Raw genomic sequence first — 72,089 nt, 5'->3', positions numbered from 1 at the left:
TTGCTATTTGATATTGATAACTATGCTATATGGTAAGTACGTAACTTGGTTTTGAAATCATCTGAAAACTTCGATGCAGTTCCTTGTAATAAAAGCCTCAATGAGAAAAGGAAAATCCATGGCCATGTACTGTGTCTTCATGCACTTATTTTTTACCTAATTTTAGTCACGTGTATTGAGTCACTAAGTTAAAGATGTTTTCAGGGTTTTAGTTTGGTTTAAGGTGCTGATTCTTTAGGAATTGACTTCCTATCAGGAGAGTCTGAGAGGGTGTATTACACAGCTGTACGGCATTGTAACCCTTAAGGGATACTTCTTTGTAGAAAGTGGTAGAAATTTGTCAGTTCTGGAGACAAAATAGAGGATGATAGGCACTGTTGAAGGAAAAAAAATTGTAATTTCGGAACATGGGAGTGGATTAGGTCACCTTGACCTGTTAAGTATGATGCACATTGGGTGAGATTTGGTGATTAGGGTTAAGATCTATCTGGATGTGGATTAATGCCTAAGTTAGCTGTACAGCACTATCTTGTTAGGTGAAGTTTGCATTCACTTGTATACCATGATTCACATCTAATATATGATCTTCATGCTACCCCCTTTAATGTGGGACTAAATGCTTGTAAACGGTGGAACACCAGTCCAATAGCATGTGACAGGATAAGCTCAATAAATCTTTTATGATAGACTCTAATACTAACTTCAACTGAGGAAATAAAGAATTATTTTATTGATAGCAATCACATTCTTTAAAATGAGGAAATAAAATTTGCTGAAATGAATAGGTGATTCAAATTTTATCTTCATATGGAATTTACAACATTTTCCCTCAAGTGAGTAAATGAATATCAATGATTCCCAACTTTCCTTTGCTAGTTTAAGCTCTCTAGGGACATGGGTTATAACCACAAGACCTATGTCAAGATTATATTTGATGAAGTGCTTGTTAATTTCAATGTTTGGTTTTATCATGTTGTCCTGAATTATGGACAATGCTCATGGTTGACTTGTTATCACAGTACAATTGCATAGGGATGTTAATCTTTATTTTAAGTTCGTCTAGTATGAGTTTCATTAATAGTCCTTCATACACACCTTGAGCATGGGTTTGAGATTCAGGTTGTGCACTAGAACAAGATATTTTATCCTATTTTTTCCTTCTCTTGGTTACCAGACTTCAAGAAACATACAAAACCTAGAGATACATTTTTCATTCAAGAAACATACAAAACCTAGAGATACATTTTTCATTAGTAGCATAATGTGTATAGCCCGAATGAGCATATATCTTTAGGGTCAAAGTGTTTTCTTTTCTAAACAGTAGCCCCTTTCTTGGGTTTGATTTCAAGTTTGGAAGAATATTGTCAACTGCTTGCTTTATGTTTTTCTATTGGATCACGCATAAAGTGACATACCAATTGCATAAGTAATACCTCGTCTCGAATGTAATAGATGAATAAGTTTTCTTACCAACACTTGATATTGGGTGTTTCTACAAGAGAACTTTCTTTAATTCCGATTTTTTGGGATTCTGTTCAATAGGAATTCGTGAGGTTCTACATTCTAAATTGTTTCTTCGAGGAAGTTAAGTACATATTTCTTTGGGTGATGAAAATCTCTAATTTAGAATATGTTGAAAGTCCCACATCGACTAGAGATAAGACAAATTTAGAGTATATAAGTGGGTACAAACCTCATTTTACAAGCCGGTTTTGTGGGGTTGAGTTAGACTTAAAGTCCACTTCTTAACATGGTATTAGAGTTAGGTTACAGCCTATCCTAGCGAAATTTGTTTGGACATATTGTTCCACCCACTATAGGGCCACTATGACCATCCATTAATGTGAGCCGGTTTTGTGGGGTTAAGTTAGGCTTAAAGTTCACTTCTTAACATAATAGAAACCTCAAAATAAGGAAATACTTGAGGTTTTCTAGGTCTTCCATTTCAAGTTGGGTTGCCAACATTTTCTTCAAAGTCAATGTTGTTTTACCATCTTTTACAATAATCATATCATCTTTGTAGCCCAACATATAGTGATTTTTTTTTGTAAGGGAATGCCTTATGAACAGAGTATGATCGCCTTGCCTTATGGGTGCTATCATTTAATGGGTTAGATTGGATGGAAAAAGGAGATACAGAACCATACACAGAAAAATATTTTTACTTCAGAGTTTCCATAAACAGTGCAGCGACTGACTTATATTCATATTAAAACGAAGACTATGAAAAGTCTACTGAATTTTACGGTGACAACCTACAAGTAATTATTAACTCAAAGTTGAAGAATTGCTGATTTGTTTTCGGGATTAAAATGACAAATGTTGGTATTGACATTGAAACAAATTTTTAAGAGTGTTATGTACTTTTTTTTAATACAAGATCAAATTGGCTTTAACATATGATTCATGTCGACATTAACAATCTATAATGTGTAAATTTTTGGTTTTTTATTTATTTCTCTCTACCATTCAGGACGTGGTGTATGTCTTCTAGGAAGGCTTGACTTTTGTAGCTTATATGGTCGTTCCATCCTATGTTCTGTTCTACACACGTTACTATATACATATGCATTTTGTGTTTGGAGATTCCATCCTTTGTTTTTTTGATACAAGTTGCGTGGTAGGGCTTGGTTTATTTCCTTGTTCTGTTTTAAATCAAGGATACAACTTGTGACCAGGATTCGTTTAATGGATATTTCATTTGTATCAAGACTGTCTTTCTGTGAGAATTTGTTTGGTTTTTATGGTTAAACTGTTAAAGTCGAAAAATGGTAAAAGAGAAGTTGTAAGTCTAGCATTATAAAGGACTAACATTCTAACAAATATTACAGCATTTCCCACAAGAAAGCAATTCTATTTGAGCTGGTTGAATGTTCTGTGGGGACTGGAGTGATGCTTAAACCTTGTCCTACTTTTCTCCTGTTTAATAAAAAGCAGGATTTTTGGTGGCTTAACGAGAGTTTTGGGGCCTTGGGTGGTCCCACCATAGTGGAGAAGCCTAGGAGATATTCCATTAGGATGCCAAAGGTGATGGGTAAAAGGAACTGGCGCATAGGATTGAACCTCTTACAGTGAGCATGTTTGGTACACCATATGTGGCTAAGCCTGATAGGTCACCCAGTAGCTAAAGAATGATCCAAGACAGGTTCTTGAATGATTTTATTATGAACACAGTTGTTCTGCCAATGTGGCAGGAATACAACACAAGATACCTCAGCAAACAGGTCTCCCGAGAGGACCTTAACTCTCCCAAACCCTTTTCCTCCTAAACTTCAAAAAACTAAAAACAACAGCCTAAAACAGACTATATATCATAGTCTGTTTTAGGCTATAGGAGGTTATAACTGCCTCCTTTATTTATTTCTCCTATCAAAGTCAAAGGCTTTGGGAAGTAAAGTCAATATTTTATTTATCCGTTTTCTGTTGTCCAGTTTCTAATTGTTTATGGTCAAAGCTGACACATTTTTTCCATCCTTTTACTGGCTTTTAGTATCACTGTTTCCAAGAAATGGCAATAATCTGGTTTTAAGTTTGGCAGGGAATGGAGTATAAAGTATGGGATTGGTTAGATTTTAAGTCTGCCTAAACTGCTGTGTCGTGGTTACTTAATTATAGTTAGTCTTTTAAGTCATTTATGTTAACCTTGTAGTGCTCATTAAATTCTGAAGGAGGTTGCTATATTCTTTTTCTCATTAAATTGCTAACAAGATTGCACCCTCTGCATGCAGAAAAAGAAATATTGATTCTTAATCTCCCATTAAAAATATGAGCACATTCTACTTTTTTCAGAAGTATGATTATGTTATGATATGCTGTTATTATTGTATTATAGTTCACTAGTAGGCTTGGAACTTGGATTATTACTCCAGGCACCATCTCTTGATATCTTTCAGCTAAGCTGGGCTCCCTTTTCTTGTTGCCTCATATTAAATCTATAGAGAAAGTTGTGTCTAATTTGTCATCAAATTCTCAAATCAAACATTGACATGTGATGTGAATGTTTTTTCCAGCATTAACCAACCTCCTTTACGGATGTTGTAGTGCGTTTTATTTTAAAATGTTCGCAAATCACAGCTGATTTAAGACCTTGGACAATAATATAAGAAACTTGATATTAAGTTATATATGTGTCTGTGTATCGTGTATTATAATGTAACGTATTGTTTCTTTACATTGCAAATGCTGTCGAGAAGGCTTGAAACGTTGGTTATTACTTAGTAGTCCTGCCCTACCTTTTTTAACTTCTGATTCCTGTTTCTTGTTGCTTTATGTCAAATGTAAAGTTCATGATGCTCAATATCCCTACTTCATACTGGCATATTTATAAGGACTTTAAAATGGTCATACAACAAAAGAACTCTGATTCATTATATTCTTATTGTTCACATTTTAATGATAAATTCTGATACTAGTCAAATTTATGCCTGACATCTAATTCTTCTTTTCTTTCTCTTAGAATAATTTCACATCTACTGCCAAAAACTGAGCCACCATCCTAAATTGGTTTTACACTAAGCAAAGAGTGAGCAACCGATTATGTTCCTGCCAAGATCTGTGTATAGTTTTTTATCTGATATTACCTGGAAATAGCAACTAAAGAAAGAAATACGATTGGAAATAAGCTAACTGTTGATTTTAATGCAAGTCAGGGAGTAATGCTTATTGGATTTCTTCAGTTAGGAATTACAATCTTACGATGAATGATTGCACCAGTGTGTGAATTTTACAGTTTATGGATACTGTCATTGAATGGTTCTCTTTCTTGGATCTCAGATACATGCGTCCATGTACTTAAGCTTTATTTTGTTTTAATATTTCAAATTGTTTGAACAGGTTGTTTCTTCTGGGCTTGGACAAGTATGGGAAAGGTGATTGGCGAAGCATATCAAGAAACTTTGTGGTGACAAGAACACCTACACAAGTTGCCAGCCATGCCCAAAAGTACTTTATTCGATTAAACTCCATGAACAAAGATAGAAGGCGATCCAGCATACACGATATCACCAGCGTTAACAACGGTGACGTTTTAGCTCCACAAGGACCAATCACCGGTCAGACGAATGGTGCTGCCACCAATTCTACTGCCAAAGCAACCAAACAAGCCACCCCGGCCTCAACCGGAGTGCCAGGAGTTGGAATATATGCTGCTCCTACCATTGGACAACCTGTAGGAGGACCCTTAGTATCTGCAGTTGGCACTCCAGTGAACCTTCCTTCACCTGCACACATGGCATACGGTGTCAGGGCTCCGGTTACCGGTGCAGTTGTACCTGGTGCACCGGTAACTGTGAGTCCTGTCACGTACCCTATGCCACATACATCTGCTCCTCACAGGTGAATTGCTGCTAAGAGGCCTTAATGTACAAAAGCAACAAGAAACTAGTGGTGGCTTCTGCAGTTGATGTATTCTTTTCTAGACAATTGCTTTTTGCTTATTATATGCAGCAATGAGTTATATGCATAATCAGTCATTTCAAATAAGCCATGTGAGGAAGCAATTGAATGTATCCGCATAGGCTGCCATGGAATGCTTGACAGCCTTGACATAGAACAGCATAAACAGTACGGTTGTTTTGCAGACATTTCATTGCTGTTGTTAAACCGTGCTACAGAGGAGGGTTCTATGGATTTCAAGTGTAAATTATTGTTGCATTCTCTTGGTTTTTGCAGGAAATATAAAATGTTCAATCATCTATCTACCTTAATTTCACGTTTGTGTTGAGTTACTGCAATTGGTACAAACTGTCATATAGCATTTTCCATTGCCCATCAAAATTTAACAAGATTAAGTTGATCCTTTGAGATATTTAAAAGCACTTTCAAGAAAATTTGGCAGAAGGAAAATTTTTATTTTCACAGGAACATGAAATTGAGAAACATATTTTTTTGCAAATGCTTTCTTATTTTGAAGACAACAAAAAGTTTACCCTTATTGGTTTTTAAATCATTTTCCACAAGTGGAAGACAACTTTTCAAAAGGTTGGTTAGAGTTTTATAATGGTCCGTGATTGTCACTCAACTTTCAACTGAAAAAGTAGAAGCCAATATTAGACTTCTGTAGCACAGAAATGAGAAAAGCAAAATTTGACTTTGGTACCATTCACGGTTTAATATTCTTTCAACCATTCAATCTTAGATTGGGTGTTATATTCTAGACTGAATAATCTATAATACACTTATGGATTCAAAAATGATACTTTTTGTTATTTTTATTTTAGTTATATTCAAAGAAGTAAAGGGAAGAATTGGAAAGTAAAACTGTTTATTTCAAAACTTTGAGGATGCGTAAAGAAATTGAGGGGGTGCTGACCGCAACTTAATTGGAAAGTTTGATACATGTGATTTCAACTAAAAACGTACATGTTTCAAATTTACGTATTTGTCATATAAAAGTAGTAAAGAGAATTGTCCCAATCATTATGATACATAATATTTATTTATCTATAAATTCATGAATCAATTTTTCCAATTATAATAAATGCTTAGAAGAAAAAGTGAAAGTATTAAAATTATGTTTTCCTTAACTTATTATTAATTTATGGGTTAAATATAATTTTGATCCCTAAATTATTATGCTTTTTTTTGTCTATCTTTCAAACTTTGATCAATTTTCATTCTTTTCTTTTTAGAAAGTCACTAATTTAGTCTTTTACTATCAATACTATTATTTTTTTTTTCAAACATGGCAAACAATGTACCACCTTTTAAGACATGTGTATGGTGTCACAAGATTGGCAAGATAGCTTAGTGGAAACGAGTGTGTCATGTCTCCAACCTGGTAAGATCGCAAAACAGTATACTGTTTTCCTAAGTCGACAAGACATCTGGATAGCTCGGTGAAAAGTTAGATTTCTCAACAAGAAATCCTTAGAGCTCTATAAGGTGCATCAATAAGTCAGATACTTTAATGGTAAGTCCAGACAGTTCAGTAAGGTTAATAAAGAACTCAAATAGTTCGGTGGAAAGTTCAAATAGCCCAGTAAGGTGTATGGGGAACTCTGATATCTTGGTGGGAGTTCCATATAGCTCGGTAAAGTGTATTGAGAAATCAGATAACTCGATGAGTTGTTCAGATAGCTTGGATAACACCTTGTCGAGCTCTCTTGATTTTCGACCAAGTTAACTTACTTCTCCATGCACTTTACTGAGCTATTTAGACTTCTCACCGAGCTATCTGAGTTTTCAATTCACCTTACCGGCCTATCTGGACTTCCCACCGTGTTATCTGATTTCTTGATGCACCTTATCGAGCTTTATGAATATCTTGCCAAGCTATCCGACTTTTCACTAAGTTATCGAGATGTCTTGACGACTTGGGCACACAATACACTTGTCTTGCATACCTTATTGGGTTGGGGACATGACATACTGTTTGCTGCTGAGGTATCATAGTGACCTTGGGACACAATATAATTATCTTAACGGGTCTGGGACGTGACTCACTATTTGCCAATAAAAACTAAACATGTGTCTTTTTAAAAAAAGAGAGATGAAAACAAAAAACGCATTATAAATTAGGAAATAAAAATATATTTAATCCTTAATTTATCCATAAACTAAAGGCGTCATATATTTACATATTTTTATCTCAATTTATATATAATTTAATGTTAAGTAACTTTTTTCCTATTTGAAAACCTAGTTCAATAAAATCCAGGAAAATTCATTGACGTTGTTTTCACTTACCTAAAATAGCTGTCTTGGCATCATTCTCACGTTTTGATTTCTTGGATTCGGATCACTTGCAATACACAAATTTAAAGTCGAAACTAATTAACAAGTTTCTTCTTACATTCACTGTATAAATTTTATCTTACCACATAAGAAGTTATAGTAATGGCTTATTATGCATCCTACTCTATCATTTTGGTACACCTTTGCACCAGTTTTGTTGTTGCAAGCTTTGGCAATGACTTGATAAGACCCAAGTTCTCATCCATTCTAGTGTTTGGGGATTCAACAGTTGACACAGGCAACAACAACTGCATCAAAACTTTGGCAAAAGGAAATCATTTTCCTTATGGTAAGGATTTCCCTGGTCATGTGCCTACTGGTAGGTTTTCCAATGGAAAATTGGTTCCTGACTTCATTGCCTCAGTGTTGAACCTCAAACACACTGTTCCTCCTTTCCTTCAACCTAACCTATCAGATGAAGATCTTCTAACAGGTGTTAGCTTTGCATCTGGGGGATCAGGTTTTGATGATTTCACCACTGCTTTAACAGGTGCAATACCAATGTCACAACAAATTGAATACTTCAAAGTTTACGTAGGAAGACTCAAGGCCATTGCAGGAGAACATGAAGCTAAACAGATACTTAGAGATTCTCTTGTTATTATCAGTGCAGGAACTAATGACTTTCTCCTCAACTTTTATGACATTTCCACTAGAAAATTGGAGTTCAACATTGATGGATACCAAGATTACGTGCAGAATAGAATTCAGAGATTCATTAAGGTAAAACATGAGTTATTTATCCCAAATTTTTCAATCATATTATCGCAACTCTTAAGATTTTTAATTTGAAAGAATTCCGCTAGACTTAAATATCACTTTTTAACATGGTATCAGAATCACCCAAAACTTATTTTAATAAAATTTGTTTTTTTTAAATATATTGTATATCTATCAGTGAGTATATTCGTTTATGGAACAGTAATCAGACTCATTAATATTTAATTGTATATTAAATATGTATATGTCTCGACATAAGAAGATACGTTGAAGATCTTACATCAATCAAAAATAAAATATGTTTATATTATATAAGCGGGTGAAAATCTAACTCGAGATTGAGTTAAATTTAAAATCTATTTCTTAACCTTTGGAGGAAAAAAAATTGTAGGAATTGTATGATATTGGATGCAGAAATTTTGCTGTATCTGGGCTTCCTTGTATTGGCTGCATACCTATTCAAATAACAAAGTCAGGAAGAATAAAAGATAGGAAATGTGTAGATGATGAGAATTCAGATGCAAAGCTCTACAATCGAAAATTGACACGGCTATTGCTTAAAATACAAGCAATGCTTCCAGGAAGCAAAGTTGTTTATACAGATATATATCACACATTGATCAACCTTATAAATCAGCCACAAAAATATGGTGAGTATATTATGGACATGTTTAGATTATATTCACTTTTAGTAAAGAAAAGTTGCATGCGTTGTTGAGAATTTGTTTGATGTATGAACAAAATTATATGTTTAACCAATATCTATTATACACTGTTTTTGACACTTTGTCACACAGGTTTCAAAGAGACGAATAAAGGGTGTTGTGGAACTGGGTTGTTTGAAGTAACTCCATTGTGCAATGAATTCACTTCAACATGTGATGATCCTTCAAAGTATGTATTTTGGGACAGTGTTCATCCAACACAACTTGTCTACCAATATATTGCCAAACACATACAAAGGGAAGTTCTCCCCATGTTTCAATTTCACAGGGATATATAGAATGTAACACGTGGTTGTTTCATACAGAAATAAATAAATAAAAACAACTTTTCTAAACAAACATGAAGGATGTGTTTATTTACTTTACTATTTAAATTTGACAGTATAACTATTGATGTTATTGACCAAGTGTTGATATAAATGAAAGTGACAAAATTAAATACTAAATAAGATAAAGATCCATGTCTTTTGCAAAGTTGAGTTAAAACTAGGATTAATTTTTATGAGTTCAAATATATATAATTTCTTTCTCGTGAACTTTTTTGAAAAAAAAAATCAAAAACTCAAGAATATGATGAGAATTAGGTTTATTATAGTAATAACTTAAATCGTTGTTACAACAAAAAAATGCCTTAACATAATAACACCATAATTACAACAACAAAGTAAAAGTTATTGTATACTTGAGACCGTTGAGAGAAAATTGATAAGACTCCATGTTTTTATTTTGACGTGATATATTGAACAAATGCTAATAAGAAAATAGAAAGAAAAAATGAAAATAGAGAGAAAAGAGAGAAAACTAAAACTCTGAAATTTTGGAAAACGATTTTTCTCCCTTATACTTAAGCACATTTAAGCTTTATATATGCTTTCAAAATTGGAGCAACTAGGTCCAAACATGGACTCTAATAAAGTTTAAAAGTACAATTACAAAGGTTCAAGCTAATATAATAAGTAAGATTTCTTTACAAAATTTCAATAAATATACGTCAACTTCTAAAAATGGTAAAACATAGAAAAGACTTCATCAAATCATATGTCCATTTTATATTTATCGAATCATATATCAATTCTGAAGTCTTTGAAAATGTAAAAATTAAAAGTAGAGATATTAAAGAGATAAAGAAATATAGAGAGACAAGAAAACTAAGTAAAAAAAAATCATTAATGCAATAATACACAAAGCCCTATTTCAATATTAAGATAGAGAGAAGTAAAATATGCTAAAAAATTATTACAATACTACATTGAGTCGAATTTCAAAATGAATTAATTCTCTTATGAATTTCTAAAATATGACTATACCAACCTGTTTTATCTTATACTATAACATCTAATTAAAGACATATCTAATTTAAATCCATACCTAGAATCTTAAATTTAAGAGTTGAATCTGATAATTGGAACATGTTGATGCTGTCATTTAAAATTCTCAATGTTAAACACAATCATATCAATTATAAAAATATATTTTTTTATTATGAACAATTATATTTACATAAAATTATTAAAATCTTATAAGATTTTTTTATTAAAACAGCATTTAGAAAATAAGATCTTAAAACATAATATAGTATGATGAGATCTTAAACTTTGTATTGGATATGACTTAAAGTAATAAATAGGACGGAGAGAAAATATATACAAAAGGTGAGTAATACTATAAGCATTAACTTTGGAGTTATTGGATGTTTAAATATATCACTGCTTAAATAAGAAAAAAATTGATTTTTATTAGTACTAAAAAATCAACTAAAAACCCATATGTTCTTATGTTCTTGTTAGTGCGTGTGCATGGGAAGTGGCATGCACGACCATTGTTACTGTTATAACAGTTAGAGTGTAGCAGTTGGAATTACTTCAATGAGTTAAACGTTATTCAGTTAAAGGTTATATATATATATATATATATAATATATATATAATATAATATATATATATATATATATATATATATATATATATATATATATATATATATATATATATATATATATATATATATATATATATATATATATATATATATATATATAGTAACTATGCAAGTAAGTCATGGCATCACGTTCATTCAGTCATATCATTCATCTGATCGAAGTAACAGAGGGAAAGAGAGACGAAAAAGAAAAAGGAATCTTGGAAGAAGGTGGCCACTGATTGTTCTTAACGAGTTCCAAGAGGATTTGAAGCGCAGCAATGAACTCCCAAAACCAAAATACCAACAAAGCCTAACATTCTCTCTTCTTTTTCTTCATGTTAGTTTTCTTCACCATCACTTTTCTTTGTTTTCTTTCCTTCTAATCGCTCTTTTTCTAGTATATATCCAAGCTTACCTGTAACGGGGTGTATCTACATTTATCACTTCTTTTCTTTAGTTTCTTTTTCTTCTCATCAGTTCCTATCTGCTATTCAATTTTACCTGTAATGGAGTGTATCTTGATCAATCATTCTAATTTTTCTTTCAATTACTATTTCATGGATTGTGTATTTTCTTTCTAATAGAATGTACTTTCTTGCTAAAAATGAAAAAGCTAGCTAGTATTGTTTCAAGGTTAATAATTTCACATTCCCTGATATGCTTTGGTATAATTTGTATGGAAGAGGACACTCAGAGCAACACGCATATAAATTTGCCAACCATGAGGGTTGAGGGTGTTCCAGATTTAAATTTGGATATCATGGAGCAGCAGAACACTGAAGAAGATTCGGAAAGAATGCAGCTGCAGAATGTTGAAAAACAATTTGAAACCAGGGAGAATCAGAATGTTGAGGAACATTTGGAAATCATGGAGCTGCACAATGATATCATGCAAGAGGAGAATGTACAAGAAAATTTTGTTATGATGGAAGCGCAGAATATGCTCATAGAAGTGCTGTATGCCCAAGAACATTTGGTTAGCATGAAACTGCAGAATATTGCCACAGAATTGGAGAATAGGATAATTGAAGGGCAGAACGCTGTACTATATTTGGAAATCATGGCCCTGGAGAATATTCTCCTGGAGAAGCATTATGGCCAAGAACGTTCAGAAACCATGGAGCAGCAGCAGAATGATGAAGGATATTTAACCATGGGGCAGCAGAATGTTCAGAAACTTTTCTTTGCCAAGGAGCAGCAAAATTTTCAGATGGATCAGCAGAATGATAAATCTCCTTTCTTAACCATGGAACAACAACATGATCTCATAGACATCTTAACCATGGAGGAGCAGTTTGTGTCAGCAGCCATTAAGCTAATAAATGTGACAGAACAATTTGCGACCATGGAGCAGCAAAATGCGCAAGAAAATTTTGCAGTCATGGAAGACGAGAATGTTCAAGAACATTCGGACATCATGAAACTGAAGAATGTTCTGATGGAAATAGAGAATACTCTCATAGAAGAGCAAAATGACCAAGAACATTTGGATGAGATCAAACTGCAGAAAATTTTGATGGAATTTCAGAACATTATCACTGAAGGTCAGAATGCTCCAGAATGTGCAGAAATCGTGAAGCTGGAGAATGTGGCAGAAAAATCACGAAAGCTGAAGCTACAGATAGGTCGTCGTCGATCGTTTGAGAAGACACAAGACCCCTGGAAGATCAAGAAACAATTACAAGAACATGATCTGAAAAGTTGGCTCCTCGTACCAGCAAATATGGCAAAGAGGTTCTTGTTACCTGTGATAAATGCTACTACTGATGAGATTAAAGAAGGGATTAAAGTTGGCATTTGGGATGTGAACACCGACACTCGGCACACTCTAACTCTCACCAAATACGTAAATTCTCATATTTTAACGATTAACTGGAACCATGATTTTATCCGGAGAAGGGACTTAAGGTTAGGTGATGTAGTTGGTCTTTTCTGGGATATTTCCAAACTGTGCTTTAATTTTTCTGTTCTTAGTAGGCGCTGAGAAATGAATGAAAGTTATGCAGAAATTTTCTAGTTTTATTTTTTATCCTCAACTTGATTACAGAACACAATTTTGGATGACTACATTTGTGGCAATACTTCTTTTTATCAAATTAACAGTATTTGGTAAGCTATTAACGATCGATCTATAGGCCAATAGATTATAGATTGATCGAAGTTTTTGTCAACCATTTAATGTACTTGTATAATTTGACGACTCACAGGAACGAAAGTATTGACTAGATGAGGGTTGAAATTTGGTTTCAATTAAAACTCTTGTCTTACGACCTGATATTTTCCTTGCCGTGAGTTTCATTCACTGAAAACTCAATGAATTCCTTGTCTGATGCATTCATTTGAAGATACACCGGTCCGAGACCATGGTTGATCATTTAGTAAGTCAACTAAATCTGGTTCATTTATTAGCAAATCGAAAAATTTTGAACTCGACCTGATCCATTACGGGTTGGTGGATTAAATGGGTTAGTTCACTTAATTACGGTTTTTTTAAATCCAAAAAAATTATAATTTTTTGTAATTCAAATTTAAATAATTTCACTCTAAAATTATGATAAATACCAAAAATCATTCAAAATAAAAAAATTAACATACAAAACTCAAAAACAAATCCAAAAAGCGAATAAAAAAATTTATAATATTAATAATTTTTGTGTCATTTATCTATTTATAATATTAGAATATTGAATGAATAAATTTATAATATTTTTCTCTTTTGAAATATTTTTTTCTTTATTCTCATTTATAATACAATAAAAAAAATATTAATTAATATGTTTGTTTCAATATTTATTAATTAAGCTTTATTATTTGTTTCAATATTTATTATTATGTAATTGTTTCAATATTTTAGTATGAAAAGTACTAATAAACATAAAACGATAAGCAGGTGAAGGCAGGAAGTGTGAAAATGCAAAAAAAAAAAATGAAAGCATAGTGAAACCGCACTTGAAAGTGCGACACCCCTAAACCGCATTTCGAAGTCCGATTGGGGTGAGCCGAAAATCAAATTTCAGCCTCCTTTAATCGATGTTCCAACTGCGCCACTGTTAACCGCATCTCCAACGGTGGTTTACGTGTTTACTCCTTGAGGTTTAGGTGTTTACTTTAAAAATAATATACTAACATGTAACTTTAGTTGCCTTCTTCCTCTTCCACTCTCCACAGCACCACCACCATTCTTTTCTTCCTCCACTATTATTGTTCACAACACTACCAAGCACAACCAGAGAAAACATACAACAGTGCACTGAAGAACTGAAGGAGTGAAAAATGAAAGTCAGAAAAATAACCGTGAAAGGGTGCATGTACAGTAACAATTATATTTAATATTTATACGTTGAGAAATCATTAAGTAATCATTAATTTTTGTTTGATTTTTAGTAAATAAAGAGCAAAAGTGTAAAATGAAAGATGTAGGGAGAAAAAGGTGATCGAGGTGCAGGATGAGAACTGCTATACAAACTCTTATTTATGAAACACCAACACCCTAGCTTAAATGGCTTGTTATCCTGCTCTAAACCATATAATATTTCCTTTGCATGTAATGTCTTTTATCCCACTTCAATTTATGAGAATTAGCTATTTTTTATAATATTTGTATTTAATTTTGTGACAACACATTTACAATTATGTTAAAAATAGGCGTCTCATTTTTTTCACATGTTATTTCATCATAAATTATCATTATTTTTTAACGCTTCGAGGCAAATATTTTTACGTCACAACATAAAAAATTTACGTAACAATAAACAATTTTTTTAAAAAGGGTGTTTTTTTATAATTAAAAAATGGCTAGCTAGGTGGAAGAATAAAAAGAGTATGAAAATAGCAACCTTCTCTCAAATGATTGGAATTGGTATGAATAATATGCAATCAAGTGATGATTAGCAAATCCAACTGTTGTTCACTTCGCATATTCTAGTGGTATATTGTAGAAAGTGCAAAGCCAATTGAAATTAATCAGATTATGAAACAAGCCATTCCCTAAAGTAGAAAAGCAAAAAGTTAACAAAGGAATACCTGGCCAAAATCCCTTTACAATAAATACAAAAAACTTATAATTAGAATAATTATAAGGTTATCTTACTGTAATTGTCTATATATATATATATATATATATATATATATATATATATATATATTTATTTATTTATTTTGTAATAAGAATAAAGTGTTGGGTACCGTTAAATTCTCTTACATTATTGGTCATTGGTTTATTAGTATAGAAATTTGCTTTTTTCCCATAGAAGTGTTCTTAAACAAATATATCACATTATAATGAATCAAAATATAAGTAAGGTTAATATATTTAGATATATGTATATATACTTAGCAGATGGGCATGACTAAGAAAGGTTGATGAATGAAAGTTGTAATAAGTTGTGCACTCTAATAAAGATCATTTTATCATTACTTTTTGTTATCTTATCGTTAGAGAATTTAAAGAACGGTAGCATATAAAAGTTTGAAAATTCCAGCTGGAAAAAGCTTTCATCATGCAACATCTTCTCACATTAATAAGCCCTTCTAATCTAACAACCCTATTAAGCAAAGAGTAATTAAAAAAGTGTACAACATAATAGCTCCACTTTTTTTCATCACTTCAATATTTTCTTTCCACTTTACACCTCCCTAAAATATCAAAATTAAATATCAAAACTCATAGATACAAACAAATTAATAAAATATGTATAAATCCACAATATTAAATCTGAAAAATAAAACAAAAAATAATGCCGAAAAATCACAAAGTTTTCGTCTATTTATATATTAAAACTTGCAATATTTCATAATCCAAGGACAGAGATCAGGTTAATAATGAAAATATAATATTTTACTTTAAAATATACAACAAATTATAAGTGATAATTCCAATACATTTAATAATTACACATTATTTACCAATCGATTCTATAAACAATTTAAATATATTTTCTTCTCTAAATCATCTGACATATATTGTAAAAAAACAATCTTAACAAACTTCAAACCCAAAACTATCAAATATATATATACACACACACACACTTTAGATACACTGATTAACCTGAATTTAATATTGAAAGATAAATTGAAAATTCACTATTCAGCTTGTGGAATAGTTAAGGGTTTGAGAATCATGCATGGAAATAAATAACTAATTTCTTAAAATTTTAATTAATTAATTAATATATTCCTAAAATATATTGGTCAATTGATCAACCACAATGGAAACTTGCTCATTAAGGTACACAACCTCTCTCTAAATTTCAAAAGCAACTCCTTTAAAAAAAACCATAGAGATTAAAAGATGACATGGATTTTTCTGTAGCATATTTTTCCCTAAAAGCAACCAATTAACCAGTCCACGTGGCTCTTATACCATCGTGAAGGTGCAATGCCAGTTGTTTCCATATATGATCACATTTGATGATGTAACCAAAGAAAAAGTGAAAATATTAATCTCTTTAAATACCTCTTCTGAATAGAGTCAAAATTACAGATTTTAGCCATGAACACCACACTTCTTGGAACTCCGCTCAGCGTAGCTATCTGTGATCAACTCAAAAACTCATTCAGCAGATACTACTTACCTGATCATCACCCTGCCAATGAATGCCGTTTGTCAACCACAACACCAAAGCAAAGTACATAAAACCTTCTTTTCTTAATTAACCCACATGTACAACGTTAAATTTTATCATGTGCAATGGTCTGATGAACATTATGTTTCAGGTAGAATATATTCTCTCATAAACAAGCTTGTTATTGGAAGGAAAGTTGATAGCTTTTCGCGAGAAGTACTTGAACACGGTGAGTAAAATTAAACATGCATGCACTTACAAGGTGGCAGAGGTTAATTACACAGTAGATTCTAGCTTTGAAGCATTTTGACATTTTGACATTGATTAACTTTCAGTGAGACTGGGGCCAACTATAAGTGAGACTGTTATGGGAAAGTTGAGTCTGGGTGCTGAAATTGTTCAGGTTGGTGGAGTGAAGAAAGTGTTCAACCATTTTTTCACTGTGAGAAATGGAGAGAAACTCTTGAAAGCTTCACAGTGCTATCTGTCAACCACATCAGGCCCTTTAGCAGGTCTTCTCTTCATTTCCACTGACAAGGTTTCCTTCTGCACTGAGAGATCAATCAAAGTATTTTCTAGTAAAGGCCACTCGTGCAGGCTCCGTTATAAGGTCATAAAACGATCATCTTTATTCTTAACACCTAACCTCTCTCTCTATATATTTCTCTTTATATCTCTCTTTTTGTTCTATCATATCTTTTATTTTTAGATGTCACTTTCACTTATCATTTTTCGACACGTAGCGATTAATAAATAAGAAAAATATATTTAATTTTTTTAGAAAGTTTCTGATGGATTTTTAGAAGAATATTATAGAAAATGTAAGGATTGACATTATTTTTACCCAAAATACTAAGACAATTACTCTAAGTTTTCCTCTTGTATAATCTCAACTTTTTTTTTATTCCACGTTAAACTTTGAAGGGTTAAAATATATATTTTTTTCTTAAATTTGGAGAGTCGAAATCTCATTGACCTCAAGTTTTTGGTAGCTATAATTAAAGACATGATAAAGAAAAATAAATAAATAAATGTCTCAGTCTTTTCCTTCATAAATCGAAATATAGCATTGACATTATCTACATTCGAAAATGATTATGTCTTTTCACAGGTTTCGATTCCCCTGAAGAGGATTAAGTACATGAAGCCAAGTAGGAATGTTGAGAAGCCAACACAGAAGTATTTAGAGATTTTTACAGAAGACAATTTTGAGTTTTGGTTTCTGGGTTTCTTAAAATACCAGAAAACTATCAATTATCTTGAGAAGGCGATTTCTCAAGCTAAAGCAACCCATTGTGGCTGAAGAGCAAGGCTTACTTTGAATATGTCTTCATGACAAGCATTGAAATATAAGAGAATGCAATAAGGAAGAACATAGCTTCATATGAGAGCCTAAATGCTGAAAGGAGAGGTGGTCACGCAGTGCAGAAGACAGAGGATGCATGTATATATATAGAATGAAATATATAAGTAATGAGAAGAATGAGCATAGTATATGCATAAATCATGTGGAAGTTAATGAAGCAAACTTCCCTAATTAAAGCTATATTTTGGTCTATTATAATTGGTAGATTACACCAAGTGTATTGTTGCACATGTATATTTCAATAATAATAAAGCAATAAATGTATTAAAAAACAATATACATCGACATAACTATATACTTTTCTATTTAAAATTTTATTGTACAATTTAATTTAGTGATTCAATGGCCCAAAATGTCATGTAATAATACTTTTTTTGGAGATCATATTTGGTTCAAATCAGTCTTCTACATTGGTAAACGCACAAGGTTTTAACTTCGAAAATGATATTGCAATGTGGTCTTGTATTTTCCGAGGAGGATGACAAAATGAATTTTATAGTCATGTTAATGGATAACAATGTTTTTAATTGTTGGCTGAAATCACATCTTCAATGACAAGGTATCGAAATCCTCAATTTCATTCCTAATTCATGTTGTAATTATCACACAACGTCTTTTAGATGATTTACATTCGTATTAAACATGTAATTCGAAATCCTCAATTCCATTAACGAGAGTTAACCCAATCAGGCTCACTTATTAGCGAACTGAAAAAATTCGAACATGATCTGACCCACCACAGATTAGTGGGTTAAACGGGTTGACTCGTTCACTCACCTAATTATAAGTTTTTTAAATTTAAAAAATTATAATTTTTTTTAATTCAAATCTAAATAAATTTCACTTTAAAATGATGTTAAACTCCAAAGACAATTTAAAATAAATAAAAAATATCATACAATCCAAACGTAATCTAAAAACAAGCACAAAAGACGAACAAATAAGTTTTTCATATTTTTTGTACCACTTATCTATTTATAATAATCCGCATAAAAAATTACATTTTTTTCAAACCTAACTCGGCTCAAATCCATGGTGGGCCGGGTTAGCTCGCGGATTACAACTCATTTTGAGTTGTAAAAATAATTAATGCATCTATTCACTAAAGTTTGATGTACAAATCTCTTTCAAATTTTCACCATTTTAATCTATGTGATACGATTAGTAGTAAACTTAGAATATCTAAACCTCTTATCAATGGAAGTATTTTATCTGTATATAAATTCATGTTCATCTCTAATTTTATCCGATGTGAGACTTTGTTTGTACCCAATATAAATCCCTAAACTAAGGGCACACTTTGAAAGGGGCACACTAGGGACACACCTTCCATTAACACTAAGGGCACACCTTCCACTTCCTCTTTCAACACACACCTTCCACTCCAATCACTTCCAATCATTGTGATTGAATAGAACGTTGCTATTGTGGATAATTTAGAGAAGCAAAATTTGGTGTTAATGTTGTTGCTAGCACCTAAAATGAATGTTCTTAGATGGACATTTTCTTCTCGTTTCCCACCCTTCTATGTACCATCTAGTCAAAATACCACTTGTGATTCATCACTCCACTCACATTCTTGATATCGTTCACCAAATTATTATTATCATCTACATCCCTATTATATTTCTTCATTCTCTATATTTAAATGCAACACTCTTCACCATAGTGACCCATTCTCTTTTTGAAAATCACATCTTCGTCTTTTTCATAAACTTTTTTAATTAATCATTGCTACGTGAAACTCCTCCATCCATAACTCTTTTAGATAATATATTTTTTCATAACTAACTCAATTTATTTTTTTATTGTTGTAAAAGCTGACAAAAATAGAATAAAGATCACGAACAATATATTTCCTGAGGCGTGTAGATCACTGTCCTTAAGGACTTATCCGCGGTGTATTGCGCAAGCCCCCCAGGATACAACAGAAACTTCTCAGAATTTCTGAGGATCTCAGAACTAGCAAGGATCTCTTAGAGAGAATAAATAAACCCAGAATATTTTAAGGAATAAAAGACAAGAGAGAAAACAAAAGAATTATTAGAATATGAGAGGAAGAGAAGAGTGTGAAAAAAGATGTGATTTGGAAAGGATGAAAGTGCTCTATTTATAGAGTTCATGGATCAGGCCCACTATCCAAAACACCTAAAATATCTTCTATTAAAATAAATGATTTTTTAATAAAATAAAGAACGTTGAAGCAAATTATAACGTTGCAGCGAGCCTTGCGGGAAGTTAATATTGGAGGCAAGAAGCTTGCGGTCCAAGCTCAGAAAGATTCTTCCGCTTTTGATGGAAGCACGAGACTTGAAGCTGCATCATTCCACCGAGTATTGCGGAACATGCACAGTCAAAAACCAACACTAGATATTTTGCAATATCAATGTAACGACATAGTTTTTATAAGGTTTAATACCTATTTTGGTCCCTCTTTTTGTAGGGTTTGTTCAAAGTTGTCCTCCTTTTTTTCAAAAGTTCACTAACATCCTACTTCTCGCAAAAACAGTTTAAGTGGATCCTTTTTGCTTACGGCGTTAAAATCTAACGGCAAAGTTGCTCTGCTGGCCAAAATTAAGTGACATGTCCAATTAATCCAATTAGGTGGCAAGTTCAGCTAATAAGAGACTGCCACGTGACAGTCCCCTTTCCACCCAAACCCTAATTCCCTTTTCCCCTCTACGCTACTACGCCGCGCCCTATTAACCTTAATGCATCTTCCACAGTTTCAGACAAATTCTCACAGTAAACACCAACATGGTCCCCTGTTTCATATCTGTGTAATGAAACAGGCATAAGAACATGGAAAATGTAGGAAATTATATAAACAAGTGTGTATCACCGCAGATTTATTCTCACAAGCAAATACTTACGCAACTCCAGTTCCTGAAATCTCAAATTCCAAATGAGTACAAGATCGATCAGATGCAGGAGTGTGAAGCTCCTTACGCACAGCCACATTTGCTCTGCACACGCATAGGAATTTATGTCCTGACTGGATGTTGAGCATCCACAACAGCGTGACCATTTACATTATGCCACTTCTTTTCATCAACAGACACTTCCAATGGATCGTGAATAACAACCCGGTACTCCAAAACAGCAGCAGTATAAGGCGTAAAGGGGAAAAGGGAATTAGGGTTTGGGTGGAAAGGGGACTGCCACGTGGCAGTCTCTTATTAGCTGAACTTGCCAACTAATTAGATTAATTGGACATGTCATTTAATTTTGGCCAGCAGAGCAACTTTGCCGTTAGTTTTTTAACGCCGTAAGCAAAAAGGATCCACTTAAACTGTTTTTGCGAGAAGTAGGATGTTAGTGAACTTTTGAAAAAAAGGAGGACAACTTTAAACAAACCCTCCAAAAAGAGGGACCAAAATAGGTATTAAACCTTTTTATAACATTTCTTACTTCCTTTTCTTTCCAAAAAGAGAAAGAAAGAAAGCTAAGATATTGTTTTTTCCCGCTAACCCAAATTATTTATTTTTTTCTCATCTTCTTTCATCTCCAAAAGAGATTACTCTATAAAAAGTAAGCTTTTTAACCACTTTAGAATTTTATAAAAGAAATACAATAGAGATAACAATGAACAGTACCCTTTATTTAATATAACATGGTTTAACTAGATAGTTATATCATTAGTTTATTTGGCTTAAGTTCAATAAAAGTGAATAGATGAATACTAATAATGGTATTATTGTGTTTTCATTTTGTAATTATTTTCTAAAAGCATTACATTCCTTCTAGTATCTTCTTGAGCAACCTTGGCTTCATTTGAAAACACAAACTCCGTTCACATGTCGTGGGGCACAAGGGTGATGTTGGAACGATGTGGCATTCCGTTTTTGTTGAAACAAGAGTGTCTTTACTCACTCCCCTACCACACTATGTTCTTATAGCATGCCTAATAGCATGTGCATGTTTCCTTAACTCACTCAAGAATTACCAAATCTTCAACAACTATGTATGCAAAAACCTTTCGGGAAACATCTTTTAAAAAGTTTTTTTTTAAATTCATATTAATTTATATATGATTTAATTTAAGAGATATTTTTCATGTTAATTTCTCTCAAAATATTTATTTAATTTGGATATAAACTAATTTTCAATTCATCTAGAAATATTTTATCCTTTTGTTTCTTTTATCGAAAGTGTTTTTAAAAACATTACCAAAAGATAATAAGAAACACTAGATCTTTCAAGGAGACTTTTAGGGAGAGAAAAATCCAAAAATTAAAGTTAGTTTATAAATAAATTAAACTCTGTTAGAATTTCCTATAGTGTTTAACCCTTAATCTAGACGGTCAAGACACTAATTAAACACTCTTATATCATTTAAGATACTTAAAAGGTAACGTTTAAGATTGAACAAAATTAACTAAATTATACTAAACTATAATTAATTGTATTATAATAAACTAAAAAACTTGTTAATATAATATCCAAACTGCATTGTTTTAGAGTTAAATTTTAAAAAATTGGACTTACATTATTCAAACATAAACATATTGTTAAAAAGCGGTGAGTAATGCTCTCAGTTTCAAAAAGCGGTATCTAAAAATAAGTATACTGGCATTCAAACATAAACATACTGTCAATTTAAAAAAGCCGTAAATAAAATATATAATTACAAACTTTAAATTGTGAAATTGAAAAAGATATTATTTAAAATATTATTTATTTTATATTTAAAATAATAAAATGGTAAATTTAAAGATATTATTTTACAAATAAAATAATAAAATGATATAGATATTGTTTTATATTTAAAATAATAAAATAAATAGTATTTGAAGAAAAATATCTACTTTATTTGTCTAATTTATTCATTATCTTAATTGGTGAATAATTAAGATTATAAAAAAAATTAATACGAAGCACAGTGAACTTTTAACAATTAAATTTAAGCATCAACTGAATTTGTTAAGTGAATTAACCTGTAATTTATATCCGAATTGAAACGGTAGTGTCTTGATTTTTATTAATATTGTTTGTAAATAATTATTTAAGTTCATAATCTTTCAATGCTTACAATAAGGTTATAAAATACGTAAGAGTATGGAAAATAATTATTTATGTAATAGTATGTTTAATCTTTCAATACAAAATTAAGTTACTAGTTAATTATTGATATAAGTTCAGTTTTTTAAAATTGAACTCTTAAACGTTTAAATATTATATTAAATAGTTCAATTTTTTTTAATTTATTAAAAATATAAATAATTATAGTTTAGTATCTTGTATCGTGTCAAGCTTTAGTAACTTTTAGCTTTTCTTATCTTTTATCTCAACGTTCTTTTAAATGTTCTTTTAAACTTTAAAATTAGATTTGCTATTTTCTTAACATTTAATGGTTTTAGTTTTAGTTTTAATATATAATATATGTTGAGAGATTTTATTGAGTTGTTAGATTTTCTTCTAAACTTTTAATTATAAATAGAAATAAAATATTTAAAAAAAAGACAACAATTATCATTTGTGCATTAATAAACATCAAAGACGTCAAACTAGACCAACCTCCATTGACATTTGTTAATGCATAAACGTGAATTCTGCCCAATTTTAATATAATGATGAAATGGGTCCTAATTGGACTTTGGTGTGACTTAACAACCGTTGTTATGGGACGTCGGTTGAATTAAAGGCCAACGTCTTTGAACATCAAATTCTAACTTCAATGTGAATTTAATATCACTAGTTATATAACGTCGGAGTTCTCACATAAAAAATAAGTCAAAAATATTTGTGTTAGTGTCTTTTTCATACAAACAGTGGAGTGTTTTCCTTTTTCTTTTCATGGTTTTCCTCTAGATTTGATATCTTAATGGTTGAGATAGCATATTTGTATGGCATCAGAAAGCTAACTTGCCAGCACGAAAAGCTCATTTATGACGGCCACACACAAGAAATTTATACCAGAAAAGTAATTAATACATCGTATTATGTCTGGTATATGTCATAAAATATTCAAACTAAACATGACATGTTCCCAAATATATTGTGAGAAAGCTTATTACTATTCACAAAAAGCTTCCCCTTTAATATATTTTATGGCAAAGAGCTTTTGAAGAGATCATTTCATTATAATTTTGAATAAAGCATGATTGCCCTAAAAGGAACCGACTAATCAGCTTAACCGACCTCAATATTCTAACTGTTGTACCTATTTATTTTCATTTTCATAATCAATAAATAATCATTAATGCCATCATCATCAAGCCTTGCTCACTAAGAAGTTACCATATTTATCATACTCATTATATCAACTTTTGGTAATGATCTTTCTTTTTGTTAATGTTGACGAGGACCTTTAGCATGACATTCATTTTGTGATAAAAGTAAGCGCAAAAAGTTATCTCCAACCACAGAATAACCATTTTCCCTTTATTTTTCATGTGACAAGCATATGACTCATCTGAAAAAAAGCTCAAGATTCATCTTCCATGTTTTCATTGCTATATATATACATCTTCTGACCACAAGGCCTCATCCACCAAACTTGGTATATCTAATTGAAGATCACAGAAGAAGAGATCTAATTTAAGGTTAGATATCATGGCAGCCTTTCTTCAAGAGATGCTAATTGGATTTCCATTCTCTTCAGCAGCATACCTGGGTGATAAAAAATCACAACACAGATACTTACCTGATCCTGCTACCCAATACAACACATCTACAACAACCTCAAAACAAGGTGAGATATTATATATATCATTTATTATATGGTTCTTTGATCAATTCTTTAGTTACAAAATGAAAGAAAAGTTTTTTACTTGATCAAGCCTTCAATGAAGGTGTATGATCATATTAAAAACACTAATTTATTGTTTAATTTTTCAGGTGAAGTAGGTTCAGTTCTTAACAGGGTGAACAAGCTTGGGAGAAAAACCAACAGCTTTGCAACTGGACTCAGAGAACATGGTATGTTTTCTTTTTATACATATCCTTTTAATTCAGGAAGAGCTTAGTGTGTGTGTGTGTGTGTGTATATATATATATATATATATATATATATATATATATACATAGTTACTCAATAAAGTTGCAGTTTTATGATAATGTTTTGGTGATGTGCAGTGAAACTTGGGCCAAGAATAACTGATACAGTAAAAGGAAAACTAAGCTTAGGAACTAGAATTCTTCAAGTTGGAGGAGTGGAAAAAGTGTTCATGCAACTATTCAGTGTAAAAAATGGAGAGAAACTGCTAAAAGCATCTCAGTGTTACATATCAACCACATCTGGTCCTCTAGCAGGACTGTTATTCATATCCACTGATAAAGTTGCCTTTTGCAGTGAGAGATCAATCAAGGCATATTCTTCCAATGGTCATTTGATCAGAATGCATTACAAGGTAACACACACAAATACATACACACACTGATATATATGTTTCTCTTAATGTTTTCTAACATGAAATTTGAAAACTATATTTATGATTATGATTGCAGGTTTTGATCCCACTTGAAAAGATAAGGTGTGTTAACCAAAGTCATCATGTGAAGAAGCCTTCACAAAAGTACATAGAAATAGTTACAGTGGACAACTTCGACTTCTGGTTTTTGGGTTTCTTAAATTATCAGCAAGCTTTCAAATACCTGAGGCAGGCTATCTCTCAAGCGAGAAAATAGGAAGAGTAGAATTTTACTTTACTCTCTCTAATAGCCTCAAAAGGCCAATCACCAGTACAAACAGACTTTGTACATAATCATGTTCACAAAAAGTAAAATGTTTCTTCAATTCTTCCCTTGTCTATACACTTAGATTCTATACGATTTCGCAAGTTTCACAATCTGAAATTAGAATTTTAAGCAACTAACCACGCCATAAAAAAGTATATTATCCTGTTTTAGCTGCTGATAGATCACCCCATGATATAACAGATTAGCATGCTCAAGCTTGTAATTTCAAGTAACTATTTTAAGAGGTGTTTGGTTGCATGGAAAGAGAGGACAAAGAGTCTAAAAGACAACACCCTGTTAAGAACTGAACCTACTTCACCTGCATGGAAAGAGAGTACTCAATTTTAATTATAATCTCAAACAGAAATTTAAAATTTATTTAATGTAATACATAACGCAATTTTTTGAAATTTCAACAGCATTATACTTTAAACACAGACTCTGCAAAATTAAACGATACAATTTGTTAACATGTAAACATTCACGTTCTAATCTATAAATTTTACAAAATAAAATAAACATCAAATTTACATACTTTGAAGTAAGTGTAGTAGATGATGATTGAGAACATGAACAAGATCGGTTTCACAATATATGTGAATGATTATTTTTAAGAACTTATTCATAGTATATTGTGGAAATTTATAGGATACAACAAAAACTTTTTGGGTAATACTCAGGTATTAAGAAGGATGTGTTACTTCCCTCTTTGTCATTTCCCACACGGAAAAGTGTTTAAAGCATGTAATACTTTCGTTTCAGTATTCTCACAAAATTTCTTAATGAAACTAAAATTCAACCCACATGGACGAAGGCTTTTACCACTCTCATAGTTTCATAGTACATCTAATTTCTAACTTTGAGAATCTACTTCTTAATATCACTCAAGGGATATAGAAGGAAACTTTCGTTAGAGATGTCCTTGTCAAATGTTTTAACTTCTCTTTGACTATATTATAGTTGAGTCTCATATCGATTAAAAATAAATCTATAATATATAAATACAAATTTCATTTTAAATTAATTTTGTAAAATTATATTAGATTTAAAGTCTATAATATATAAATACAAATTTCATTTTAAATTAATTTTGTAAAATTATGTTAGATTTAAAGTCATAATATGATATCAGAACTATAACTATAATTAAATTATTTAACATTGTAAGAGGGTTTTATAAAATTTAATTAGTCGACCTCTTAACATTTACCGTCCTACAACTTTGTTTGGCTCAAATAAATAATATTAATGGGTAAAATACAAAGATCATATATGGAATATTTTTCTTTTAGACAATCACGTGATCACCATAAATAAGCTAATTAATAAAACTACTATTCGGTGGGCCATCACAAAAAATTCATAACCCCTCAGACAGACACCCATGTGCATGGAACAAGTTACGTGCAAGGAAGAAAATGCCACGTGTACTATTCCTTGTTGTTCCGGAAAATAAGCCACCCAACAAACCATGTGCAAAGAAGTTAATTATACTAACATCTTCGCCCATATTTAGCAACATTTTATTTCATGTTATTCCACACCTCCATTCAAAGAGTACAGACAATATCATAAATTTAAAATGTTATACATTTATTACAGTACAATAACAAGAAGGAGTGAACGTATTATTTTATATTATAAGAGTGCAACGTGCTTACCTATTTTATCAAATATTATTATAAAAATATTAATTAAAAATTAAAGTATCAAGATAATTTATTAAACAAATGAATTAAATATTAAAATTATTTATTCAAGTATTATTATTAAATAATATTCCGTATTTAAATCAATCTAACTCGAATATTAGATTAATTCATGATTTTAAATTTATAAAATGTCTCCTTGCACTAAAAAAAATCATCTAAAGGAAGTTAGTTGGGAAAGTTATAAATAAGCTCGAGTGTCCTTTGGATATAAAACAATTATGATCGAAGTAATATTTAGAGAGTTTATAATATTTTTTAAGATAAAATTATATCTAGTTTATTATGAATTTTGAGTATTTATTGATTAAGTTGTCAGGATGGGTTTTATTTTAAGTTGCTTTTATGTTAATATAATGATTTTGACAATGGAATTATATGAATTTGTGATGTCTTTTGTTCAATTAATATGTTTTAATATTGTTACAAATAAATATTTTTGACCCAAAAATATAAACAACTCAATCGATAACGTAAATTAAATAGCAAAATAAAGTAATAAACTTCAAACTAAGTAATACAAATGAGGGAGGCAACAACTTCTACAACATAATTGTTAAATTGAATAGCATATATTAATCTCAAAAAATAATGTAAAAAATACAAGTACTTTTCATAATCAAACAGTTGAAAATAAAGGAGGTTAAAAACTCCCACAAAATAATAGTCAGGAATAGAGGAGGTTTTTATCCTCGTAGAAAAACATCCGCAAATTGAATATGATATTAGGGGTCGCAAAAAACTCTCGCAGATAGGTTGTGACAATTCAAACTGTAACGGTTTGAAAACCCCCGAAAATTACTTTACGGAGAGTAAAACCCCGCAAATTGAAAAGAAAAACCTCCACTAAATAACACTTTTTTAGTAGTAAAATTTGAAGAAATAAAAAATATTTAAATACCAATTTTTTAGTTACAAACTAATGTAAAAACTAATTTCTTTAATAGTAAGAACTTTAATAACTAATATTAGTGATAATTTAGATAATTATTTTAGTTACCGATAATCTTTAGTTTATAAATTAATATTTAAATTGATCTTAATAATTATTTTCCTTCACTAAAATGGGTAATTATTTAAAAAAAAATTATAGTGATAGCTAATAAGTCGAAATGAAATGAACTGCTTTCTTTTAAATGATAATTAGGTTTATTAATGAATGAAAAATCAAAACAAGATTAAATTTGATTTAGATTTTGAGTTTATAAAAAGTATAAATTAATTCCTAAACTTTCTAAATATTATAAAATAGTTGATGATTTAATATCAAATTATTATTTGAAATAGAACTTAATATTAAGATGATATAATTCATGAAAAATAACTACAAATATACAATGATCTTATTTTCCATTCGTTTGAATAAAACTAAATTAATAATTGACTACCCATTGAATAAGCTACATTGACGTTTGTTTCTTATATCCATTGATGTGGTCAACAAAAGACGAAAAGCCTCGTCTATCGGACTCATGTCTTTGAAAAATCTCTCCCATTAAAGTCTTAAACATTGAGATCAGAGAGAAGCCATCTGAGTCTAGGGATCTGTGATGATGGAACCAGAAGAACCAAAGCTGGGATCTTCTCTTCTCACTGAATCTGTGAAAGAAATAGCAACCACAGAGAGATACTTTCAACCAGAAATTCACCCTTCAATCTCATTTAACACAGACTCTCTGCCACAGCTTCCTGTCATTGACCTAAACAAGTTGCTGTCTGAAGAAGTGAAGGGTTCTGAACTTCAAAAGCTTCACCTTGCATGCAAACAATGGGGTTTTTTTCAGGTTACCATCTTCATCTCTTCCCTCCCTTTTCATTTCAATGTCTATAAATAAATTGTGGCTATGTAATCCAGCTGGTTAATCATGGAGTTGGCATGAAATTGGTGGAAGATGTGAAGCGAGGTGCTGAAGAACTGTTCAAGCTTTCAATGGAAGAGAAAAAAAAGCTTTGGCAAAAACCAGGAGATATGGAAGGGTTTGGTGGAACGCTGGGTTCAAAAGAAGGTTCATCAGACTGGGTAGATTTGTTTTACATTCTTACACTTCCAACTCATTTAAGGAAGCAACACCTTTTCCCTAACATACCACTGCCATTCAGGTTCTCTCTCTTTTTCTTAATTATTGATTATCATTATTATAAAATTTTCTTACCACTCAGAACGGTTTTATATATTGTTTAAAAGTCAGAGACTAAAAACTGTATAAATAATTATATAAAATGATTGAACATAGTAAAAAATAAATTCTTAGTTAAGATTCAAAGGGAATAAAAGTTCAATAGAAGACTTAAAGAGATCGATGATTATTTTAGAACTTCATTATCGACTTTATTGTAAACGTTAATGTTTTGAATCGAAGTTCGCTAAATGACATCTTTAAAGTCAATCACTTTTCATATCATTCAAGATATTGTTTGTTTTAAATCTTAACTCATAAGTAATATAAAGTTATTAAGTGTGATAAACACATAAAATAAAGGGTTAAATTTGTTTTTATTGTTAGAACTTCAATGCAAAATTGTAATCGTTTTTATTTGAAACTTTGATATATTTTGATCTCCAAACTTTATAAATGAATAGATATAATCATTTTAATTCAATAACGTTAATTGTTTTAAATGTCAAACACGTATTATGTTAGTATTTGAGTTGTTTATACCATTTGACACATTTTCGCTTTGACACATTTTCGCTTCAATATTAGTTGAAAAACACATTTGACACATCAAAAATTAAGTTAAAAAAGTAATTAAGTTAAAAAAACTGTATCCATTTATTTTCAAGAGACCAAAAAATTCAAAAAAAAATTTAAAAATTCAATTCTAATTTCATCTCAATTTAGAAAACAAAAACATGTTTAACTCTAAAATAAATAAATTTTAATTGTTAAGATTAGTTATGTAAAAGTTTATTATTACCTTGGTTTGGAATGATTGAGAGGCGGGAGAAGTAAAGTAAATATAATTAATTCCTGGGTTAATTATATTTAAAATCATTTGATGACAATGGTTGTACAGGGAAAATTTAGAGGATTATTGTATAAAGATGAGAGAGCTTGGCATCAAGATCTTTGTCCTTATAGGAAAAGCACTAGGTATTGAAGTAAGGGATATTAAGGAGTCATTAGGTGAAGGAGGGCAATCAATAAGGATAAATTATTATCCTCCTTGTCCCCAACCAGAAACTGTCCTTGGCCTAAAACCTCACACTGATGGATCTGCCCTCACCATTCTTCTCCAAGCCAATGAAGTTCAAGGCCTTCAAATAAACAAAGATGGAACATGGCTTCCTATTCAACCCCTCCCAAATGCTTTCATCATTAGTCTTGGAGATGTTATGGAGGTAACTAATTCAACTTTCATTGCCAATTTTATTTATTTTTTAATCTTAATCACATTATTGTGACATATTCCTTTGATATATTCGTTTTAGAGCAAAGATTTGTGGCTTTCTTTTCAAAATCTTTATTAGTACGTGTGTTTATTGGGTTGGGTTATCTCATTATTCAACTTCATCCTTAAACTAAATCTTATTTATAGTTGAGTCAAGTATCACTCAATCTTAATTAACTCATTTTTATATAGATTTAGTATCGGTTTTGTAGAGTTGAGTTAAGCTTAAAGTTCACTTCTTAACATGGTATTAGAGTCAGGTTAGAATCTATCCTAACGATGTTTATTGGACATATTTTTCTACCCGCTATCGGGTCGTTATCAGACCACATATGTCTAGCTTCACGATATATACTCGACATAAGGGTATGTTGGAAGTCTCACATCAATTAGAAATAAAGTCAATTTATAATATATAAACGAGTACAAAACTTCTTACAAACCAGTTCGTAGAGTTGAGTTAGGTTTAAAGTCCACTTCTTAGGTTAACATTATTGACATGAGATTAACATGAATCATAAATTGTGTTTTGAAGCCTAAGCTATGCATGGTTTTACAGGTAATGACAAATGGAATATATAGGAGCAGGATGCATCGAGCAGTGGTTAACTCTGAGAAAGAGAGAGTCTCCATAGCTACATTCTATGGTCCAGGGTGGAGTGATAGCATAGGTCCAGCACCAACTCTTGTCACTCCACAAACACCACCTTTGTTCAAAACAATTGGGGTTGCAGATTTCTACAAGGGATACCTTTCACCCCAGCATTTTGGCAAACCTAAATCATATATAAATAATGTTCTCAAGATCCAAAATCACCTAACTCCTACTTAGATTCAATTTCCTTCTTTCATTCAGGGAAACATACTTAAATACAAGATATGGATTGAAGTAGATACAAGTAGTTGTTATGTGATAGGAAGTTAGAATCTTATATGCCAAGAATATTGGAACTAAGAAGAGTTATTAAATGTTTCTTGTGAGACCTACCATCCTTAATTTATGCATGGACAATTTTCTTCATAAAAAATTATAAAAATAATTAAATTAACATTCTGTAAATTAAAATTAGTTTACATACAAGTTATTTTTAAAAGTGTTTCATTTGCTGCTGTAAAAATATTCACCTTTTACTTTTAAGCCAAAAGAGAGTTTAGAACAACTTAACTATAGTAGAAAGAGGGCATTAAAGAACTCTAGAGAAAGAAATTTGAAAAAGTACTATAAACTTTGACTAATTATTGGATCTAATAATTTTATTTACTCTTTTCCTCTCTAATACTTTTTTTCATTCTATTGATAGAAAAGTATTTTGAAAAGTAAAATAAGGTGATATAGATATATAGAATTTTAAGGGAAGAGTAAAATGCAAATTTTCTTATGGATGAAAATTTAAAAATAAAAGTTGATGATTTATAATGAATATAATTTTTTACCCATGATATAGTAAAAAGTTACTAACAGGTTAAAATCGTCTATAACTCAAATAATTTTTACCCATGTAGTACTATAATTTGGTTTTAGTGATAGAACAATTGAACAGTTACAGAGAGATATAGAAGATGAATAAAAAGGAAATTTACTCGATTAAAAACACAAAAGAAACACGCCCAGTGGGACTCGAACCCACAATCGCTTGATTAGAAGTCAAGCGCCTTATCCATTAGGCCATGGGCGCTATGTTGTAAGTTGTGTACTTAGTTAATATATAAACCAAAAGTTAAAATAATCTATATCTAATATGTCTTTTTTTTTTAAACTAAATGATAAAAGAATTTATGTAATATTTTTAAGTTTTGTGTCGCTACATATATAGAATAAGAGAGAAAACAATAAAATAGAATTTGATAAGTTGTTTTTAGTTTAGTGTTTAATATGAGTTGTGAAAAGTTAGGCGTTAAGTGTTATTTTTGTGCAAGAGGTTTCGGGTTGAATGTGAGTCTATATACTAGTTTCATTTCTTCTTTTTAGATGTTTGGTATTGATTTGTATCATCATTGGTTATGCTTATGAGTAACATAATTATATGTATGAAGATGGGGATATTTATTATGATTTTATGTGGTATTGTTATTGAAAGAATTTCAAGGAGAAATTCTATTTGATGTTGATCTTTAATGTATGCTTTGACATATGAAAGTTCAGAAAGAAGGTATCGTGATATACTATCAACCATTCAACTCATATAGAAAGGAATGAGTTGGAGGAGAGAATGATAGAAGTTCTTAATCCTAGATTTTTGGTCTTAGAAGTGAAGAGACTAACCTTGTGAGTGGTATGTGATAACCCCTGTATTTATGACTCTACAAAGGATAAATAGTACTACAAGTGCACACCTACAATGAAGCCATGTGTCAATGACATGTATCTAGATAATTGAGTTTAGAGTCAATTGTTATGTATGTTTTTATTAGTTAGTAGTTTATAAATGTTGAACATGTATTTGATATGATTTAATCGTCTTATTATGTTTCTTTTGCATACTGGCTTACCATGTCTTTGTCTTTGTTGTTTTGTTATTACTATTACAATAATCATCTCACGATGTGAGTAGATGACGAATTAGGTGATGATATGTCTTTAGTGGAAAGTGATGATGTAATGGATTTGTTTAATTTTAGCGAGCTACTTGTATAGGAGTTTCTTTTCTTTTGAAAAATTTATGTAGTGTCTAATGTTTAGTACATATAGTATGTTATTATAGTTATTAATATGGATAATTCTATTAATATTTTATATGACTTTTATCTGGGTTGTATAAGATTTATAATGTTTTATTCAATAGTTATATATTATCAAATGAGATGTTACAAAATTATCATTTTACGACACTACCTATGAAAGGTAAGAAAGTATAAGTATTTATATAATGGATTAATATCTCGATATTTATAATATGATTCTAGACTAGGATATTTATAGATTAAAATTATACAAAATGTATGTTTTTATAATAGAGAACGAATTATTATATATATATATATATATATATATATATTCTTTAAAAGAATATTCCTAATTTTTAATTAAATAACAAATACAAATATTTATATAATAGTTTAAGTGTTACAATCATTATATAAAAAATGCATTAGTTATAAAATTGACAACGGTGAAGGCTATTCAGTTTAAATGGAGTTGTTTGATGGAAACACTTCCAAAAGTTGATATATTACAGATCAAGAAGATATTGGGTTAGATAAATATTTTTTTTCCTTTCCCTTATTTCAACCATTAAAAAGATAATCAAAATATGTACATTTCAAAAAAATATCATGATAAAAATAAAAATATAATTAATGTGAAAGTAAATATATATTATGTGATAGAAACATATGCTAACCATCATCACTTAAAAAAATATTGTTAATTTTTTTTTGGAAAAACGTAATTAACTTATACCCATTTTTTATTTTATTAATTTGACTGATTTTATTAATTTCTCATTTTCAAATCTTCAACTTGTGGAAGAAAATGGTTGGCAGCACTCAACAACGTTGGACAAGATTTTTGTGATTGAAACGTAAGCACAAACTTGTCAAACTAGAAAACTGTAGTTTATTTACGTTGTTTAACTTTCTGTTCAACAACTTGTACGATTAATAAGCGTTGTACTCCTTTTTTAATTATTATATAATATAATAACATAAATTTATATTTTTGTTGTTGCTTTTAATAAGAAAAAAAATTGTGCTTAAATATGGCAGATGTCATTCCTTACAACAACGAAAATAATTAATGAAAACAGATATTGACAAGGAAGAGTATGCTCCAAAATTAGTTGTTCACAAATAATAATTTATTTTTTAAAATAAGATTAGTGTAATTTATCATGATTATTTATTCTGCCTTGTTTATCACTTCAAGAATACAATATGAGAAATTTGTTCTTTTCTGTCATAGCACACCCAAGTAATGGAATAGAAGGTTTATTTCTCATAATAAGAATAAATATTAATTACCAAATTTTATTTTTAGCACTAATACTGACTATTAAATTTTTAAATTTATAGTGAATTTTTTTTATAAAGGTTTTGATAAAGGAAAAGAAAAACTAAACAAACCAGTCATGACGGACACAAAAATGTAAATTTCTCTGTCACTAATATAATATTTTATTATAATATATGTTTTATCAATTGCTTTCTTTTATTAAAATCCTTCCTTTCATGATAAATAATGTACGATTGAATTCTATACATGATAATCTACTATTGAACACGTAGCTAGTAACGTAGAAAATCATTAGTGTTATTTTATCCAATTAAATTCTATATTTCTCTATATACAAAGAATTCTCCCGTCTACATTTATTTTCCAATTTTATATTTTAAATGAAAAAAAATTAAATTAAAATAATTATTTTATTAATTTTATCTTTTAAATGACTGTTTCTTTAAATTTAATTACTTTTTCTAATTTGATTGCTTTCTTTTAACTTAATATTTTTAAACTAAAAAAAATTTCTTACAAAATAAATGAAAACTATTCACATTTATTTATAATTATAATAATAAAAACAGTAATAATTTTAAAGAAAAATAAAACGCACATGTATTTTCACTTATATAATTAAATACGTTAATATTTGACTATTATCACGCTTAAGAAAAGTATTATCATAATTCAACAAATCAACTACATTTAAAGTAACACCTTGACGAGTTAACTAACGCAGTATGATTTAGAAGTTTTTTTATTAGAGATTTTAATTACTTAGATAATGTCATAAACATTAATAGAGGTTACTTAAAACGGTTGGTCGAACTTTTATTCAAAACATGAGAAAAAAAAAATAAACTAGAAATAGAGATAAGAAAAGAGAAAACAGAAAGATTTACATTATTATATTAAATTATATTCCAACTTAAGATATTTTATTATTACAAATTAATAAAAGGCATTTTTTTTCCAGCTATATATATGACATAAATTTGAAGCCATGTGATTGGAACACAGCGTAGAAAATGCGTTTCTTCCGCAAATGTTCCCATGGCTGCGCCTGAAAACAAGCCACCCCAGCTAAGCCATTTGCAGAAGAATTCATAATCACAATAATACATTTTCTACCCTTTTATTTGCCATGAATCCCTAATTTCATTATTATTCTCATAATTAAATTTGGGGTCAACGGATCATAGCTAAGCCTAAACTGTCCTTTCAATAAATAAAACAAAATTACCCTAATTCCATTTTTCTTCATCACATATACACAATTTGAATTTCTTGATTTCAGTTCTTTTAATTAATCTTGAGAATGATCAACGTGTAATTTTAATTAAAATCAATTAATACTGCATAAAAAATTATCTATTTCATATTTTTCATTTGATTCTCTTGTTATTATTTTCCAACTCACAAGGTTAAGTATGAAGTCAACCCATTAGGTTAAAAGTCATCGCAATACTTAAAGACAAAAGAAAGTGTTACTAATTTTTTAAAAGAAATGGCTAATAATGTGTAAATATATATATATATATATAGCTACATCGACACATATATTTGGCATCATTCTCTTGTCTTGAAGAGAGAGAAGGGAACATTCAGTATAGCCTTATGGAAGCAGAAATAGCAGAGATTGGATCAAACCCTTCTGTAAAAGAACTAGCAAAGGAGGCACTGAGCAAAGTTCCAGAGAGATATGTTCTTCCAAATATTGACCCTCCAATTTTATTTAACACACACTCTCTGTCTGATCAGATCCCTGTCATTGACCTAGCTAAGTTGTTCTTGCCTCAAGAACTCAAGCCTCCTGAACTGGAGAACCTACACCTTGCATGCAAACAATGGGGTTTCTTTCAGGTTCCTATCTCAATATTATTCTCTCTTTTCCTTCTTCTCTTCTTATAATCATATTAAACCTAATATGCCATCATTATCAATGTCAATTTACTCCCTTTTAATTCACTGTAATTACACCAAGACACTGCTCAACAGTAATATGCATGTGCTTCTGAGTTGTTTAAGAACCACAATATCAATGTCAATTTACTTCCTTTTAATTCAGCATAGCCTTATTTCTTTGCTCAATGGTTATTTTCTTACTGAATGATCGACCGTCAGAAAAGAGTAATATAAAGATTTTGAAGGTGTAAGAGGGAGAACTGTTCGTTAATAATATATATATGCACGTAGAAGATTATAAAAGTTTTGATAATTGTGATGTTGTAAAACAGGTTATTAATCATGGAATTGACATGGAAGTGGTGGAAGATGTAAAGAGAGGAGCTGAAGAACTGTTCAATCTTTCAATGGAAGATAAGAAAAAGCTTTGGCAAAGAGAGGGAGATATGGAGGGATTTGGGCAAATGATTTCCAAGCCTAAAGATGAACCGTCCGATTGGGTGGATGGCTTCTACATTTTAACTCTTCCATCTTACTTAAGGAAGCCCCACCTATTTCCTAATCTACCCCTACCTTTCAGGTCCTCTTTAATATATTTTTCTCCTTTCTTAATCACTTATTTTATTATAATAATTAAACTAATTAAGGATTGGATATATTTTTCATATCCAAAATGTTATAAAAACTCGTGTTTCGTATTTAAATTAAATTTTGATATGTTTGCAATGTATTAGTCCTGTACTAAATAGAAAAGTAAAAAGTATTTTTTATAATTAAATTAAAATTAAATATGTTTTTCAATTGTGTTTTATTTTCTAAACTAAATTATGAAATATTTAGTTTCTACAACATATGAAAGTCATTATCCTCTCCAAAAATGACACAACACATGGATTGTTATCCATGTAACAATCAGAATTTTATAGTATATTTTAAGATAACATTCACATGTCATATGTTAAAAAATATATTTTACATAGATTTTATAAAGTATGAAAATAAAACACTTTATAATTCAATTTAAAAATAAAATAAAATTTGTATAATAATTTTGGAGACAATCAAATAATATTTCATCATATAAAAAGTGTAATTCTTATACAACTTATCAAGCATAAAGGACTTAAAAATACGTGATATAATAGGATATCTTAAAGTAAAATAATCTCATTAAAAGACATTTTAAGATCTTTGCAATACAAGTTAAAATATAGAATTGAATATGATCACCTTTATTATTTTGATACTTGGTCATATAAATGTACTATATATAATAATTTGCGTAAATAAAAAGGGAAATATATTTTTTTACCAAGCATCACTTGATAACTCATTTTTAGGAATGTTTTGCTCATTAAAAAAAGTCAATTTTTATATTATAAAGAAAAAAAATGAAAGGGTAAAATAATAGATGTAAAATGTATATGAAAATTTGTTAAGTGCCAAAATAATAGTATCCAAATGAAAATCACAGTGATGCTTGATCAGAATTACAATTGTGGACCATGATTTAGTGTTATTGAACTTAACATAAAATGTATGTATGAGTTGATCTCTTTGAAAATAACATTGATAAGATAAAGCTGAACATTGCAGGGAGAATTTAGAGGTGTATTGCAAGGAGATGAGAGAGCTTGCCATGAAGTTGTATGGTGTTATTGGAGAAGCACTTGATATAGGAGGAAAGGAAATGAAAGAGTCAATAGGGGAAGCAGGACAAGCAATAAGGATAAATTACTATCCTCCATGTCCCCAACCAGAAAATGTTCTTGGCCTAAAATCTCACACTGATGCTTCTGCACTCACCATCCTTCTCCAGGGCAATGAAGTTGAAGGCCTCCAACTCAAAAAAGATGGAACATGGCTTCCTGTTCATCCCCTCCCAAATGCTTTCATGGTTTTTATTGGAGATGTTTTGGAGGTAAGTCATTCAAATTTACACTACACATACCTTTCCATCCATCATTCTGCACCAAAACTAAACTATTAGCAATATACATTAGTTTAATTTATTTTTACAAAAGTAATTTATAAAGTAAGGATTCCCTCCACTTACATACTATCAATTTCCTAACCTTATTTAGTGGATCGATGTATGCATGTTAGTTGAATCTTGATCCAATATATTGAAAATACGTATTACACGTCAACTAAAGATAATGTTAATTCATAATATAAATTGAATGTAAACATCACTTTACAAACAGTTTTGTAAGATTAAGATGAGTTTAAAATCCACTTCTTAACATGGTATCAGAATAATGTGTTAGAGTCTATCTTAATAAAATTTAAGGTTTATTAAACTTATTGTTTCACCTGCAAACAACTCGATCAATTCATAATATAAAACAAATACAAATCTCATTTTACAAGCCGATTTTATAAAGTTGAGTTAGATTTAAAATTTACATCTTTAACACAAAGTATATGCATGGTAATTAAATCGTGATACACATTGTTAAAAGTTTTATGTCGACTAGAGATAAGTTCAATTCATAATATAAAATGAAAGTAAATTTTACTTTACAAATGGTTCTGTAAAGTTAAATCGGGTTTAAAATCAACTTTTTAATATGGTATTAAAGTTATGTATTATAATCTATTCTAGCGAAATTTAATATTTGTTGGACCTATTATTTCATCCGCTATCGAATCAATCGATTAATTCATAATATAAAATGAATGCAAACCTTGTTTTACAAATCAAATTTTGAAATTGAGTTAAACTTAAAATTTACGTCTTAACACAAAATGTATAAAAAAGCTTATTATTTTGTATTTTAAATTGTTGTGAATTAAGACTAATAAAGATTCATAAACTTGAAAATTCTTTATAATTTTATTGCCTTTACTATGTGTATATGGTTTAACAGGTGGTGACAAACGGGATATATAAGAGCATCGAGCATCGAGCAGTGGTGAACTCAATGAAAGAAAGGTTCAGCATAGCTACATTCAGTGGTGCTGAATGGAATGGAAACATAGGTCCAGCACCTTCTCTTGTAACTCCAGAAACACCAGCATTATTCAAAACAATTGGGGTAGCAGATTTCTACAAGGGCTACCTTTCGCCTGAGCATCAAGGCAAATCATTCATAAACAATGTTTTGAGGATCAATAGTGAGAACATCAAATACTAGCTAGCTTGTGGAGTTGATAATGGAAATGTGATAATAATAATTAAGTAAACCTTCGAGACATGGTAATTATATATATTGACTTTGGTTCAATTCAATATGTGTAGTTATTCGTTGCAAGATTTGCATTCAAGCAAGTACATTGATGAGTAGATGATGGGAAGTCTGAATTTTCCATGTCACAAGAAATAATTTTTTGGCTTAATACCCTATTTTGTCCACAGTTTCGCTCAAATTAGTCAATCCTTTAAAACGTGCGGCAATTGCGTCCCTACTTAATAAAATTTATATCAATGAAATCCCTTCCGTTAAATCCGTACAAACGGCGTTAATAGAAGAGAGAGAAAAATAATTAACGCACGTTTTAAAGAATTGACTAATTTGACATTGTCGAGCGAAACTGGGGACAAAATAGGGTATTAAGCCTAATTTTTTTTATATGCTTTCATTAAAACTCTAATTTCTTTTTCTTCCTTCCCTACCTAAAACTGTCTCTAGTCCTCTAAATTATTGTTTAGTGATGAGAGATATATTCAAATATATATTGAGAGTGAACAAAGTCTTAATAAAAGGATATAAGACTAAATAAATAAGAACTTGGATAATAAAGAGAATAAAAGAAAACATACAAAAATAATAATTGATATATTAATAAAATATTGAAATATCAACAAATAGATTCAATTGTAACTACGTATCAGTTTAATTATATATATCTGAATACTTTTTGTATAAAAAGTTTGTCTATGTCTTTTTTATTCATTAAAATTATAAATATTGTTGACAAAAATATAAGTACCTTAAAAGGTGACATATATTATCATGTAACGCACATAAAATAAAGTAATAAACCCACAAATTAAATAATATAAACAAAGAAGGTTAAAACATCTACATTATATTTACCAAATTGAATAGAGTATTATATTTACTTATAAATGCATATAAGAATAGTAGTTTGTAAGAGTTTAAGGAAAATGATGAAATTTTTTATACAATTTTAACAAGATTAAAAAAATAAAATATTTTAACACATATTTTTTTTTATAATATTTTAACGTATGTATATTATTTTTTGTACTAAGTTAATATTTATTTATTATTGAACTAACATACTCTAAACCTAACCAAATGAAAAAATTATATATAGATTATATCAAAATATTATAAAAAATCCATGATAACATATCATTCCTCTTAAAAATACGCATAAGTTTTCTTCCATTTTTAAAGTAAAAGATTAAAGAGAAATTTAATGTAATTCTATAAATTAACTAAATAATTAATTTGAGCTTAGAATATTAAATATTAAATATTAAATACTGAACTGTGTGCCATCTTCATCCTGACCGTCTCACTCACGCTCACCTAGATGCGACCACACGCATTAATTATTCGTTAATATCACACGAGCTTCCTTCGGACTACTTATTTTCTTACCTCCATCGTTTCTTCCTTCACTCTCGGCGCGTGTCATAAACTAGCCGTTGATTCGAGAATGGGCAACGACGGCGTGCCGGAGACGATGGCCGAGGTCATGGCCGTGGCGGCGGTTGACCTTACTGACGCCTCCAACTGGTGGAACGACATCGACGACTCTCCGGTGTGGCAGGATCGTATCTTCTACACCCTCGCCGTACTCTACGGTATCGTGGCCACCGTAGCTTTGGTATCGTCGCACACTCTTTCAATTCCAAATTAGGTTTTTTTTTAAAAAAATTATCTCTAATTATTCAGTTTCTTTTTTAATTTTTATTTGATTGAATTTTAGGTTCAACTGGCTCGGATACAATTGAGAGTGCCGGAGTACGGTTGGACCACTCAGAAGGTCTTTCACTTTCTCAATTTTTTGGTGAATTCGGGTTTGTATCGTTCAAACCTTTTTTTCTTCTTCTTCTGTATATCTCTTTGAAATGATTTTTTAAATATTTTTTTATCAATGTGATGCGACGTTTTGTTAAGTGATTATGCACTATTTTGGTTTTGCAGTTCGGTGTGTAGTTTTCATCTTCTTTAGGAACGTGCAGAGGTTGAAGCCAGAGGTACAGGGAATGGAATGTAGCCTTTAATTTCGGCCATTTTCTTCACATTAGATTAGTTGTTTATTGTTCGAGTAAGCCATCAATTCAGTTCTCGAATTATCACATCTTCTCTCCTACTGAATTCTCAAAATATAAAAAGAATAAGAAGTAGTCCGTAAAGTTTATGACATGTATGCCTCTTTGTTAATTCAAGGTTAGGGTGTTTTAAAAGTATGCATCTTATATAATTCTCTTACCATCTCAAATTCCAATTACTGTGAACATAAATAGCAACAACAATGGCTGAGTATGATGAGGGTAAAACTCTCTAGGAAGTAGGGTAAAAAATTTATTACGTTGACAACAAACCATTTTGTTGGAGAATTGCATATTTGCTTCATTTGGTGTCACTTTTTAAGGGTCTTTGTACATAATTATTCTGACAATCAAAAGTTGGATTAATATCTATGCTAAAAATAGTTGTGCTTAGTCGTATTTTTTTATGTTAAACAATAAGAAAGTCAACGAACAGGAAATGCATATACATAATATAGAAATATAAATGCCTAACGGAAGCAATGTCTTTTCTCTTTTCAAACAGAATTCTGCGTGTTTAGGACACTAAATTGGTGCTATGTGTTGCTTTTGGTTCTGATTCTTAGGGACCAAATTGATATATTTTTTTTCTGGAGAAAAGGGATGGATGAGATAAACACTAAAGACAAGGGACATGTTCTACTCATGTTAAAAACAGTTTCATTAACAAAGGGACTAACATAACAAATGTCGGAAATGTTTAGGGATTTCTTAATAACTTTCAATACTTTAAGGACCAAGTAGAAGAGAGAATAAAACATTGATGACAAAATTGATGGTTCACTCTTTATTATTTTCTATTTATGGAATTTGAGATTCACTCTTACACTTAGTTGCTGCATTTCCTTGTGTTTGTAGATTCTTCAACACATCTTGCTTGACGTGCCGAGTCTTGCTTTCTTTACAACATATGCCCTTTTGGTCCTGTTCTGGGCTGAGATTTATTACCAGGTAAGTATGATTTGTTGTACATTTTCTCCCCTATAGGTTGTTTGTCTTGTGTGATTTTCTTTCCATGGAAGTGTGTTTAGCTGTCTGGTTTTGATTCCGTCTGTGTTTAATGCTTTGGCAGGCACGTGCTGTATCGACTGATGGACTGAAACCAACTTTCTACACAATCAATTTCGTGGTTTATATTGTTCAGGTGAAAATTCTATTTATTTAGGAAGTTTGTGTATGTAATAACTATTAAGCGATGATTGACTTTGGTTGTGACTCACTACATGTTTGCTAAAAGGGAAAGTTTATGCAATATCCAATATAGAATGATATTTTAGTTAATTGAAGGATATTTTGGCTCTATCTTTCTTCACATTAAGCTCACTAACTATTTTAGATAAACAGCCCTTAGGTTCTGTGTAATCAACTATTGAATGATGTTTGACTTTGTGTACGACTCACTACATGGTCGGTAGAAGGACAATTTTATGCAAGTTTCCAGCCTATGCCACTTCTTTGCCACTTCCCGAATACCCTCACTTTCGCTTAAAAATTTCATACACACCCTCTGCCACTACTGCCCACTACTGCCCACTTGACAGTTAGACCAGTCTCATAATTATGATCAGGTGCATTGCACCTTTCCCTCTCCTCTCCTGACATGTACCTTGGGTATTTTATTAGGGGTTGTATTGTATCAGTTGATGTTAATTAACTTTTACTATTCATTGTACCTATCTTTTGTCTCATTAGTTCATATGCATTGAAAGTTTTAGGTTCTGTTAGTTTTGAGTTTGATGAATTTGACCCTACTGATTTTTGGTCTAATTTGTATCAGATTACTTTGTGGTTAATATTGTGGTGGAAACCTATCGATGGACTGCTCATTCTTTCTAAGATGTTCTTTGCAGGTTTGTCTGTACTGGAATTTGATTTGTCATTTCTATTGATTGTTACTTTTATCAGATTGTGCTAATGCATGTAATAAATATATTGCAATAGGGGTCTCTTTGTTTGCAGCCATTGGTTTTCTTCTCTATGGTGGAAGGTAGCTTATCTGTATTCATATCTGACTCACTTTGATGTAATTGGCATGAAATTGTTGTTTTAGTTACTACATGCCCCCATTGAGTTGGGAATTTGTTTTTAAAGAGAAAAATGAAGTAGAATAACAACTCATTGAAGTAGCAGAATGAAAATTATATGTCTTGGGTTTTGCACATACTTTGTATATTGGTATCCATCTGTATTGAGATCAGGGCCAATCTTGTAGTGAAAATTCTGTTGTAATTCTCAAATAGCATGTAAAATTTAACTTCATAAGCTATTGGTGTGGGTATGGTAGGGCTCTTTATCCAAATTTAGAAGTATATACTGATCTTTACCATGTTTGAGATATTGTTTGCAAGTGAGTTATTTTCAATTCCAAGATTCAACTGTTGCTTTGTGTCTTGATTGATCTTCTCAAAAAGAGAATTTTAAGTTTAATTCAACCTTACAAAACCATCTTATAAGGTAATATTTTCATTCTTTTATATACTAGAATTTGACCATATTTATAGTTGATGAGAGATTTCCAATACACTCTTATGCCGAGGATTTAACATCTTGAGTGTGGGAATAAAAGGAGGTTCGATAGCACATGACATGATAGGTTTAACAAACATTACTAGAATAGATTCTAATATCATCTTAAAAAGTAGACTTTAAACCATATTCAACCTTACAAAACTGATTTGTAAGGTAAGGTTTATATGCTTACCTTAGTTGATCATATCTTTAGTTGATATGAGATATCTAACAAATATTTTCTTTATTTGAGATCCGATCTTCTCTAAAATTTCTGATAGGTGGGGGTTCCTGGTTCTATGAGGTGGTAGGAATATAAATATAACCAAGATATCCATCAAGATGGATAACAGGTGGGGGTTCCTGGTTCCGTACGTGCTGTAGTCCCTGTAAGCAGATGTCTTATCAAAGGCACTGTTTTACTTGTGATATTTACTGTGTTCTGAGTTTGTTGTGCAATGTATGGATGTGGATATTCCCTTAAACACTCTTGTCCCCAAGTTACAATAATAACTAGTTAAAAACAACTAAAGTGTCTTTTTAGTTTAGACAGATGAAATTATGCCATTTTGGTCAATTCAATACCAAGTGTTTAGGAAGACTGCTAGTTCAGATCTGTCCTTTTAAATTGGTTCACCAAGAGTTTTACTCAATATTATTCTGTCTGTAATTATTTGACTATGCTCCATCTGATCAAGCTTTTATTGGCTGGGCTTCCAATGATTTTCTCATATCACTAAAACCATCTCAGTTGTATCACACCAAGAATTGTATATGCTTTACACTACAGCATAATATGAGACTCTTTACTTTCACCAAAGGCTTTGAAATTAACTGGCAGGAAAATGACATCATCAATTACTTGATGCCAACAAATTGGTATCAAATCATTTTTGTTGATCTCTTGTTGCCACAGTCCAAAAGAAAATATTTGTTGAGCTTTAAATTTCCGTATTGGTCTGTTGATGAGGAAGAATCGACTTTTTGGCAAATGAGGTAAAACTTTGGGCAAGAAAACAGTTTTTTGTTTCATCAAGGATCACTTTCCTTTCACATTTCATCTAATATACTGAGCAAAATCAAGTGAGAACAGTTTTCGTATGTGGTTTGTTTTTGGCAGGGGAGGGAAGATAGGAAAAGCCAGTATGGCAATTTATATTCAAACTAGAAATTATTGAAACTGGGACAGATCTTTTGAAAATAGACATGAAACCAGCTTAACAAGTTGATGGATGCTGATTTTGTGTAGTTAGTCACGGTCTTTTTTTATATTACCCTGAGATTTTGAAAATTTACGGCCTATATTTTGTTTTGAGTGTGTTAGCAGTTAAGTTATCATAATTTTTACCAGCGAGTTATGTTCCTGCATCACAATCCTATAAAGGGATGTTTGGGCTGTCTTGGAATTTGGTAATAAATGAGAAATAGATTATGGCATTTCCCTTTACCAAGCTACTTAGTGACTGTACCCAACTCCCTGATCAATGCTAGTTGGAAATTCCTATTTAAGGAGCATATTTTTTCAAGACTATTTGTTTTGTTTTTACTTGCACATTATGGCTATCTAGTGATCTATCCATGTTTTCTTAAAAGAAGATATTTTTGAGTGGCTTGCTAAATGAATTTGCTTCTCTGTTTACTTGTGTAACTTACCGTCCTGTTTCTCCATGTCTTGTTCTCTAATGAAATTTCCTCTTGCTTAAAAAATAATTTTTTTTAAGCCAGATAAAGTGTTAGGACATAAAGAGACTAAATCTAGCACTTTAAACTTCTGCTTTTAAATTGAAATTTGAATTGTCAGTGTGCACTTATGTTTTGGCATACTATATGTATTACCTTCTTGCTTCCTTTTCTGATTCCTGCAACCCGTTTTTTGACGTTTTCCAGACTGTTCTTAATGCTACAACGCTTTCCCGTTGAATCCAAAGGGCGACGTAAGAAGCTGCAAGAGGTATGCAATTTGATGATGAAACATTTTGAATTTCGATCAGTTTAAGAAATAATACTTATGAAATGTCTTAGTATGATTAATTACCTTACGTTTATAAGTATTAGGTCTCAAATATTAGGGTAAAGTTGAATAATTTTATCGCTAAGAGTACATCATATATATATATATATATATGCAAGACAAGATTGGGAAACTAAATTTCGAAAGATAATAACAACACTTATTGTAATAAGATCCCTATGATTCTGCTGTAAATAGTGAATATTTTTTGGAAGCCCATATCTAAAATTTATTGTAAAATCTATGGAGACGTTAAGTCCAACAGCAAAAGGAAAATTTCCTAATGTACTGCTGAACATGTTAGAATAAAAGTACCTATTGGTTTATCAATTTTTTTGAGAAATAATCTCATTGTCTCTACTTTCTCTTGATTGGGTTGAATCAATTCTCTGTTTTCCTCCATATTTTCAGTAGCTGTGTGCTTGTCCTCCCTTATGTTGTCTCCTTTTCTTCCCCACTCCTTGTCACGTTTTTTGGGGAGCCCATTCTCTGCTGGGTGGCTCTCCCTGATGTTAAACTTAACGGCCAACTATTGCCAGGATCAATTCATGTTGGACGATACTACTTATATATCAGGTTAAATTATCTGACATATACAGTGAAAAAGGAGAGAGGGAGGGAAAAAGAAAAGGAGAAAGACATAATATAGACTGAGTAACTATATGACCTGACACTGGATGGATATTTTATAGATATAATCTGTTAGGTTTCTAGATAGAGGAAACTAGGAAAACAAATGCAAACTCCCAAACTCACTGAATAGACCTTGTATTATTGATTCTAGGGAACAAGTACAACATTAAGGAATCCAAGGGACAATGTTTCCTTCACACAGGATGTCAATGATCCTGTCAACAATTCTACAAAGCATCCAAAAGTCCCCTGCGTACAAGGACAACTAACAATTACATTGCATATTGCCTATAATAATCTGAATTGGGGGTGTTGGTGATAATCTTGTTCTTTTTGCATAGGGCCTGCAACTTTGTCAAGAAATACTCCCTCAAATGATCTTCTAGTGTTGGATTTACTTGTGATACCGATATCTTGAATTCTTGGATGAATTTTTCCTCACTCCCAATCCATGTTATTGCTGCAAAACTCACAAGTAAAACTCTCAGTGCATTCCCACCAGCTGTTGGTGCCAAGAAATTAAACCCATAATCCTCAAGAATGCCAATATCTTTATGGATATAAAGAATGTCAATGTTCCATAAACCATCATGTCGTGTATTATTACTAGGTGGCACATCAATAGCATAACAAAATTAACCCGAATTGTTGTTTCCCACTTCAAATTCTTGAATGTAATCTTCCACCCTTTCTTGTTGTTTAATTGTTGCTCATTTTTCAACAATGGCGCTTCATTGTCTATCCCCACACGTTTCAAAATTGGTGCTGCAATCTCTGCCCCCACAACTCCTACCGAGAGCTTTAGAAAGATCTTCCCAATAAGGACTCTTGATTTTTTGTTGCCAGATTTTTAACCCCTGGACTGCATTTTCTTCCCTTCTGATAAGGGTTGGATGTACTTTTGTTGATCCTTTGATTTTTTGAACTTTCAAACCGTTTGTTGTTCTTGCAATCTGACCTTGGGGGTCATTCCCTTCCAATGTGGGCAACTAACCCGTCCATACAAGGCCCCAAAATTTCCTATAACAAACACCCCTCCTTAAGAAACTGGCACTTGGCGGCTTGGAAAATTCGGTCTCCCCCAATGGTAGGAGTAGGTTCCCCCAAGATTCGAACCTGAAACATCGGATTCGTTGCAAGGCTCTGACACCATTGTTACGAAAAGGTTAACCCGTCCGTACAAGGTCCAGAATTTCCTATAACACATCACCCTTTTAAACCCAGGGCAAAATGGTTCTTTCTCACCATTATTAATTCCATTATTGTCCCTGGCATTCTCTTCTCTTTGCTTTTCCTGCTTGATTGAATTTTCTCCTCCGTCTGGAGGAAGATCTTTGATCTCTTCAATTTCCTACAATCCATGTTTCACAATACCCAAACCAGTCTTTACCTTTTCCTTTTCTTTCTTGGTATCTTGAAGTTCTTTAATCTCCCTCAATTGCTGTAGAATTTCTTTGGCAATAGACAAACTGGTCTTCATCTCTGCCCTAGCTCTTCCTTGCTTGCTGGCCAAACTTTCCAAACTTTTCCCTTCTCTTTGTATCTGGCAGTTCGGACCAATTTGTTAGGTTTCTAGATAGAAGAAACCAGGAAAACGAATGCAAACTCACTTAATAGACCTTGTATTATTGATTCTAGGGAACAAGTACTGCATGAAGGCATCTAAGGGACAACGTTCCCTTCACACATGATATCAATGATCCTGTCAACAATTCTACAAAACATCCAAAATTCTCCTGCATACAAGAACCCCCCTACTATATAAAAAAAACTCACTCATCCTAACAATCTGACTAACAACTACTTTTTGATATGTTACTTCCTAACATACACATTACATATCCTATAATAATCTGAAAAGGTTTTAGATATATTCTGACAATCTACATGATGCTTCTATTGTAGGTTGGCTATGTGACAACCATATGTTTTTTATGTTTCCTTGTCAGATGCATTATGGTGAGAGCCCCTTTTTATTTGTAATTCTTAGTTATTTTTGTTTGCTTGCTTTCGAAGTTGAGTTTGATTATATTTTGTTGTTTCAGATGTGCTTTAATGCATTTAATAAAGATGCGAACCTTGATGTCCTTGATCACCCAATTCTAAACTTCATATATTACCTGGTAAGTTATTCGTGTTCTTTACTTCTTTTATTGTGGTATGTATGTCACCATACTCCTTACCGTTTCTTTTTTAATTGGTAAGGAAGACAGGAGGGAAATATAGGTGGGCAAATGGTGTTTGAGGTGATTGATTGAACCCCAACTTTGAACATCATCTCCTCCCCTTCCTCCTACATAGATGCCACTTGGCTCCGAGGCCATTGGCTCCTTACTGTTTCTAATTATTATATTAGTGCTTATATACCATTTATTATTGTTTTAGTTGTCTCGTTTATACTCTTGGGGTTTCCTTTTCTTTAAGCTGTGTGATGCAGGCTGAGATATTCTGTGCCTATATTTTTTCAAACCTGAACTGCTAGAAGAACCCTTCTCTACTTACATTCTACTCATTCTGCTACTCGTAGAAAATGTCTCTCTCCCGCAATACCTCTTACTGTTTTCCTATTTTTTGTTGCAGTTGGTGGAAATAGTGCCTTCTTCTTTGGTCCTTTTCATCTTGAGGAAGCTTCCACCAAAGCGTGGTATAACGCAATATCACCCAATTCGCTGAATAGGGCATTATAATTCACTATTTTATTGGATGATTATAAAAGTCCTAGGTAATTTTTTAGATAGAGACAAGTCTGTTCAATGTACCGGTGTCAAAGCTTGTATCATGGAACGTGATATATATATATATTGAATGTATTCTCAACCGTATTGATCTGTGTTATCACTTATCTTAGATGTTAAGCTTTGGCTCTAGAACAGTGTGCTTAGTTTTGTGATCCAGCATTTTTATACGATGATAGTTGGGAGAAGATGATAGTGTATAAATAGGTTTTTTAACCGCTACAAGTTCGTAAAATATCTCGTCCCATCCTTGTGTTCTGTCGTATTTATTAAGTTGCTACATATCATACTTTGAAATCACCTTGTTTGAATACTACGATTACAATTACTCAAGATAAAAACGAAAAGACAAAGTAAGCTTACCTGTTCAGTACTTGCTTTCTACGTATTATTGGATTTGAAGATCGAAGAATGCACAGCTGGGTCACTTAGTGTTTGATGAAGTGATTAGTTTAAACCCTCTTGCTTGATTCCGGAATTTGCTTCTTCATAACCAACGATTCCCATAGAGCTTCTTCAAGTGATATTATGATGACCTACCCGTCACTTAGTGTTTGAATGTTTGGTTTGACTTACCTTCGATGAGAAGCGATAGTTTTGAATTGTTATTCAACAAGGCCATAAAAATAAACATCAATAAATGTTTTGAGGGAAATACAATTAGAGAAAATAATAATTATGTCTATCCAATCCCTCCTGTACTTTTTTTTTTTTTGTAAATGAGACGTTTACGATTTAAATCTTTCTAATGCCAAATAAGAAATAATGTAAATAAGCTGCACCTGGGATGCAACATTGTTTCATGTCATTGTCTATGCAGAAGTTAATCGCAAAATAAATTATTTTAACAGAGTTGAAACGTCATTGAATTATATTTTAGTTTGTCCAATTGTAATTACTATACTGAATTGACATATTCACATATGGTAAAAAAATAGTTTCAAAATGTGTCAGTTGATTAACCGTTTCTTACAAGATTAAATAAAAATAATACAACAAATAAAAGTCTATTGAGTACCTTTAAGTTTATTATAATTACATTTAATTGAACTGTTCTTATGTTCCATTAATATTATTTAATTTATTAATACATATGAAGAGAAAACGATAACATTAAAGAAAAAAATCTTCTCTTAAACCAGTCGGATTTCCTTTTTCTTCATTCTTAGAACAAAAAGAATATTAGCTATTATATTTATATTTGAAATTTATTAAATATAAATGAATAAATAAGTGACCATTCATAAAGACACTGATGTCATTCTCTGCTGCACAAAATAGTTCAATATGGGTATGGCTAGGAAAGATTGACGTGGCATTAAGAATCGGAAATGAAACATTTTCGGTTGTTCCGCACCACACGTTTTTACTTTGTGGCTAACTTGCTCCACATGTTTGAAGATATATCTATTCAGATAATGCCACAACATCTATGTAAGGTACTCATAACTCAACCACCATCCTCAACCAAAGTGTTCGATCGCTTCCAACATGGCCATTTCCTGTTCTGCAGAATGGTCTCTTGCTTGCACAAATTGTTCCAGAACAACCCATCACCTGCATGCAGTGATCCCCACGTGCCACTTCCCTTCCTGGTGCACTGTCTCACCTTCTCACCCACGCTTCTTCCATGTCAATTTCTCAGCTTCTCCCACACCCATTTTGGAAGAAGAACCTTCCAACACCCCCATCATCCATTTAGATGTTAACTTTGCTGATGTTCAACAATATTCCAAGCCAGAAGCTGAGAACTTGAACGAGTTTTTATGTGGGTTGTTTGAGGATCCAAAAACAAGGGAACTTGCGTTTGACTACTACCAAAGGTTGAAAGAGAGGCCAGAGTTTAGGCCTAACAAATCAACACTAAGGTATGTGATCAGGTACTTGATGAGTTTGAAGGAATGGGATTTGATTTTATCAGTTTCAGAAGACTTTCAGGTTTACCATGCGTTGCCTGATAGGGCTACTTGCTCTAGCTTGATTAAATTTTGCATTAAGCGTAGGAAATTCAGAATTGCTGATGTTCTGCTCGATGTTTTTAATTCTGATAGTAAGGTTGCTTTCTTAGCTTGTAGTTCTGCCATGGAAAGTTATAATAAGCTGCATATGTTTAGGAATACTGTTTTGGTCTATGAACGAATGAAATCCACTGGTGTTCTTCTGGATTCTGTAGGTTATTTACACATTATGGAAGCTTACTCTAAACTTAATGAATGTGACAAAGTGGTTCAGTTGTTTCATGAATTTAAAAGTAGGAACTTAAGAACTTCAGCCAGATATTTATCTCAAATTTATGGGATTCTATGCGAGTCATTGGGGAAGTCTGGAAGGGCTTTTGAAGCACTTAATTACTTCAGAGAGATGAATCAGAAGGGGACTTCTGGATGCTCAATTTATTCCACCTTGATATACTCTTTTGCGAGTTTACGCAAGGTTGATTTGGCTGAGGAACTTTTCAGAGAAGCTAAAAGCAAAACAGTGATAAAGGACCCTGAGGTCTATTTAAGGCTTATGCTTATGTACATAGATGAAGGTTTGTTGGAGAAGACTTTGGAGATTGTGAAGGCAATGGATGATGCAGATGTGAAGGTTTCTGATTCTATAATATGTACTATTGTCAATGGCTTTAGCAAGAAAAGAGGGTTTTCAGCTGCAGTTAAGGTTTTTGAGGATCTAGTTTCGAAGGGCTATGAACCAGGTCAAGTCACCTATGCTTCAGTTATAAACGCATATTGGCGTCTTGGACAATGCAGCAAAGCAGAAGAGGTGTTTGAAGAGATGGAGAAAAAGGGGTTTGACAAATGTGTTTATGCTTATGCTAGTATGATTGTGATGTATGGGAGAACTGGGAAGGTGAGAACTGCAACAAGGTTGGTAGCTAAGATGAAAGAAAGAGGGTGCAAACCAAATGTGTGGATCTATAACTCATTGATAGACATGCATGGGAGGGAGAAGAATTTGAAGCAGCTTGAGAAGCTGTGGAGAGAGATGAAGAGAAGAAAGGTAGCACCAGATAAGGTGACTTACACTACCATCATCAGTGCTTATAACAAGGCAGGAGAGTTTGAAAGTTGTGTGAAACTGTTTGATGAGTACAGAATCAATGGTGGCCTTATTGATAGGGCCATGGCAGGTATAATGGTTGGTGTGTACACTAAAGTTGGTCAGGTTGATGATCTGGTGAAACTCTTGCAGGACATGAAAACAGAAGGGACAAGACTAGATCAGAGGCTGTATCAGTCTGCTTGGAATGCTTTTAAGGATGCTGGGTTGCAACTGCAGGCAAAATGGATGAAAGAGAGCTTCCTTGTGGCATAGTCTTCTTTATATTTGTCCAACATTTGGCCAAATCTCAAGCAGAAATATGTGAAACCGGTCAGTAGTGTGATGCTTAATTGCTTTCTCTGTTACTCCAAATATTGCAGTATGTATATTTATACACCATGTATAGGTTTCTTGCTTGTACAATTATTTCTTAGCCCTTTTCTGTTATATCCTTGCAAACTCAAATTGTGATCTAGTAACAAGATCCAACTGCATAGGTTGCTGTAAAGTATTTTTTGTAACCAAACATCAACATAACTAAGCAGGAAATCCATTTTATCTTCAAACTTTCCTGGATTATGGGTCTTCTACTTTATGTTGTGGTCAACTTTTTTTCATCTTTATATTCTATGCGTGACATGTTGGAAGCTAACGTCGATTAGAAATAAGAGTAATTTAAAATATATAAATTGGTGTAAATCTTATTTTACGTACCGATTTTATAAAATCGAATTAGACTTAAAATTTATTTCTTAATAAATCTAAACTCCTTTTCTACTATTTCTCACTCCATTGGTGTAGACACACTTGTTTTGGTCTTTAGGTTTTTTATATGATATGAAATATCCTCACAAGAATGTGTTCATGTTGATCATGATACAAAACAAGAACATTATTTCATTTTAATCATGGTCGATATTTTCAGTTATAGTTATTAAAATTAGCTTTGATTTGATCTATCAGACTATTAATATGCTATCCTAAAAAGGATTGAGTCACTTTAGTTCAGTTTAACAGACTAAACTGGTTTAGTCACTAAATTTTTCAGATGAACATACTTGTACTATTTAATTTTATATGTTCTCATAAAATTATATAACTTTAGGAAAATAATAAGTAGTTCAATTAGACCTTATCCTATGAGTTAATTGAGTTAGGTTAGACAAAGAAACATATAACTCATGAAAAATTGACTGAAGTCAATCCATTTGACCAATTTACTTCCGATGAAAAATGGAATCATTATTTGTAGAAATTATTTTTGTAAGAGTAATCAAATTATGCCTATATGTTGTAGGAACCTAATCAACTACGTCAACGAAAAATATTAGTAAACTGGTCTACTGTTTGTTCCATTTTGACTATGAAACCAGTTTGGAGTTGAATTAGTTTGATAAAAATTGAAAAAGAAAAATAGTATAGAAAAAAATTGAAAAAAATCATAATAGATAAAAATTGGAAAAATCAGTCCAAAGCTAAAAGTTTGAATTTTTTTTAAATAATTATTTAGATGTTACTTTGATTTTTCTTGTAAAGAGAGAGATAATTGAAAAAAAATGGAAGTACAAAAATAAAATAGAGGGAAAGATTAATGTTAAGAAAAAAAGAATCATAGAAATGTCAACGAGGGATTAAAAAAATCATCATGAGTATGAGCATCTTTTATCCTTGAGAATTATTTTATCAATAAATTAAGATGAACATAAAATAAAAAAATATCACAATAGTCATTTAATGACAATAAGAGAATAATACAATGTGAAAATGTTTATAAGTACATTTAGACACTTAAAAAAAAGTTTAATTCAAAGCTCATAACACTTTTATATATAAAAAAATCAAACAAGAAAAATAAAATACAAGTTTAAAGTGTTTTAACTTGGAACAACTAAAACTATGAATTTTCAATAAATAGTTAGTAACATCACTCCATTGTTTATCTTAATTAATATAAAAGTTTTCAAAATATATTATTTTATCAACTCAAAAATAAAACATGCATAAGTGTAGTTAATTAAGAGAGAGCAGACGGATTTTGGGTTTCATTTTCAACCCTTTTGAATTCTATTATTAGAAGGTTAGTAGGAGATTATGAGTTAATATTTATTATTATATAGAAATAAAATACAAGGAATTGAAATATTTTGAAAAATAAATAAAAATATAAGTAATTTATTTTGGATTTAATAAAGTAAGATTTAGCTTTAACAAAAGTAGTTGGTTAATTAGCTAATGACTCATAAGCTAGTGGTTTCTAACTAATACATTAGTCACTAGTGATAAGTTAATAATTATTGTTAGTTGATAAACTATCTTGTTTTATCAGATGTGTTGAAAAACTAATTAATAAAAATAATTAATAAATATGAAATGATATAAAAGAAATATAACTATATGTTACGTGATTGAATTTTAAAAAAAATTATGCCATGACATGTGATACTATAAGTCTTTAGTCTTATATATGTGTTTTTATTTCGATTTAGTTCTAGTTTTTCTTCAAATCAAATAATATTATCTTCTTTATTAAGACAAAATTTTTATTTACATAAATATTATACTGATATTTTATTAAAAATAAAATTTTAACATATTATATTATTATATTTTAGGTTTAATCCTTTAGTACATCCCTATTTATGTACGAATGTCTCAATTGGGTCCTCGTTTTTAAAGTGTATCAAAAATGGTCCTTAATTTTGAAAATTCATATCAATTGAGTCCTTTCCGTTAAGTTGGCTGGACGGCGTTAAAAAAATTCATGAGTGGATGCTGAGATGACGAACGAACGCTCGTCACCAGCGAACGAACGCTCGTCCACCAGAGAACGAACGCTCGTCCACCAGAAAACGAACGCTCGTCGACCTATTATTGCTGGACGACCGTTCGTTCCACACTGGACGACCGTTCGTTCGGTGGTCGACGAGCGTTCGTCGCGCGTCGGCTGGTGACGAGCGTTCGTCCGCTGGTGGACGAGCGTCCGTTCGTCCTCTCAGCATCCACTCATGAATTTTTTTAACGCGTCAGCAACTTAACGGAAAGGACTCAATTGATATGAATTTTTTCAAAAATAAGGACCATTTTGATACACTTTAAAAAACGAGGACCCAATTGAGACTTCGTACATAAATAGGGATGTACTAAAGGATTAAACTATATTTTACTAATTCATGTTATACTAATATTTGTTATTAATATAAATGTTATACTAGTATTTATATTCAAATTTAGTGGTTATAATCATTCAAATAGGAGGGAAAGATTAGAAAGGACGTTTAATAGTGTTTAAATTTTTTCACAAAAACAACATTTAATAACTATTGCGAATGTTAGATAAACTGTAGTAGTTGTTTGTGTTTTTAAGTAAGCCTTTAAAAAACGTTTTAAACAGGAAAAATAATAATACAAGTATTTTTATAGTGGTCCCTCGTCATATCCTATGTATAGTCTCCTTTAAGACCTCTTAAGGGATTCCATTAATCTTATACAAGATTACAAACAAGTATAATTCACTTTTTGTATATAAGTATTATCAATCACTTATGGCTCCCTTAGTCAATCTGACTAATATGAGTTTTATCACTCCTAGTATCAATCCTAGACTATTGTTTAGACCATTTAACTCAACTGAGTTAAAGAATAGAAGTGTTTTAATTCATTTTTGAATATACAAACACAATCAGTGTTTTGAAGTATAAATTCAAATAACTCTCAAAGAAAGGATAAATTCAATATAATGAAATCCGATAAGTAGAAAGATTTTTTCTTGTTCTAAGAACAAACTCAGACAATGTAAGTTTTTAGAGAGAATAACAACATAACGATTCAATGATAGCGAAAAATTCTTCTTATCCTCTTCCGTGAGTCCTCCTTATATAGCTTTCTTCGAGAGATGACCGTTACTCAGAAAGAATTGACCCACTCCACACAAAACATCCATTATATGATCATCTCATAACATAAACAAATAAACAAGAGTAAGCTGATAGAGCAAAGTCATATAATATACAATCATCATACTCAACCACTCTACACAAAACATTTATTACACTCATCAAGGTCACACCACCGACAATTATCCCCTCTGCTCCTTAAGGACTTACGAGTACAAGCTTTGATGCTTTACACATTGACCACTGTACTCATTAACGAGTTGGAAACCTACAGACGAAACACCATTCCCTTCTCTACTACTTCCCCTTTCCATTGCTTCACACAACCGAAAGGTACAATCCTATATAACTTTATAAGGTACAACAAGACATATAAACCAATAAGTTTTTATAGTTTCACATTGAACAGACAACATCAAAACCATGCTCGAACATCAAAACAATTTTAAGCCTACAGAAATACTGATTCACTCCTAAACAACATGAAACAACCTAACACCATAAGTCAAGCTTAACAAATTTGCTACTGCTAAACAAAATAATAAGGAACAAATCATGAATCACTAAACTAGACATTCCACCACTGCACAGATCAATTTTTATGACAAAACAAAGGTTCACTTACCAACAACGTCATGACGTTGTAGCAACACTTAAACACTCATTATCATACACTACACCACTAAACAATCACCATTAAACCCAAAATTATTCAACATTAAAATATATCATCGCAACCAGAATTCTGCAGCAAAACAATACTTATATGTTTACTCTAGACTAGATACAACAAGAAATTCAATTCACAACAACTCAAATTATCACAACTAAGCAAGAAAAGTTAGAACTCTCTTAAACTAAAGGATGATTACATACATAGCCTTACTGCCCTTGAAACCAAAATTATGCACTCTAATACCCAAAACTATATTCTATACCAGAAAAATAATGCATGCTCGCAGGACCAAAGGAAAGCACCGTGGCTTGAATTTTCACTTTGGGGATTTTCTAATTTGCATTTGCTTGGGAGCGTTTTGGGGGAAAAAGTTAAAATGGGAAGTTATTTCATCCTGTTACTTATCGGCAAATTGTATCCATCGGTAATAAAGTCATTACCAACATACACATAAAAAAAACTTTACAATAGATATATCTTCAACAATTTCTCATACGAGCTTACTAATGGATATTTTTGTATGTAATGTAATAAAAAATATTCATTAATAATTTTGTTGATAATAACAACTTTTTGATGGATTTATATCTATCAATAATAAACAATTTTCTTTTATAGTGATATTTTATAAAATGGGTATGAGAATTGGATGAGTATAATACTCCATCTCATATCAGATCTTGTTTGTCTTTAATTTAAATTATCAAAATACTTTTAATTTAATAAATAATGTAATAAATTTATTTCAACATTTTATATGGTATTTTATTTTTTTCATTAGAAAAATATTTTTTTGCTACTCAGTTGATCTACTCATTCTGTATTTATCACTCTTTCCCCACTGTATGATTTACTTGAAACAACATATATACACTCTTTTCCTTAAAAATACACTCTATTATTTCGTTTTTAAATATTCATCAAAATAGGAAAAAAAACAACTTTATTCCTTTCATATAAAAAAAATTAAAAAAAAACTACAGTAATTTTTTTATTACAAAATGAAAATATGAATATAGAAACAAAATATAACTTCTGAAAGATCACAAAAATAGGAAAATAACGAGCTGTCCATGCATTATTCTCGAAATTATTATTATTATTGTCTCAAAATTGATAACAAATAGAAGTCAATGCATTATTCTCGATATATTATTATTATGGTCTCAAAATCGACACTTGGATCCTTCTGAAGAGAAAACGTGGCAAGTGCCCAGAGCTTGAATGTGAAATTTGTGACAAGCTGGAGACGATTCACAAGATTCCATTTTTGACAGTTGACAACAGTGCACGACGGTAACAATAGCAACAACATTAGTAATCGTTAATAATTCAATGAAAAAATAAATAAAAGGGAAATTACATGCATCGTCTAAAGAAGCTTCGAAATTAAGGTGGTTTTAAGGATAAGCCACCTTCGTAGTACGCGGCATAACAACCATTGACGAATTCCACCACAGCAATGCCCCAAAATACAAGGCGAGACAAACAATATAAGCAATTATGTGAAGTTTACAACACAACATGGTTGGACAAATGGGTTGTGTACACCTTCAACATGCTTCCAAAACTATAACCAATCTTCACACCTTACAAACCAGGTGAACAACACAAGGAAAAGCAACAGACTCCCACAACACATTCTTGTTCTTCTTCTTCTTGTTGTCGTTCTTGCATATTGCATTGCAAGATCACAACACAGAGAAGATGACGCTGTGGATCAAGGCCACTGGAGCGTTGAAGGATAGGTACAGCATCTGGGTGGCGAGGCTCTTACCCAGTGGTCCATGCAGGAACCCTGATCTTGAAATGGTCATCATCAAGGCAACAAGCCACGACGAACAATGCATGGATTACAAGAACGTTCAGAGGGTTTTCAAATGGCTACGCACCTCGCCCTTGTACCTTCAGCCTCTTCTCTACACTCTTTCAATGAGGATGGAAAAGACTCGTTCTTGGGTTGTGGCACTCAAGGGGTTGATGCTCATTCATGGGGTGTTCTGTTTCGATCTTCCCGCGGTGCAGAAGATGGGAAGGTTGCCGTTTGATTTATCGTTGTTCAGCGACGGACACATAAACCCTAACAGGGCCTGGGTTTACAACGCGTTTGTTAGGGCTTATTTCTTGTATTTGGACCAAAAATCAGCGTTTGTGAGGATGGAAGCAACGAGAGAGACCAAACGTGGAGGCAAGGAGAAGGAAGAGAGCCTGATGGAAGAGCTGCAGAGCTTGGAGAAGCTTATTGGTTTGATCGATTTGCTTCTGCAAGTGAAGCCCAGGAGCCTCCGCATGAACGTGGTGCTTGTTCTTGAGGCCATGGATTGTGTCATGGACGAGGTTTTGGAAGTGTATGAGAAGTTTTCCGCTAGGGTTCAGCGAGTTGTGGAGAGAATACTCGACATGGGTGGGGAAGAGGAAGCTAGGGTTGGTCTGGAAGTTTTGAGAAAAGCTGAATTGCAAGGGAACAAGATTACTACGTACTTCAACTTCTGTAAGGACATTGGTATCCTTAATGTTTCGGACTGCCCTGAAATTGTGAGGGTGGATGAGAAAGACATTGAAGAACTGATAAGAATCAGAGACGGAGAAAAGATGGAGAGTGATGAAAGTGATGAGGAAAATGGTGTTGTGGCGTATGAGGATAATAATTGCAGAGCCATTGTGAGCTTTCTGGAGACGAAGCAGACGGATTTGAAGACAGTGATCACAGACCAATGGGAAGTGTTCGAGGATGATTTATTAGGTGATGTTACGGATGGTGCAAGTGTCACAGCAAATAACCCTTTTCTCGACTATTCTTTCAGCCTCGTACCGTATGTTCCTGTTTCTAACAATTGTGTTCTTCCCGATTTAATTGTTTTGTAGCAAGTACACATAAATGCAGGTTTTATTTTCAGCTTCTCATAAGGTTTATGGTGATATGCATTCAATGTATTTTCTTAAAAGAAAAATAAAATGAAATGATGGAGAATAAAGTCTTTCTTTGTCTTTCTTTGTCTTTCTCATGACTGCAAAGTTGTATTCAAGCAAGTTCAGAAATATGACAATTAAATTTCGTAATTTAATCAGAATTTAGGATGATGTGTAGAGAGTTGGCTAATTGGATGTATTGTCATTTTAACTTTAAGGTCTTAAGGATGCATGTTGTGGTAACATGTACTCCCAAGTATTAATTGAACTTTCTTTTTTCTAAATAATGATATATAAAATATATGAATTGTGACAATACATGAGTGTTTTACACCTAATTAATTTCGATTCTCCATTATACCTGTTATAAGTAGAGCAAAGATTCACTCCTATTGAGTTTTTTTTTCTTTTGTTTTCTTTCTTATATCATATTTTACATACTAATTAATAATAACAATAATTTATACTTAAATAATAAAATATGAATTAATATTTGTTTAAATTAATGTTTTAATTATTTTTAGGGTGAGAAATATTTTAAAGGTTAAACCACTTTCCCAATCTCTATTTCTGTTGGGTTTTCTCAAATAGTTCTCTTTTAAATTGGGTTAACGAGGTTAACTTTCAGGTGATGTGTGTGAGGTGGAATCATTAAATGATGTGACATATTCAAAGTAGGTTAGTAAAATATATAATTAAAAAAAGGGGTTTTCTAAGAATTGAAAGCCAAATTAGGATTCATCTTCAACCTTACCTTTATCATCTTCAACCCTAGCGATTAATGCTCAGGGTTTACCATGAAGTTAGGGTTCATGAAATCCAAAAAGTTTCTGAAATATGAAATTAAGCACCACCAAATTAGGGTTTATCAAAATCAAATTGGGTTTGAGATTAAAGACGCAATAAATAACAAATTCATAGAGTTCTAGGCATCCCACTCTGCCCATCCTGTTGGGTCGATATGGTTTTCTATCGACGATTGCATCACAATAGTCCTGGAATACTTCTTCTATAAGGTCGACCCAGATAAGTTTTGATGGAACTTACAACAGTCTTAAGATCAGAACTCGGTGTAAGGTTACATTGTTGAATTGAAGTTTCTATATTTTGGTTTGGATCTTCTCTTCCTTAAGCTATCACCATATTCTTTTGGTTACTCATGGACTTTCAGGACACCAGGTTACACTTTTGGAACACAACAACGACATTTCCAAAAATGAAGTCCATGGTACTAGTGATGATAGAGTCTCTGTAAAACTACCTGTTGGAGTATGCGTAGAGAGTGTCTTGAAAGGCATACATGCGACAACGCTTTATCGCAGATTGGTTGGCACCTACGCGAAGAGCCACCACTTGGTGTTTCGTCGACCCCGCTGTGTTCTGAAACCATATGTCTTGACCCATAAATCCATCACCCATAGAAGCTGCAAAACCCGTATAACTATACGTGGTTAGTGTTCAAAAATTCAAAATGTCCTACTCATTTGTGTCTTATTGTGATTTAGATCTTTAAACATTCAATCAAAATGGTAACTTCACTTATTCAGGAATCATTGAAACATACTTACATCAAACATAACATATAAACTAGAAATATATGGGGAAGAGGATTTAATGGAGGTGCGAATCGGTGAGATTGAAGGCAAACGTGAATTTGGGACAAATTGTGATTAGGGTTCCTAAGTTTGTGAAATTTAGGATTTCTCTACAGGCTTGTTGTGAGAGGCGATTCATTCAGGGTTGATTTTTGGGTTTCCTTTCAGAGGCTTGATGCATAGTGAAGAAGATTTTTGGGTGATGCACATGGAAGAAGATTTTTGAATGATGCACAAGAAAGAAGATTTTTGGGTGGTGCTTCATCGTATTGGAGGATGACCCTTTTTTTTAATTTTTTAATCAAACATTTTCCACCTAAAAGGCTATGCTCATTAAATTATTCCAACCATTGTGATTTGGGTTGCAATATGTACTAGGGAAATTTGTAAACTAATTTTTGAGATTATGCATATTGAAAATACTCAATTTCAACCAAATAAATAAATTTCTTTTAAAAAAATAAAAATATGTCATAATAAAATATTTTAAAATTTTTAATTTTAGAGAAAAATATGATTTTGATAAGTAGAGACAATATTCATGATAATAATTAGAATGAATAATACGTACGTGAATTATGAAAAGGAGAAATTTGTAATTTTACTTTAATTTTATTGTAATGGACAGATTTTGAAAATATTATAAAATATGGATAAGTCGTACTAGTAAAAACTTCACTTAAAGAAGTTGCGTTCCATAGTACACTAAAATCGTTATTCAAATTCAAATCATAAAAAGCAACACGCCCAGTGGGACTCGAACCCACAATCGCTTGATTAGAAGTCAAGCGCCTTATCCATTAGGCCATGGGCGCTTTTAATGTTAGTTTTATGATTAGTTTATATTTAACAAATAAGCATACATAAACAGAGCTTAAATTTGCATCTTATTTGTTTTACCCATTATACCATCATATATTTTCTTTGTTAATATAAAAATGTAAAAATATATGCATCACACAATTAACATGAATATTTATATACAAAATAATACGCATAGAATTATTTCGCTTTCACAAATACAAACTTAAAATTATTGTAACAAGATGAACAAATTTTAAATATATAATTTCATAACACTTAAAGATAAAAAAATAATAATAAAGAATTACATTAAATTATAAATATACCATCATAAAAAAGAATTAGAAAAACACAAATTGTGTTGACTCAGTTATAGTCATCATCCGCTAGTTTCATCTTTAATTTTAAGTCAAAAAGTATGAGATAAGGGTGAATTCCATGTCAATTTGTAAATATATATTAAATGACGGCAACTAACAAAGCAACCATAACGAAGAAATGTTAAAGTCATAACCCATAATTTCCTCTGATTTTAGAAACTGAGTTTATTGGTCTAACAACTTTAATGAAAAAGTGAAAGTGTGTTGAACAACTAAGTAAACGAGAAAAACTTATTTATATTAAGCACCTTGCTTTAACTTATCTTTAATTCTTCCTTTTAGGTACCACTTCACTAACTTTTTAGGTCATTAAGTTGTTTTTCTTAATTTCATAAATTAGTGATTAATGAAAGAAAATATTAAGCTTAACGTATATTTAAAATTTATTTTCAAAATAATTTTTTTAAATTAAAAAAATGTAAATATATTTCATAGATATAACCTAAAAAAGTTATCACGAAAAGTGTAAGCTCGTTTTCTCCTTTTTCTTTTCTTTCTCTTCCCTTCTTAAACTAGCTTTTTTTCACATCTTTGATGTTTAGTTTTTTTTACCCCAAATAATTAATGTTTTAGAATTAGGTTGTGTTTTCTGTTTGTAATGTATAAAGTTTATCGTTTTTGTTCTTATAATTTTTAAATAATCTTTATATTCACGATTATTTATATAATTCTAATAAATATATTTTCTTTTCTGTTTTTGTAATATAAATAGTTTCTTAATATGAACTCGTTCTATTCTAATTTAGACTAATCTTGACCCAACCTAGTTTAACCTTGTTTGGATCCAAATTTTCTAATCTAAATTAGGACATATTCGAACTACTTTTGTATGAACTAGGTTTAATCGAACCTAACCTACATTTAGCATGGTTTGACCTTACTTGAGTCTGATCCAAAATTTCTTAACATATAGGTCAGAGTCATTTCAACACAACCTTACATGGCTTAATCTAGATTTGGCCAAGCCGAGGCATATCTCAACTCAATTTGATACATAGTTGACTTAACCCAACATTACCTAGGCTTGAAAAACTTTACATGACATGAACTAGGCCTAACTCAGCTTGACTTGAATCCAACCCAATTTGGAAAAACATGGGTCCAACCCAATTGATCAGAGCTTGTTTGAACTCAACATATTTTGGCTTAATCTGACTCAACCCAACTTGGCCTAACCTAAACTTAAGTCATCTTGCAATCCATTTCTATCAAACCAACTTGACATAACCTGACCTTACCTAACTTGACTTGTACCCAACCCAACCTTACCTATAATGACTTGTGTCTGACTAAGCCTAACCTAGATCTTATACATCTAAGCTTAAAATGTGTCTAGATTGACTCAAATTTACTTAGGCTGACCAACTTGGCCCAACATGGTTCCAACGTTATTTGAATCAAACTCATCTCAACCTGACCTAAATTGGCCCTAATTGGATTTGACTAGGTCAAACTCGACCTGACTCAAAAATTGGACTTAATCCAACTTAGTATGACCTAAGTTCAACTTGTCTTAGGCTCATATGAACTTAACTCAATCTAATCCCAACTTAAACTAGCTTGGAACCATCTTAACATGGTTTCAACCTCTTCTAACTTAACATGCAGGCCTTACCCATATTGTCCTAAGTTGGACTTAGCTCGACTTGACTTTGCCCAAAATAGGCTCAGCTTAACTTAGATTAATGTGGGTCTAGCTAGACTTAAATTGGACTCATCTTAGCTTGGTCCAAATTGAACTTGACCTAACTTGATTTGGCACAACTCTATCCTTGTTTAAATCTGCACCCTATCCATGTTAACATGCATTCTATCCATGTTAACCTAACATGGGTCTGATTGGACTTGGTCTAATTTGGACAAACTAGATACAACTTCGCATGGCCTCACTTAACTTAACTTTGCTAATAAGAACTTGGGTTTCAATTTGAATTATATATATATATATATATATATATATATATATATATATATATATAATAAATTAAATAAATATATTTTTTCATCTTGGTTTTCAAAGAAAAAAATTTATTTTAAATATTGTTCATGAATTAGTTTTAAGCTAACCCATGAGAAGGATTTTGGTTGTATGAACTTTTACTTAAACGAGTCCCTTAGTGTTATAAACTTTTTTTATCATAACTAGAGCAGTTATTTGAGCTTAAATGAGTCTCTTCTAAAACCAAGCCTTATTTTTCTAGCCCGCATAATAGGGGCTTTTAAAAGTTGCAGCCCCAAAGTTATATGTAAAGTGGGTTGGTGCAAGCTTAGGGTGGGGTTCGTTCCCAAAACTAAATTAGTTCATTTTTAATGTATTTTTATTTATTCCTTTCGTTTGTTTTGCAATCTCTCTTTAGTAATTTCTAAGTTTCGCATGATGTTTTACTAGTATCTTTTTATCCCTTCACTCTAAACATCTTTCTGCAATGTTGAATACCTAAGAAAAATTATAGTTTAAAAGTTTTATTGCACAAGAGTAATTTTTTATTATCTAATAAAACAAAGGTAATTTTGATAGAAAAAAGTGTTATAATTATTTTGCACAAGTTTTAAAAAAAAAAATTCTCAGAAGAATTATTCTTTAAAAATCAAATAAGTTATTATTTTTATAAAACATTACTAATATATATAATATAAACATTTTTGTGTATCAAAAATAAAAAATACACAATTTTATAAAATTAAAAAAAAACTAAATATTAATATAATTGCATAATTTAATTCAAAAATACATTATGAGAGCTTAGTCAGATAATTTTTTAATATTATTTAAAAATATATTATTAAAAATAAAATAATTAACAGGTTAAAAGAAGACTCATGATACATAAAGTTGTATGGATATTTAACTTTGAAACTTGTTTTGTAAAAGATTTTTTTGTCTTTCTGAAATTTTTTAGTCCAAACCCATATAGAGTAGGATCAAATCCTATAATGGACTAATTTAACGGGTTTAATCGTAACCCGTTTAAACCAATACTGTATCATCTATATATTAAGCTATTTTTATTATCTTTACTTATATATATACATTTTCATATGATAAAAAAAAGTAATCAATTATGGTGATGGAAAAAATAAGTTCAGAGACCAAAAATTAAAAATAAGAATAAAAATCAACTAAAAACAACCACACTATTAAAAGCAAAATATATATAAATACTTTTTATGAAATCTAAAACCTGTTTAATTCAAACAAGAATAAGAATGCATTAAATGTTCACATAAATTTTTTTTACAAGATGAATGTAATTTTAAGGGTAGTGGTTCAGTTATGCCTTCTTATATATTTTACGAATAAAAAACTAAGATGAAATGATTAAGCATTAGAGTTTGCACAGTACAGTGTAAGTACGTTAAAGGTTGAACAGAATTAATCCTGCAATCATGAGCGACATGGTTAAACAACAAAAGCAGTTTTATGTCTGTACATATAAACAGACATCATCATCGTCCAGCTTTTCCCACAATCTAGAAACCTGTGGGGTGCTGAATCATCATGGAAAATGGTCAACATGTTACGAACCTGTTTAATTATGTTTTTGTTTTCTAGTGCTTTGACTGGGATTAATCATACTATTTCAACAACATCAATGCCTTCCAAAAACAACACATAATTAGGATACAAAATGCTTGATAAAGTTTAATTATTAAATTACGCATCGATAAAAAATAAATATTATATATATATATATATATATATAATGATGAAACGTAAAATTAAAGCTAACTTACAATGAGAAAATAATTTATCCATAAATGGATGGAAATTAAACTGACACTGTTGCTAAGGAGAAGTATATTGGAGTATATATAATTATATATTATTATATAATATAATAGAATTGACCAAATAACTTATTATCATGGATTTTGAAAGGAATATTTTACGTGATATTCACTATGTTAAACTTATAACGTAAAATATTTAAACTTCAGTTATAAATGAAACTCAAGTGACCCCTTCTAGTATTGGTCCCTTTTATCTTTTAAATTGAGTTAATTTGATCAATGATAATTCACTTTTGGAATATACTTTCAAATATATTATATTGATTCATTACCTGAAATTTGGGTCTTATTAGATATACGTCAGTATAAAAATTATGGAAATGAATTGATGTTGAAACAAAGAACGACTACACAGTGAAAATTTGTGGGCTTCAAGAACAACTAGTAAAAAAAAATCAACATTGTTTTTTTTTTCTTTTAATTTCCTCGTAAGATTTATTTCATGTAAAATTCCAAATGCTATTCATTAAGTTTTAATATATATATATATATATATATATATATATATATTACGTACCTCAAATATCTTTAAAATATTACAATTAATATCCTATACTATAGTAACTTATTATATTACTAAAATATCTATTATTAATATCATGTATATAACATATTATCAAACTCGGTTATATTATTAAAATACATATAATTAATATTTTATTGTAAAATAATTTATTTCACATTATGTTAGTGTTAAGATATTTACTATTATTATTTTATGATACAGAAATTTATCACCAAATTATTTTATATATTAAAATATTACCAATTAATATCTTATATTATAATAATTTATTATCATATATTACGAAGATATTACAGTTATATATAATATAATAATTTATTTTTTTAATTTTTTTATATTTTATAGACTCAAAAAGTTTATAAATACTTAACTTTATAACAAAAAAGTATTTATTTCCAATTTAACCTTGATTGTTTTTTATATTTATTTAACTAATTAATATAACTTTATAGGCGTGAATGATTTAAAACATGTTTAACTTAAATTAGACGTTCAAACCAACTTGATTACTCCAAATTATCTAATCTCATTTCTATTCTATTAAATCCATAAATTAACAGTAAACCAGTTAGAAATTATCTAACCACAGACCTCAAACCTTTTGCTTCAACCTAAACCTACTACATTAAAATCTCATTAGTCAAAACCTTTAAATTTGAGCTTAAAACCTTCTAAAATCACCATATTGACTCATACCTATTTTCATGTCACATTTCTCTTAACTGAATGTGCTAACAAGTTTCAAATGACCTTACAACTTGTCCTAAATTGTTGTTTCTCTCCTTAGACCTTTACTTCTAAAACTCATCTATCAAAACCTCCATTTTTGACCAAAATGAGCCTAATTCACTTCTTCTCAACATTATAATCAATTCGACGCCACAAACTTCAGAACAATAACACACATGACAATAATCAGGTCCAAAGAGAAACATTCAACCAAGTTCATTCATTCAAACACACTTAAATACTACAAACACTCATTTCAAGCATAACAATCAACATACACTAATGTCATATACTATTAACTATCCGTTCATACTTCATATCTAAAAAAAACATTAGTTTCCCTTACCTTATCAGAAATGCTACCATAGCTCTATACAACATACTACATTTTCCTCAGTTCAAGAAACTGTAGAAACGCTAACAAACCATATAATCGTGATCAAAGTAAATCTTTAAGACCATTAATCAACAAAGAGTTAGAAAAGGAGAGTAAACGACACATGCGAGATATTCTATTTGCATATGTCTTAAATTAAGAATCAAAGAAAAAATAGTAGAAACTTATTTGCTCTAAAACGAAATCTGATTGGTAGATGATGAAGAATGCACTGTTGTGATTTCCTAACACCTCCTGATCGTCAAACAGGTAAGCCGGGATTAAGAATTCTTAGAAAAAAGGGAAAGAAAAGTCAAGGAAAGAGTTCTGAAAAATGACACAGGTTTTAGATAATGAGACGTGTCTATAAAATTCTATTTATATTATTGAATTATTTTAACATTAAAATTCTCGATGTCATCATCTAAAATACTTATCAACTCTAATACTCTATTTTTTAGGTTTTTACATTTTTTATTTTACCAGACCATATTATTCATTCTTTTATATTGGTGACGAATTTGAATTTTTTATTGAATTTTAATTTTTTTTTGTGTTTTCAAAATATATTTATGTACGCTAATTTTAATATTCTAAAATATATTAAAAAATTAAAGAGACAAAAGTAATTATATGTAAAACTTAATAATTTTTTTCACAGAAAATCATTCAAATTATTTTTCAATTAAAACAATAAAAAATTCTTTGTAATATGCCTAAAAACACGCCCAAGTTCGAATTTTTTATTTTAACAAAATCAATTAAGATATTAATACATATAGTACTGGAACAAAATTATATCATATTAGAATAAAAAAGTTATTACAAATTTTAAACAAGTTTTACTTTTCTTCATCCCGATATTTTTTTCTTTTATTGATTTTTTATTTTTGAATGTTTTCTTTAAAAGATTATTAACTCTCTAAAATCTATAATTGAATGAAGTTCTTTCAAATTTAATTTATTGTAATATAAATTCAACTACAAGGTCTTAATCAATAATTGGAAAAAATGATAATTCATGACATTTCTGCACCGTCTTTAAAATCCCCAAGACTTTTTGTCAACGTAATGCTTTTAAAATCCGATACGCTTCTCTATAATTAATGTAAATTAAAAGCTTTAACAAATATTTTTCTAGACGTAGAGGCGGTTTTAGTTGTTACTATATTAAATATTAAAAGAGTTTATTTCAATAATAATGAAAATTTTAGATCTAATATTTTATTATATCTTTTCATAATATTTTTATAAATAAATATATTATTTTATTCTATATAAATTTATTTATTACTTAAAATAAAATAATAAAATATATTATTTAGTTGACGTATAATAACTTTATAAATTTTAAATACTTACAATTGTATTTTATTTAAAATATTTTTAAATATGAACACTTGTTTCTTTTTTTTTAACATATATGGACGCGTGTTTTTACTCTTTCTTTTAGTTTCTTTCCTTTTTTGGGTTTTTACTATATCTTAATATTTATTTTCTTCAAATTAATACTCGATATTGTGAATTTTATATTACAATTAAAAAAAAAATATGAAGAATAAATTAAAAATAATAATTTACATACATTATATGAACCATTATATATTACTATAAATAAGAGTAGTTAAAAAATCATGACGTTATAGTTGACGAGATAAGTTGTGAAATTAAAGAGGTTGTTATTCTTGTGATTATTTCATAACTCCTTTCTTTTATACAAAATGTCAAAAGTAATACAAATTTTAAGTTTAATTGATAATTTTATTCATATATTTAAGTTGATAATTTATTTTTTATTTTAACTTTTTTATCAAATTGAATCATATATTTGTAAATAAAATTAATTTGGTCTCTTTTACTAATATTGTTGGATTAGTTAATGATAAATTCAATTTTTCTTTTGTGGATATGTTTTTTCGAGTCTAAAGGACTCCTATACTTATATAAACACATAATTAAATAAATACAAATTTCTTTGCACTCATCACCATGACAAAAATCGACTGTCGAGACCATGACAATCAGATCAAAGGTTGACATTATGATGACATTCTACAACACTTCAACATTTGACATGTTAAGTCTAGGGGTTGATGTACTAAACATGATCAAATACATCTCGACCATGTCAATATATATCCTATATATGTTTGAAGACATCTCGACCACTTGAACTAGCATATATTTGGCACAAACGTATGTAGTCAAGGCAGAATCATACTAGACAGTTGATAGGTGAAGTGTACGTGAAAAAATGACAAGTACCTTTGAAGCTTAGAATACTTTAAGTTGAAGTCTTTACAGAGTATATTCAACTCTATAAGAACACAATCAATAAAATAAAACGATATTAACCTTTTTGTTTCTGCCAAAGATTAACTTGGTTAATAAAATAAGTTATAAAAAAACACATATTACAATATTTTTTTTCAATATATTTTTTTCTATATTCATAAAAATAAATATACAAAAACTTATGAAAGATTAATGATAATTATTAAATTAATATTTCATTATCAAATGAGATAAGAGAAAAATATTTTGTTTTCTTCAAGAAAAGAATATATATATATATATATATATATATATATATATATATATATATATGAGAAATAAGAATAAAAATAATAAGTTTTTTTCTCTTGAGAGAGAAAAGAAAGGTGAGAGAGAAATGAGTGCAATATTTGAGAAACTTAAAAAAAATAGATAGAAAAAATAATAAATATCTTAATAGATTTTTTTATTATTATTACATTTTATTATTTATTAACACTTAATATTGTGCTTTATAAAAGAAATAAAAAATACTTAATTTAATTTGTATCAATTTGGTCATAATACCCTTATCCCTTAAGATCCGGGTGAGGTCACTAATAACTTCCTTAACATGATAAAAGAAAATAGCTTGTGGATACTAACTTGATACACATGTCAACCTATCATTCATGTTAAAATAAAATTAGGAGGATTAGATATATAATAGATGATGAAACTCATTCTAGAAAGTAGACTTAGTTTTACATCCTACAATCATGATCTAAAAAAAATTTCTGGTGACCTAAAATGAAAGCAAATGTGATTATTTAGATTAGTGTTTGACTTATCCAAAAGATAAGATTGAAGTAGAAATATCAATTTCTACTAGTAAACATGACAATATTTAAGTGACATTATTGATTCCGGTGAAATTCACGTTGGAGATGATGACGATGAGCTTTCTTTCGAACTGACGTTGAAAACGGTAACCTGAGTTTTCTTTTGTCTTTCTTCCTTCTTCACCACGCTGCTCTTTACTTTCAACGCTATTTTCTTAAAACTTTAATTACCACATTTATATCTTAAAATAACACACTTTTCGAATCTCTTACATCTTTACGTTTTCTCTTCTTTTCAACGGTATAAATTTTCTTCAAATTTGAACCACCCCATTCAGGGCTTAATTTCTTTTCAGTGTTCAATTTTATTTATTTTTTCTGAATAAAGAAGGAAAATTAAATTACAAGTGTCTTTTTGTCTCTTCGAATAGTCTCCTCTTCTAGATTCACTGTCACTGTTTTTCGTGAATT

At 30.7% G+C, this 72,089-nt stretch overlaps 7 protein-coding genes, 2 non-coding genes and 2 pseudogenes across 9 annotated transcripts; 9 read left to right on the top strand and 2 right to left on the bottom strand.

The window, feature by feature from the left end:
* Nucleotides 1-3,946: 3,946 nt before the first annotated feature.
* On the top strand, nucleotides 3,947-5,710 carry LOC148193365 (transcription factor SRM1 pseudogene; annotated as a pseudogene).
* A 2,123-nt stretch (nucleotides 5,711-7,833) lies between these two features.
* Nucleotides 7,834-9,457, top strand: LOC124829358 (GDSL esterase/lipase At2g30310-like). The gene is made up of 3 exons (XM_047302856.2): nucleotides 7,834-8,457; nucleotides 8,846-9,104; nucleotides 9,252-9,457. Exons 1-3 carry the CDS (start codon nucleotides 7,837-7,839, stop codon nucleotides 9,455-9,457), a joined length of 1,086 nt encoding a protein of 361 aa, XP_047158812.1. The 5' UTR covers nucleotides 7,834-7,836.
* Nucleotides 9,458-16,593: 7,136 nt separating this feature from the next.
* Nucleotides 16,594-18,376, top strand: LOC124829383 (GEM-like protein 7). Its single transcript, XM_047302883.2, has 4 exons — nucleotides 16,594-16,729; nucleotides 16,818-16,895; nucleotides 17,002-17,276; nucleotides 17,778-18,376. The coding sequence occupies exons 1-4, from the start codon at nucleotides 16,594-16,596 to the stop codon at nucleotides 17,967-17,969; spliced, it is 681 nt and encodes a 226-aa protein (XP_047158839.2). The 3' UTR covers nucleotides 17,970-18,376.
* A 6,082-nt stretch (nucleotides 18,377-24,458) lies between these two features.
* Nucleotides 24,459-25,802, top strand: LOC148193364 (GEM-like protein 4). The gene is made up of 4 exons (XM_088099047.1): nucleotides 24,459-24,726; nucleotides 24,873-24,953; nucleotides 25,110-25,384; nucleotides 25,482-25,802. The coding sequence occupies exons 1-4, from the start codon at nucleotides 24,588-24,590 to the stop codon at nucleotides 25,659-25,661; spliced, it is 675 nt and encodes a 224-aa protein (XP_087955173.1). The 5' UTR covers nucleotides 24,459-24,587; the 3' UTR covers nucleotides 25,662-25,802.
* A 3,060-nt stretch (nucleotides 25,803-28,862) lies between these two features.
* On the top strand, nucleotides 28,863-31,797 carry LOC124819976 (oxoglutarate-dependent flavonoid 7-O-demethylase 1-like). Its single transcript, XM_047291593.2, has 4 exons — nucleotides 28,863-29,205; nucleotides 29,277-29,521; nucleotides 30,440-30,764; nucleotides 31,374-31,797. Exons 1-4 carry the CDS (start codon nucleotides 28,972-28,974, stop codon nucleotides 31,644-31,646), a joined length of 1,077 nt encoding a protein of 358 aa, XP_047147549.1. The 5' UTR covers nucleotides 28,863-28,971; the 3' UTR covers nucleotides 31,647-31,797.
* A 620-nt stretch (nucleotides 31,798-32,417) lies between these two features.
* TRNAR-UCU (transfer RNA arginine (anticodon UCU)) lies at nucleotides 32,418-32,490 on the bottom strand. Its single transcript has one exon. It is a non-coding gene; the product is annotated as a tRNA-Arg (tRNA).
* A 3,838-nt stretch (nucleotides 32,491-36,328) lies between these two features.
* On the top strand, nucleotides 36,329-39,998 carry LOC124819977 (oxoglutarate-dependent flavonoid 7-O-demethylase 1-like). Its single transcript, XM_088098411.1, has 4 exons — nucleotides 36,329-36,614; nucleotides 36,989-37,236; nucleotides 38,253-38,577; nucleotides 39,530-39,998. Exons 1-4 carry the CDS (start codon nucleotides 36,369-36,371, stop codon nucleotides 39,794-39,796), a joined length of 1,086 nt encoding a protein of 361 aa, XP_087954537.1. The 5' UTR covers nucleotides 36,329-36,368; the 3' UTR covers nucleotides 39,797-39,998.
* Nucleotides 39,999-41,176: 1,178 nt separating this feature from the next.
* Nucleotides 41,177-49,884, top strand: LOC148193363 (tobamovirus multiplication protein 3-like). Its single transcript, XM_088098412.1, has 11 exons — nucleotides 41,177-41,462; nucleotides 41,565-41,655; nucleotides 41,783-41,835; nucleotides 42,769-42,861; nucleotides 42,983-43,054; nucleotides 43,688-43,760; nucleotides 43,852-43,897; nucleotides 46,306-46,369; nucleotides 48,968-49,021; nucleotides 49,108-49,185; nucleotides 49,643-49,884. The coding sequence occupies exons 1-11, from the start codon at nucleotides 41,292-41,294 to the stop codon at nucleotides 49,733-49,735; spliced, it is 888 nt and encodes a 295-aa protein (XP_087954538.1). The 5' UTR covers nucleotides 41,177-41,291; the 3' UTR covers nucleotides 49,736-49,884.
* A 1,346-nt stretch (nucleotides 49,885-51,230) lies between these two features.
* On the top strand, nucleotides 51,231-53,418 carry LOC148193362 (pentatricopeptide repeat-containing protein At5g13770, chloroplastic-like). Its single transcript, XM_088098024.1, has one exon. It carries the CDS (start codon nucleotides 51,289-51,291, stop codon nucleotides 53,113-53,115), a length of 1,827 nt encoding a protein of 608 aa, XP_087954150.1. The 5' UTR covers nucleotides 51,231-51,288; the 3' UTR covers nucleotides 53,116-53,418.
* Nucleotides 53,419-58,961: 5,543 nt separating this feature from the next.
* LOC148193361 (putative clathrin assembly protein At1g25240 pseudogene) lies at nucleotides 58,962-60,361 on the top strand (annotated as a pseudogene).
* Nucleotides 60,362-62,658: 2,297 nt separating this feature from the next.
* TRNAR-UCU (transfer RNA arginine (anticodon UCU)) lies at nucleotides 62,659-62,731 on the bottom strand. Its single transcript has one exon. It is a non-coding gene; the product is annotated as a tRNA-Arg (tRNA).
* Nucleotides 62,732-72,089: the final 9,358 nt, after the last annotated feature.

Source organism: Vigna umbellata, chromosome 9, assembly GCF_029865625.1.
Source record: "Vigna umbellata cultivar VRB3 chromosome 9, Vumbellata_1.0, whole genome shotgun sequence".
In the NCBI taxonomy this organism is placed as follows: domain Eukaryota; kingdom Viridiplantae; phylum Streptophyta; class Magnoliopsida; order Fabales; family Fabaceae; genus Vigna; species Vigna umbellata.
The sequence above is the reverse complement of the archived record's forward strand: the minus strand, read 5'-3'. Positions and strand labels throughout refer to the sequence as shown.

Bases quoted from the DNA above. Each gene is read 5' to 3' on its own strand.
- LOC124829358 (XM_047302856.2), top strand. From the start codon at position 7,837: ATGGCTTATTATGCATCCTACTCTATCATTTTGGTACACCTTTGCACC. The intron at 8,458-8,845 runs GTAAAACATGAG...AAAAAATTGTAG, and splicing joins GAATTCAGAGATTCATTAAG to GAATTGTATGATATTGGATG. The intron at 9,105-9,251 runs GTGAGTATATTA...TTTGTCACACAG, and splicing joins AAATCAGCCACAAAAATATG to GTTTCAAAGAGACGAATAAA.
- LOC124829383 (XM_047302883.2), top strand. From the start codon at position 16,594: ATGAACACCACACTTCTTGGAACTCCGCTCAGCGTAGCTATCTGTGAT. The intron at 16,730-16,817 runs GTACATAAAACC...ATTATGTTTCAG, and splicing joins AACCACAACACCAAAGCAAA to GTAGAATATATTCTCTCATA. The intron at 17,277-17,777 runs GTCATAAAACGA...GTCTTTTCACAG, and splicing joins CGTGCAGGCTCCGTTATAAG to GTTTCGATTCCCCTGAAGAG.
- LOC148193364 (XM_088099047.1), top strand. From the start codon at position 24,588: ATGGCAGCCTTTCTTCAAGAGATGCTAATTGGATTTCCATTCTCTTCA. The intron at 24,954-25,109 runs GTATGTTTTCTT...GGTGATGTGCAG, and splicing joins AACTGGACTCAGAGAACATG to TGAAACTTGGGCCAAGAATA. The intron at 25,385-25,481 runs GTAACACACACA...TTATGATTGCAG, and splicing joins TGATCAGAATGCATTACAAG to GTTTTGATCCCACTTGAAAA.
- LOC124819976 (XM_047291593.2), top strand. From the start codon at position 28,972: ATGATGGAACCAGAAGAACCAAAGCTGGGATCTTCTCTTCTCACTGAA. The intron at 29,206-29,276 runs GTTACCATCTTC...TATGTAATCCAG, and splicing joins AACAATGGGGTTTTTTTCAG to CTGGTTAATCATGGAGTTGG. The intron at 29,522-30,439 runs GTTCTCTCTCTT...ATGGTTGTACAG, and splicing joins AACATACCACTGCCATTCAG to GGAAAATTTAGAGGATTATT.
- LOC124819977 (XM_088098411.1), top strand. From the start codon at position 36,369: ATGGAAGCAGAAATAGCAGAGATTGGATCAAACCCTTCTGTAAAAGAA. The intron at 36,615-36,988 runs GTTCCTATCTCA...GTTGTAAAACAG, and splicing joins AACAATGGGGTTTCTTTCAG to GTTATTAATCATGGAATTGA. The intron at 38,578-39,529 runs GTAAGTCATTCA...ATGGTTTAACAG, and splicing joins TTATTGGAGATGTTTTGGAG to GTGGTGACAAACGGGATATA.
- LOC148193363 (XM_088098412.1), top strand. From the start codon at position 41,292: ATGGGCAACGACGGCGTGCCGGAGACGATGGCCGAGGTCATGGCCGTG. The intron at 41,656-41,782 runs GTTTGTATCGTT...TTGGTTTTGCAG, and splicing joins CAATTTTTTGGTGAATTCGG to TTCGGTGTGTAGTTTTCATC. The intron at 49,022-49,107 runs GTGAGAGCCCCT...TTGTTGTTTCAG, and splicing joins TCCTTGTCAGATGCATTATG to ATGTGCTTTAATGCATTTAA.
- LOC148193362 (XM_088098024.1), top strand. From the start codon at position 51,289: ATGGCCATTTCCTGTTCTGCAGAATGGTCTCTTGCTTGCACAAATTGT.